Source organism: Castanea sativa, chromosome 11 (genome assembly GCF_040712315.1).
Source record: "Castanea sativa cultivar Marrone di Chiusa Pesio chromosome 11, ASM4071231v1".
NCBI classification, from domain to species: domain Eukaryota; kingdom Viridiplantae; phylum Streptophyta; class Magnoliopsida; order Fagales; family Fagaceae; genus Castanea; species Castanea sativa.
The window spans coordinates 13,613,444-13,685,532 of record NC_134023.1 but is presented as its reverse complement, the minus strand read 5'-3'; the positions used below and the strand labels follow the sequence as shown (position 1 = coordinate 13,685,532).

Here is a 72,089-nt window from a genome sequence, read left to right as displayed (position 1 = left end):
CTTACCATTTGAAGCAAGGACTATTCTTAATATCCCAATTAGCTATAATCTTCCAGAGGATAAGATTATTTGGGTTGGTAATAATAGGGGTGTTTTCTTTGTCAAGAGTGCATATTATGTTGCACTCAATTTAATGGAATCATCCGAGGAGGGAGAATGCTCTTATAATGACCCGAGGGAACTTTTGTGGAGGAAGTTATGGCACTTAAATATCCCATCAAAGATTAAAATATTTGCTTGGAGGGCATGTGTGGATGCCCTTCCAACAATGGTGAACTTGCAAAAAATAGGTATTGGGGTTAGTGATTTGTGTCCTTGTTGTGGTGTTGAGTCTGAGACTCTTTTTCACTCAATTATTAATTGTGAAGTGGCTAGAAGAGTTTGGGATAATAGGGAAGTAAGTAGTGTGGAAATCTAGCAAGGACTTGTGGACATCTCTAATGTAGCTTTGGATATTTTGAGGAATGGCACTAATCATGACTTGGAGGTGTTCTTTGGGGTTGCTTGGTCTGTTTGGTATAATAGGAATCAAGTTGCCTTTGAATCAAAGTGCCAAATGCCAGATCAGATTTGGAGGTTTACTAGGAGTTTTCTACAAGATTATAAAGGTGCTTTGGTGGCTTTGAACATGAATCCAGCAGAGAAGAATAATAGGTGGACTCCTTCGCCACCTGGGGTTGTCAAGATCAACGTTGATGGGGCGACATCTGAGGATGGGCGAAACTCTAGTGTTGGGACTGTTATTTGTGATTCTTGTGGTGCAGTAATTACGGCTTGTGGTAAATTCCTGCAAGGTCAGTTTTCAAATACAGAGGTGGAAGCTCTTGCCGTGGAATCAGGGATTCTACTTGCCCGAGATATGAATCTCACTCAGATTATTGTTGAATCTGATGCTATATCCATTGTTAATAATCTTAATGAAAATTTCATGGAGGGTAGTATTGGCCATTTGTTTCAAGGCATCCTTGCCTTGCTAAGCTCTTTTACTAGATGGAAGGTCAATCATGTGAAACGGGATTACAACAGAGCTGCTTATGAGGTAGCTTACCTGGCAAGACGAAGTGAAGACTCCCAAGTGTGGATAGGATTTCTTCCTATGGTAGTGCAGGAAATTTTTCAATCTGAGTGTATTAAATAGTGCCTACGTTCTTCTTCTCTGTGAGTTTTGTTGTACTTCCTTTTCTTGGCTTGTTTGTTTATATTGCAAGCTTTGCATCAACCAAAAAAAAAACTTGTAAAAGCCAACAATTGCAAATTTTTTTGCAATTCAGCTACTGTGTATTTCAAAATGTAGAATGCACTGTAGCAGAATTGTAAACCTAAATACTATTATTTAATTCTCTCTCTCTCCTTCTTTTTATTAATCAATTCCAATACTCTCTCTCTCTCTCTCTCCCGTTATTTCTCTACTCTCTTCCTTCTCTCTTCAGACCCAAAACCCATAGCCACTACACCACGGCGATCCACCACACCACGGCAGATTGGCCTGGCTGACGGCGGCGACATGGCTTGGTTTCTCTCTCTCTGGTTGACGGCGGCGACATGGATCGGTGTTGGTTTGTGTTGATTGTGTTGGATTTTTGGAATGGGTTTTGTTGGGGTTTGCTATGGGTGGGTTCCGATGGTTGGTTTGCCATGGGTTTGGGTCTGGGTCTGGGTTTGCCGCCGCGGGTTGTAAGGACCGTGGGTTGCTTTCTTTTGTGGTGTTAATGGTCGGAGAGGGTGGTGTTCTTCAGATTTTCAGTGGTGGTGGTGGTTGGTTAGTTCGATGGTATGGGTTTGTGGTGAGTGGTGGACAGGTGGGTTGTTTTGGCCGTAGGTTTGGTGGACAGGTTTGGGTTTGGCCGTGGGTTTAGGTTTGGGTTTTGGTTGTGGGTTTTTCAGACTTTTAGATTTTTTTTTTTTTTTTGGTGTTGATGGTAGATTATGGGTTGCTGGTGGTGGTGGTGTCAGGTATGTGTAGTGCAGCGATGGTGGGCTTGTGGTGATGGTGGTTGCAGTGGTGGTGGGTTTATGGTTGTTTTTGAACAGAAAGAATGAGAGAGAAAAGAATAAATAATGTGTTGTATTGTAAATGATGGTGATTTTGGGATATATTATTTTATTGTGTAGAAATGTTATTTTAGTGTGTTGTATTGTAAAATAAAAGTTGGGATGGTGGAGGATTGTAAAATGGTATTGTATAAATTGATAAAATAGCTTTTTGGAATGGTAAAGTAGAATAGGATGAGATTTTGGGCTGTGGATGCTCTAATGTAGGAGGATTGTAAAAAATTTAGCAAATACACATTCGGGTAATGCATGTGTTTGGTGGTTTGATGCTAAAAAAAATAGGATATCCAGAGTTTACAGGATATCCTCTTTGCCTCTCTCTCTCTCTCTCTCTCTCTCTTTGAAGATATGTGTTTCCAAGCAAGGTTAGGAATTTTGACCACTCCAAGAAGCTGGCTTTGATGCCATGTTCACCAAAGCCCCCAGTCATCACTGGCAAACGCAGATCTAAGGGAAAAAAAAAAGAAAAAAAGATCTTTGATGCAAAATTTTTAGTTTCAAATCTATTTCATCCATTTTGCAAAACCGTTGCAAAACTAGTTCAACCATACTGGTTCTCGGGTTTTTTGGTTGAACCTTTGGTTACTGGCTATTTTCGATATTTCTTTAATTATTGATTTTTATGAATGGCTAGACCGGATTGATATCTAATTCCCGGTTGAACCAGCCAATCTAGTCCGGTCCAGTTTTTAATGTCATGTGTAGAACAATTAAAAAAAAAATTCATCAAAAGAGAAACAATATTGAAGAAATAAAGAGAGTATTGTCCTTTTTCGTTGTGGATAGAATTGGAAAAAGTAGGTGAAAGAGGTAGAAAGGGAAGTTAAACAAATTTTAAATGAAAAATAAGATAGATAAATAGGATTGAAGAAGATGAAAGGTTGGAAAAAATAAAGAATTTAATTAAGAAGATATAAAGGAGAAAATTAAGAATGAAAAAAGGAATAAAATGGAAAATTTAAAGATGCATAAAGGAATTGAAATGGAAAATTTAAGAAGAAAGTGGTTGGAAAGAAATATTTTCATATTTATAGGTAAATACATGAAATAAATTGGTGAGTTAATCGAAATATATTTCTAGGTATATACGTGTATTCTCTAAACGTATCTCATGTTTTTCTCTATTTTGTAGTCTTGCATTTTATTTTATTTTTTTACTTAGTTTCAATAAATTCTGAGTTTAATTATTTAACTTTCCATTTTGATTTTCCATGAATTGGAGGAATTATACTACTCACTAGTGGCATGAAATGATTACTAGAGCAATTCTAGAGGTTCTGATTTTGTTGAAAAAGTATAATAACGAACAAAAGGCAGAGCTGAGCTCTCATATTAATAAGAAGTTGTGGGAGAAAAGTGAATGAGATGGAGCAGCAAATGGCTTGGGAAATCATTTTGCTAAAGAAGAGTTGGCAAAGGCACATATGAATCTATCAGAGTAGATGTTTCAAGAAATTAAATTGTTGAAATACAAGTTAACGAAGCTGAGGAGTTACGATAAGTTTAAGATGAAGTTGAAATTTCAGGGACGTCAGAGTTTTGCTGCCAAAGGCAGTATTGTTTGACCTAGCAGTGCTGATTGATGTATCATGATATTTTTTCAATAAGTTGGTTGAACATTTTGCTTTTTTTTTCCTATTTTTTTAAGTAAAAATTTATAAAATAAATCACTGGTAGAGCTAGTGCACAATTGTAAATTGTGGTATGGTGAAGGTAAATCTCTTTACTTGGAATTTTCTTCTTTTTGTATTTGAAATTGTGGCAACTAATTGAAGAATGAAATTAACTAATCGTAAATTCACTAATTGAAATTCTGGTTTGCAATGGTACAAATTTTGAATTATTGTGTCTCATATTATTCATAGAAAATTCTAGGCATTGGAGTAGAGAAACATTAATATGGCTTGGACCATCTGTTTATGTTTAAACATACACATAGCAATACATTACAAACATAACTATATTCCCAACAATACATGACCACAAGATGGCCAATAGGAAGGGATGACCTTCATTTAGTGCAACCATGATTCTTCTATAATGGTATTGTATGGGGAGAAAGTATCAGTTATTAAAATTGAAAATGACCAAATCATATATTAAAATGAAGTTTTAAATGAAATTGAGTAGGCCTTATTTTTCTAATAAATTTACTAAATTCTATAAATAAATAAATAAAAATTGTTGTATAAAGCACTAGTCGTAGGTATCTGTGTTCAAGTGATAAAATATATATTAGCATCTGATACTATTGTGAATTATAGGCCAATAACTATGGAATTGGGTGGATATGAAAAAAAAAAAAAGAAAAAAAATTGGACTCTACATAAGTTTGTTAAACATCTTTCGATCGCTTGCTACCTTACTTTTAGCATACTTATTTGGTTATAGGAAGATCCTCATTTGTTCGTTATGAATCAAGATTATTGCTTTGATTGCTATGTTTTTAGAGTTTTATTTGGCAGTTGTAAGCCTGATTTCTATCATTCTTTCCTTATTGATACATTATTTTATATGTATTACGATTTTTTATCATTCCCATCATCCTAAATTTTGAGGTTTCTTTTTCAGATTTAAAGCATAGTTGAAATTTCTAGCAGTTGTATTATTTTATCAAAGCTATACCCTTCAAAGTATAGAATGCTGAGAGTCGGAATAGCAACAATTGTTAACTCTCTCAATAGCATTTACTGTAACAGTTTGTATTATTATTATATTAAACTAATTATTCTCTTTTCTTTCATGCAATATGATTCAATTAATGCTTTTTGGAATGCATTGTTGTATAACTTATTTATATTTCTTACAATTAAATAATCTATTATTTTTGAAAAAAAAAATGAAATCAATTTGTTTAATGTATTTACCTATTAACCTTTATTTTTGCATATTATTGTTTATCTTTTATGTGTTGAATTGTTCTCCAAGCATTCACTTAGCATATTCACATAATGAAGGTGTTTTTCGTGTGGATGGAGGAAAAATATTATAACACTTAAGAGTGTCTCATCAAGTTCGGATTTTTGAACTTCATAATATTGCACATGTTAGTATATTCACCCATTCTAGAAACCCTTATAAGGATTTTTTAACTTCATAATTTTTTATTCATAAATTTCCTTCTTTAACATATGATAGATCAAACCTTATAAGGAGCAAAATTGAGGAAAATTGATTTAGAATTGTTTATATGTTTAAATATATGTTTAAATACATATATAACAATAAAATGACAAACATAATAATAAGCACTACAATGGAATGAATTAACATTTTAATTTAATTCTACTCTCATTATTTATTAAAAAATATATATTAACATTTAACAGGATTTTTTGTGTTTTGGGCAATTTTTACTAACAATTTCATTATGTGGCTTAAAGCAAACATATTAGTTAAGTAGCATCTCGAGTTTTAGAAACTCGAGTCTTAAGCTTCATTCCAGAGTTCATAAAGTAATAGAGAGAAATGATAGAATGTTCGTAAATGAAATGGTATGGAATGTATTTAAGTAAGGGATAGAAAATGGAAAAGAATGGAAAGGAATGGATTTAAGCAATCTTGTTTGGATGTTTTAAAATAAATGAATTTAGAGGCATAGAAGATAAATAACCTTATTTGGGTGTAACATGGAGGGAAATGAATGAATCATTTTAAAACAACATTATTATTTGACCCTTATTTTAAAATAAATAGCTGAATATATTGGGATATTTTGGGAGTTTTAGTAAATAATTCATTAAATCTAACTTCATTCCCTCCAATTCCTCCAAATTTGACAGAAATAAAAATTTGAGATTTTGAAATAATGGAGAAGAATGATTGCTCTCTCCTAATCATTACATTCCCCCCAACTTAAACTTCCAAACAAAGGACTAGACATTTCAATCAATCCATTAAAACATCCAACCAAGGAAATGGAATAAGAATGACACATATTCAAGAAAAAAAAAACAATGGTTAGTCAATTGAAAATAATTGGATAAGTGACATATTTTGGCTTTTGCAATTGGATTTCCGTCATTGTTAAATATAAATAAAATAAAAATTATTAAGAGTACATTCTCTACAAAAAGTTACAAATTTCTTCATCCAAAAGGATAAAATAAAACCTACAAAACCTCATAGTTCAACATCTAAATGGATTACTAAAAGAACTTAAATTTTCACCTTCAAAAAAACTAATTATTAACCCAAACTCAAATCAATTTGAAGTAATATAGGGGGAAAAAAAAAAAACAGCTAAAGGCATAAGTTGAAACACCTAAAAACAAATGTGATTAAAAAAAATTAAATCAACAATAGCAAAAAAAGAACCATCTGTAGGGGAAAAAAGTGGTGGAAACAATTTTAAAAAATCCATCAAGAGAGAAACAATACTAATGAAATAAAGGGGGTATTGTCCTTTTTTGTTGTGGATAAAAGTTGGAAAAAGTAGGTGAGAGAAGTGGGAAGGGAAGTTATACAAAATTTATATGAAAAATAAGATAAAAGAGAGAGGGTCGAAGGGGATGAAAGGTTGGACAAAGTAAAAAGATAGAATTTAATTAAGAAAATATAAAGAAGAAAAATTAAGAATGCATAAAGGGAATGAAATGTAAAATTTAAGGATGCATAAAGGAAATGAAATTGAAAATTTTAAGAAGATAACGGTTGGAGAAGATGAAAGGTTGAACTCAGAAGTCAACAAATGAAAGAGACAAAAGGTGCGATAATAAAGTGGGAAAAAAAAGTGGGGTAGATGCTGTTGACGTGGCACATCAGGTTTTTGCAAAATTTATTACAAGGTTTTCATTATTATTATATATAGTACAGATTAGAAGACGTGGTTTATGGGGCTGGCTTTTGATACAAATTAAGTTTGCTTTGAATCAACTTAGTTACTTTAGTGTTAGAATGATAATCTAGGCTTAATCTGCTTTAGTTTACTTCAAATTACCTTTCTTAGATTCAATTCAATTTGAATTAGTTCACTTTGAACCATTTTACTTCAAATCATTAACAATGAATATAACTTAGAATCAAAACTTCTTTTTTCTTTCATTTTTCATTGTTACTTGCATATTCAACAAAATTTCTTCTTCAAAAGAGGCATATTCAAACCCCTACCTTAATCCATGAAGTCAAATTTTATTTTGAACCATAATTTCATCTCAAATCATCACTTCAAATTACCTACATTCAACATTTAGAAGGCCAAACTTAATAGAAGCGATTTTTGCTCAAACATCTTGCTTTTCAATTTCTAGTGTTTTTGCAAGGAATATTTTATATTAATTAATAAACATTCAAATAGAGTTAAAATAATTATATGTTAGTAGGACACAACTACTTCAGAGACAAACAAATAAATTAACGCCCTCTAACGGTGTCGTTTAATCGAGCAAATGAGAAGGAAGAGTGGAAGACTTGTAATGCGTAAAGCAAAACATGCGAGAGACACATTTATTAATACAAAGCAGTTTTATTCAAAGATCAGGACTGACCGTTCCAGCAACCAACCAAGATGCAATATCATTAAAACACGTGTTAGGGTCCGGCATTCACGTCTACCGTTTCAGGCTTTTTTTTTTTTTTTTTTTTTAACAAACAGTGCAAATAGGCATGTGAACAGTAATTTTAAAAGTGAATAGTAACCAGAAAATAATTTTTTATTGTTTTTAGTTTTTAGCAAAATAAGTGGTATCCAAACGTACACATAGCGTTTTTTTTTTTTTAGAAGAAAGTTACTCCGTATAATATAATACTAGTCTCTGAGCATGCGCAGGCTTATAGGCTCTTCTAATTTTTGGGTAAATTTTAATAAATTACATCCATTATAATTTGGGATTACTATATTTTTGAATCACACAAAAAAAAAACCTAGGGTATGATGAAAATTTGATAAGTATTTTGTAGCACTTTATAAAAATCTATGGTACATAATAGAATATTATACGGATTTGCAACAATTTGAAAAAAGAAGTAATAGATGGACTTTAAATATTCTATGAATAAATAGCAAACACTAATTTTTTTGATAGATTAAGATAAATATGAAAGTTAGTTTGTTTTTTATTTTACGCATAGGAAAGACATCCATTAACTATTTAAAATTTAAAATACTCAACTTCTACTCCTTATCTTTTCTTTTATTTTTTTAATAAAATAAAACTTTTAAAATTGTTTAGAAATCTCTCTTACTCAGTTACTCCTTAACTAAATTTTAAAATTTTAGATAAGTAAAAACTTAAAAATTCCTTACACCTACACATTTAAGGCTTGATAAAAATTGGTTAGGATAATCAATTATCACTTTTCTTTACACGTTTCTTTTTTATGAGAATTTCTATTCAGAAAATGTGAGGAAGGTAAATATGTGGGGAGTATATGTGGAGAGTTTTTAAAGCTATTGAGTAAAAGTAGGATTGGGGAGTTTTTTTAGCCATTGAGCAGAAGTAGGAATTATATCAACATAGAAGTAAGAATTTATTAGAAGTAGGAAGGTATTTCAACGTAAAAGTAAGAATTTATTATTTTTGTCAATTTACTATTTTAACCTCATTTTTAAGTTTTAGGTAGGGGTATTTTTTACAGTAAAAAAAGCAATAACTAACTTTTTTTTACCAATTTACTATTTTAACCCCATTTTTAAGTTGTTGGTTAATTAATTTAGGGGGTATTTTTGACAAGAAAAAAGTAATAACTAACTTTCTGAATCCTTTTAATATATACAGATAAACTAACACTTTTCCTGTATGTTATTATCAATGAACTAGTTACGATTTTTCTTTTAAAAAAAAAATTGTTGCGATGTTTAAGAATATTTAATTATGTTCTAATGAAATATAATATATAATTTATTTATAAAGATATTTATCAAATCATATATGAGAATTAGTCATGAGTAACAAAGTATTTTAATTTTGTCATAAGAAATATTTTATTTTGGAAATATTAAACTATTAATTTAAAAATAAATAAAACTACTCCTTGTCATCCTCTCTACAAAACCAACTAATGGCAATGATCTTCTTTTTTTTTTTTAAACTAAAATAAATGATGTCATATTACTTTTTTTTTATCAACTAATGAAAATTTTGAGTTCTATATTAAATGAACTATATATATATATATTGTCATGGTCTGTTCCCAATAATCTTGAGTCGTTGGACCTAGACTCTCAATTTACTTTTACCCTGGATTGGTTTTATCCCATAATGGGAAGTCCAAAGAAGTGATTGGTGGCATCACTGATGGTGTTATGGTGATCCTTCAATGCTGAACTATCTTAATTTTAGCTTGGCCGTGAAAGCTACCAAGTAGTCAAGCCCCCTCTCTCAAGTCCGAACAAGACTACTTTCTCCCCAGAATGTATCTTTCTCACTTCTCTCATGTTTCTCTTCCAATTTTGTTCCAACCCCTTCTTTTTACCCCTGCCTTCTTATTTATACCCTTCTTTGAATGGGTTAGCCATGGAGGAATATTTGGCATGTCAATGGGTCCTCCATATCATATCACCTGTCAAAAGGGACCCACCTCTTGCTATTGACATGACTCCCTCGTAACTTGTGTCTGACGCCAAGTTTTGATGCCCGGCTAGCGAATTCTTCCAAGGCATTATCTTTTGTTCTCAGCATATCTCGGATACTTTCCTATTTACTCAGCTGACTCCCAACTACTTGACTATATGTGCCCGAATTGGGCCAAAGTTGTCCCAATGGACACAGTGCCTAACACGATTCAGGAGCTGCCTTCAAAAATAGCAGTTACAATGTATGCACACACACACACCAGCATACTTTTGTCAAAAAAATTATATACCTAGTCCTCAGAGTTTTAGACAAAAAAATTGCACCTTAATACGTTAGCAGCGCCCTGTTCTATTATGACAGGTACTTCCCAACAAATATACCTAGTCCAACAAGTCAATCTTATTGCTCTTCATCTAGAAGAAATAGTTAACCACATAATGCAATTGAGAGTACAGGTGCGCAAGGTTAAGGCAGATCTGCCCTTGTTAAATGGCATGTACGAGATAGTAGGAGAGAAAAACTCTATTTGGCATGGCATTATGAATAACCTGCATGTGTCTTTTTCTGTTTTTCCCTTCATTGCCAACCAATGTATTTAATGATTCATGAATCATTCTCCTTCATGAATGGTTAGAATTTAGCAATGGTTATGCATCACCAAAAAATTTTAACGAGAAAAAAGAAAAGAAAAAATAGTAAATCATCATTCATCAATAAAATTAAAGACTTGCCAGTGCTGTTCAAGTGAGGGTAATCAACATAGACGCCAAACAGGCAACCAGGAAAGTCAGCTACATATCATTTCTTATTCTCATCATGGTACACAAAAACCCCTAAACACAAAACAAAGTACCTAATGATAAAGACTTGATAAAGTCAATCAATTAGTCTGTAATGATAAATATTGCAATTGTTGGGGTCATATTTTTTATGTAATTGGCAAATCATTTGACAAAATGTATTTTACTTGTAATTGGGTAGATCTAAGTTGGATTTAATATATCAAGTAGTATGTTGTTCAAACATATCAAGTGATATCTTTAAAAACATGAAGGTTGATCCATGAAACAAGTGAGGAAAATATGTTTCATTAAATCTCAATACAAGCTCGACAGATGCTGCTATCGAAGATTAATGAAGAAGCTCAACACAAGCTCAACCTATCGAGATCTACGATTTTAGAAATCTCAAATCTGAAATTCGGCCTATGATGACTTCAATGATTAGGGTTTCTTTTCTTACAACCTTAGTCATATATAAGGCTTATTTTAAAAGTCATCATAACTTAAACAGGTACTTAGAATTCATACACTCTGTGAGAAGCTACTGCGTTTGTGAGCCTTAGAGTTTTGTAACCAAGTGATTCCTGATCTTCATCGTTTATGAAGTAAAGAACTTTGCAGCCAACAACAATCAATCAAGTTGCTGGAGTTAGTCAGGTAATGGGATCCGTATAAAGGAGTTAGTCACAGATTGGAGATTTGGGCAACAAAGAAAAGAAGTCTACTACAAGTAAGGGTGTGCAAAAGAACAGAGAAACTGAAAAAACAGACTGAAACCAACCGAACAGTGTCCAAAATTTTGGTCGGTTTCAATGCGGTTCGGTTTTGGTTTGCTGAAATGAAAACCAAAATTTTCGGTTTCGGGTTTAGAAAATAAAAGTCCGAACTGAACCAAAACCGACCGATATGTATTAAATATAACTATGTACAAAATATTTCAAGATACCATACCACTAGTTTAGTGGTAAGACACGCATGTGACTATACTTGGCCTAGGTTCGAACCTTGCTATAAACATTTCAATTTAGAGGTCAAAAATATACTTGACAACAACATGTTTATGGAAGGAAAACAAGAACATACTTGACAAGAACATGTTTATGAAAGGAAAACAAGAACAAGATAAAATTGTGAAAGAAACAAACAAAATAAGAAAATACCTGCATGAATTTATTCTACAAAAGGGGAGTATTTTAGAGGTCAAAGAAGATGAACCTCTTTGAGATCTAAAATACTATCACATATAGAAAAGAAATTCCTAAAGTAGAGCTTCTAGAATTTCTTTAACATAAGGGGAGAGAGGGGTACTGAATTTTCGATTTTCTATTCTATTTATAGAGGTGAGTCTACTTAAAAAAATAAGCTAAGATTGCTTAAAAAATCAACAGATACGAATTAGGTCAGGTTATATCCCTAAAAAAATGAATCTGATAAGTTTAAACTTGAACTAAAAGTTTCTAAACCGAGCTTAAAATTTGTGCTAATCGACACTGTGGAAGTGTTGATCGGCACTCTCCAAGTGCTAATTGGCACTCCTTAGTGCTCGGCCTAGTTTTCTTTCTAGTTTGTTTTGGACTCTTTTTTGGGCAATTTTTGGGCTGGGATTTGTACTTGGATGTTTTTCAAACTTGTATTCCAATTAAAATCCATTTTACTTTGATAATTAAGTCCTTAAAAGAATAATTAACTAAAAGATAATTATTTATAAAAGCCTAATTATCAAAATTTTCCATATTATTAGATTATCCCTTTTATTCCTATGCAACCAAACTCATTTTAATCAAATTCAACAACCAATCACATAAATTACTTAATTAATTTTAATTATTGACCAATCAAAATGAATTTCAATTAATCACCCGTGATCGATTTCATCCAAATGAAATGCATGCTGTAAGTGCACAATTTGTACCCGGACCCAAACGCGTGATGGGCTCAGGCCCAAAAAGCCTTATGCAATCAAATTTGTAGAGCGTGGGCTTAAAACCTAAGTTTTATGGATATTGGACAACAAATAGGCGGCTAGATTGCCACTATCTACACAATCAATGGATAAGAATAACAAAAATTCTCCTCGGATATAAGCCGAAGGTGGCTTGTATTGTCTTTCTTTCTTTTAACAGTAAATTACAATTGAAGAAGCTCCCCCCTTTTTTCCTTCTCTTTTTCCTTTTATATCACTCTCCCTCTTCTCTTCACCTTCCACGTGTAACACAAATCAATGATCCAGATCTTTTTCTTTCTCCACTACCCTCTGGAAGTCCTCAAATAATAGCTGTAAGGCTAATTGGTACTATTCAGATGTCATTTCCCCATTAATGCGGCTAGAGAGGTAGGTGTAGGGTCTTTAATGTAGTGGTAGCAGCTTTTTCCCTTGATATTTCTCATACGTTCTTCCTCTCTATAACAACATGAAACATATCTTTACTCACTAAACTTTCCAAAATTCTCTCTCCAAACATCATGACGTGTCATACAGTCTTTATTGGACTCAGCCAAGGAGATGCCTCTCCTCGGACTACATCATCAACCTTTCCAGCAAAAGCTGACTTGTGAGCCTCAAAGGCTCTGCTCAGACAGGCTTACACCACCAATATCAGGCCCAAGGCCCAAATACGTGTTTTGACCATTTTAACCCCACTCATGCAAACCATGAAAACTTGGTCTCGTGATATCATTCAATTCGACGATTCGATTTGATAACCGAACATACTACCGCAATCGTTAGAATCTCAAGATCATTTTTAGGATATATGATGAATGATTTAATACATGAAATGCAATTATGATTTTTGGGGTACTTAGAATGATCATTTCAACTATCTTCCAAAGTTAAATTATGAGTGCAAAATTGAGTGTTTACACCCCTAAAGCACACAGCAGTGGGGGAAAAGACCTCTATACATTAAAGGGAGGTCATTCCTTAAGCACATTCCCATGTACTTCTCTAGACGATATGGGATTCCATGGAATGCAAGACCTCCCCCCCCCCCCTTTTGGGTCACTACAAATTGCCGCATTCAATCAATAAAAACAAATATAGCAACAAAAGCAATGCACAATGTTCAATCAAAGATTAGAAAATGAAAATTTAGGGCATCGAAAGGTTCAAACCTTGATTGAGATTGGCAAAGATGCGCGCGGAAGCAAATCTTCATCAGTGCTGCTGACCTAGGTCGCTAGAATATTCCTTACTCCGATCACAAATTCCCACACACCAAAATTTTTTGTAGAGAAAATGAGACATATAGACAAAAAGACAAATAGACAGACAAATAGAAACACAGAGATAGAGAGACAAAGAGTGATTGCCATATGTGTGTGTGTGTATATATATATATGTAGAGAGAGAGAGAGAGAGAGAGAGAGAGAGAGAGAGCAATCGAATAAAAAAGAAATCAAAGAAAATAAGAGCCTAAATACTTTGAGATTGTAGAAATTTGAACAGAGAGGAAGAGTGTAAATTCTAGGTTCTTCAAATACAGAGAGGGCTTTTGTTTTCCACTAACCCAATGTTTGCTAGGCTCTTCAAATTAGTTTCAAGGAATGAATTTGAAAAACCTTGATAAATTTTAGAGCGTAAACTCGCGGGCCCTATTTCCAGCACTTATTTCAATGGTTGAGAATGTTATTTTAAGAGTTGTGTTAGCTTAAAGGTACTCAATAATGTAGAACAAAACATTGAACAAAGAGCTTTTATTTAAGACTAGGCTCTTTAAATTACAACACTTTACAAGCACCCACTATTATTACACCAGTGCACACACGACACTTTTACATTCACACACACTATTCTTAAATACACTTACTCAACAAATACACTTGCACCCACTTCTTTAGGAGGTGGTATTAGGTGTTTCGGATGCATGCATCCTCATGTGAGTTGGAGGATGTATGCATCCGAAACACCTTGTATTTTCTTCTTCTTTAGACACCTACTGACACTTCTGACTTTGCTTCACTTGGCTTATGACACACTTCACCTCACACCATTTTACTTCACCTCACACTTCACTTCAGTTCACATCATTCCACACGTGGCGTGGGAACCAAAGGTTCCAATTTATACAAGCTAGAACCGACATTGAAGCTTCTAGCTTCATCTTTTTAAATACTATCTTTCTCCAAGCTTCTAGACACTTTAAAGTTGTGAGTGTAGGGAAGCTTCTAGAGAAAATATGAGAAATATCTTGGAGAGAATTCCGGAAAGAAAGCAAGAGAGAAATGTCCAGAATTAGAGAGAAATTTCTAGCAAGATAGAGAGAGGCAGTGATTGATTTTTCACATAGTAATAGTGTCACATTAGTACTAGTTGGGACAAACTTTAGTGAACTTCTCAAAAAAAAAAAAAAAAAGAGGTTGAAAATGGTCAAATTTCTTGTAGTGAAATGATCTGGTAATTGGTAAAAGGGCCAATAATTTAGCACGTTGTTTTGTTCCTTCTTCAATTTTGTATCTATTTATTTTAGATTTTTTTTTTTTTGTGCAATGTACTTTTGATCATAGATTTTCCCCCAGTTTTAACGTTTACCATTTTTTCCTTTGAATAAGTTATCACAGTACTATTTCTCAATATATAAGAGAAGTGGTGTATCAGGTTCCTCAGGGTGCCAATAAGTGCTTTTGGCTGTAGTTTATTCAATTTTTTTTTTCTTTTATCATTTCTTCACTTGCAATTTTTGTTTTCCTAAATGATGGTTAAATTTTCATTTTACTATACCACAATTTACTACTTAATTATTATAATTTATTAATTTTGGTATTCTTATGTAAAATTCATTATTTTAGGTTTAAGTTATTTATTTCCCTTTTTTAGGTTCTTTTAATGCTCTTTAGGCCAAATTTGGTTCCTATTATGGTTAGGTACTAATTAGGAGTTACTTTAAAATATATTTTCTTGTCTATCAAGTTTTATGAAGCCCTTAAATAGGTCCCTAAGTTTGTAAACATTTTTCATAGATTATTATCAATAATATACAGATTTTTTATTGAATTCTTTTCCTAGTAGATTCTAGTTTTTCACCTTGTGAATTCAAGAAACCCCTCAAGGATTCGAGGTTCACTACCGAGAACTAACATTTTAGTTTCTGTCCATCAAGGAGAGCATTGTGTGTACTTTCTTCAGGCTTCCGCAACTTCAGTTGGTATCATAGCCTTGACTTACCCTAGTTTGATGGCTAACCAACGTGACAATAACCACCACAACTACAATAATGAAGTTGAAAACACATTTCACACTAGGGTTGAGTTCCACCAATTTCATGAAAAGACACAGCAAATTATAAGTGAAATTCAACAAAAGATTGCTATTCAGCAAATTATAAGTGAAATTCATCTTCCAAATTTTATTCTTTGATGGAGATATGTGTAAGTTGGATTTTCTCAATTGGCTTCTTGATTTGGAAGAATATTTTAATTTTTGGAAGATTTGTGATGAAGAAAAGTGTGGCTTGCATCTAATAAATTAGACAAAGAAAGAGAGGAATGGTGAGAAGACATTCAAATAGATAGAAAGCAGCGCGGTAAGCATCCAATCTACTCTTACTAAAGAATGAAAAAGGTATTAATTGATTTATGGTTTCCTAATGACTATTATAATAAACTAGGTTATACAAGTGTTGATTATAAATATGTATATTCATATGAAAGTAATATGTTCAAAACATGAAAATTCAACAACAAAACCAAAATTATCATAACCAAGTCCATGTGTCAAGAAAAGAACAGGGTTTGTGGGTTGACAAGAGACAGACTATTTCTATAAAAAAATTTGAAGTGGTTAAAAAAGATCAAGACTTGCAACAAGTTATTGAATTGAAAATGGAAGATACCACTTGTCAAAAATTTGATGAAGAGATCAAAGAAAAGAAGGTTGAGTTAATTGTGGATAATAACAAAAATCAAGAGATGGTAATTATTAAGAATATTATGGAAGATCCAATTGAGGTTAAATATGAGGATGAGTCCACAACTCACAATCCTTAGGTTTCGGTTGATTTGTTGAAGATGACTACACAATATGTTGATTTTCTTGGAATAGAAAATTTTAATTCTACTATCAAACCTTTGTTGATTGATGTTGCAAATAAATTGAAGGTAGATGAGAAGAAAATTCAACCTTACAACCCCAAACATAATTCTTAATCCCTTTTTTTTAAGCTTAAATAACAACAATAAATATTAGCCCAAATAACAACAAAAATACACCAAACAAAAACAATACAAGACCACACAACAACAAGTGAAAAAAAAAATCAACAAAAAAAAAATTATTATAAAACAAAAGGATAGAATTTGTAACTTGTTCAACCTATTCAATAAAAAATAATTTCTAATTTCATTTTTCCTTAAAAAATATTATCATAAAAAATATTGTGGTAATTTAAATTTCTTAGTGACCACCTAAAATAAAATTTCTAGAGCCACCATTGATTCAATAGAAAAAGAAAATTTATATAGATTTTATTGACAGTTGTGTTTACTACTAGTTTTTTTACTTATTTAGAAAAGGTTTACGACTAGTTAGGATAGAAGAAAAGATAATAATAATTTGAGCTAACTCAATTATCAAATTTATTTAAAAAGAAAATTAACAAACGAAAGAAATAGGGCTTTGTCAGATATTTGCAACAATATAATTATAAATACTAATAGTTTAGGATGACAATTATTCTACAACTTTTTTATCACAATTCTGATGTGACAAATTGTAAGTAATTAATTATCACTTACACATAAATCTACAATTTTTTTTCTTTACCAAACAAACTCTACAGTATCTCAAGTATAATAAAAATCATAAAAAATTATTTGGTTCACTTTTCAAAAAAAAATTAAAAATAAAGCACACTTATCAAAATAAAAAGAAGTAAAGCACTCATTAATTATACTTCGTCCTTTTTCTTGGCAACCTGCAAAGAAATATATATATATATATATATATATATATATTTATATATATGAATTTGTCAGCTTTTTATTTGTACCTGCTTCGAAGTATAAAAAGTAGGATTGGGATTCGGTGCAATTGCTAAGTGCAATTGCACCATGCAATTCACCTAATCCCTTCACAAATTTTTTTTACTTTTTTTACTTTCATTTATTTTTTTACATTAATGTTTCACACTCACATTCATCATTATTATCATATATACATATATATATATATATATATATATATATATATGTGTGTGTGTGGAGAGAGAGAGAGAGATGGTCGTGCGAACTGTGTTTGAGATACTTATGTTATTGGGATCAATTAATAAATACGGTGGTAAAAGGAGCAAGTATAGCGAAAAATCATGTCAAGCACAATGTGGGGACGCTGATATTCCATACCCTTTAATTTGGAATAGGAGCTAGTTGCTACATCAACGATTGGTTTGCGATAGATTGCAACAATCAAAGTGTTGTGGCCTCATCTCCCAAACCTTTCTTAAAGAGCTTCAAACTGGAGTTGCTAGGGCCCATTTGGTAGAGGAGTTTAAGTAATATTGTTTGTAGTTTTTTAAAATATGTGTGGGTGAAAAAGTGCGTGAAAATGTGTGTAATGTTGTTTAAAAATTGAAAATGAGTTGTTTAACAACTCTACCAAACGGGGCATAAATATTTCATTACAACATGGCACAGTTGGTATGAACTCTCCAATTTTTTGGATGTGGGCAAATGGTACTAAGACAACAGCAAGTGTGGATTTAGCACCAAGCCCTTTTGTGTTCTCACAATTCGAAAACAAATTCCTTGTTATGGGTTGCAACAATTTTGCGTCATTGACATCCCCAGATGGTACAACTGTTGGTGGGTGCATGTCTGTTTGTGAGAAGAGCACCACACTACCAACTATTGCCAAACCTCGATCCCTTCAAATCTCCACCTGTTTAACGCAACTATAGAGTCAATAAACAAAGGAATCTCCAAGTACCATAGATTGCAAGTATGCATTCTTAGCAGAACAAATGTGGTTCGAAACCAATTTAATAGACCCCTTTAAAATCCAAAATATGTCCCAAGTTCTTGATGTTTTGAAATTTTATTGACCATGTTAGTGCTTATGCCAGTGCTTAGTTAGAAAAAAAAATTAAATAAAAAACCATAACAGCCTTTATAAATATATTTCTTTTCTTTTCCAATTTTTTTCCTTTATTTTTTCTTTCAATTTTCCTACGATTTCTTTAAAAATTTATTTTATTCTCCCACATGATTCACTGTTCTTCTTCCCAAACCCAAAACATTCTTCATTGCTCTTTCCCCAAACCCAGGACAGCCGTCTGTCTCTCCCAATCTCCTCCTCCTCACTTAACCTCTAGTGCTTGTGCCACCTCTCTTCCACCAGAACCGCACTCACCGCCACGATTATCTCTCTAGATAGCACAATCAATTCCTTTATGGGCTCTCTCCCTCTCTCCAAACCACTCACTCAAACAAAATTAGAAAGAAAAATCTCACCCTCAACTACCACAACTATGCCAGATCAGGATCTCATGCCTTAGAAACTGACCTTCTTGGGATTTCTCCTCCTTATCCTCCTCTCCCATTCAGATCCAAATCCAGCCCCTTAGTGGACCTCCAATTCTAATTCAAAATGGTCTAGAACCATTGCTCTATTCAAGTTTCTGGATTTGACGCCCACTGGTTCAACTCCATTGCCACTGATTTCACAAACCTCATCTCTAACACCTTCATCATTTCGGACCAAAACCCAAACAACATGTACAAGAACTCCACCTTTGTTGTGCACTTGAAACCATCTCCTGAGATCAGGTCCATGGCCTTGGTTGCTATACATACACTTGGTATACAATACAACACAACACAAAAGCTCACAAATATTGAGAGAGAGTGGACTGTTTTCCAAATCATGGTTTCCACTGGGTGAAATGCTATGCAAGTTCAATTGTTATTTGCTGGAACAACGAAGAAAATTGTCAGAGAATTATGTGAAAATTATGTGTTGATTAAAGAAAATTAAAAGAAAAATAAAGAGAGTAAAAAAAAAGAAATATATTTGTAAAAGGTGATGTGGCCTTTTTTTTTTACCAACTGATTAATGATGTAGTGGATAAAATTTAGACATGTCATTATCTCATTTATTTTTTTTAATATTAGACATGTCAACAGTATAAATTGTTTGCTATGTAGGCATTTTTCATTAGTAAATTAACTGTAGAGAACAAATTGACTGCAAGTTGAAAATAAGAATGATTAAATTGACTGTTGTCAAAATGTAGGGACCAAATTGACTTTGACACCAAAATGTAGAAACCAAAATAGTGTTTTCGCCAAAAAAAAATTAACAAACTAAAGAAATAGGACTTTGTCAAATATTTAATTATGAGAATATATAATTATAACAAACAAGCAAGTTACAACCTTAACGGATGTGTTTGTTTGGAGGTGAAATAAAATAAATTGAAAATTTTAGAGAGAAAGTGGAAAGGAAAACTTTTTTAAAGTGTGTTTGGTTAGGTGAAGAGAAAAGAAAATAAATGATGGAATCCAAGAATTTTCTCCCCAAACCCACCAAAAAGTTTTCTCCCAAAATAAAGAGAAAACTAAGAAGGGGAAGCTCATGAGATGATTCCAAAAATAGCCCTCACATTGGACTTCACCTCTATCGTGTTGGCTTTTATTTTTTCTTTCTCTGCTATTTTTTCTATCGTATTAGCTTCTTTTTTCTTTTTTTCTTCCTTTGATTTTTTCTTTCTGTTGGTTTTTTTCTTCCTTCTTTCTTTGATTTTTTCTCTATATTAACGTGTTGGCTTTTTATTCTTTGATTTTGTCTAGACATGTTGGTTACTTTTTTTATTTTTTATTTTAGAAATAACTTTTGGGTTAATTTCATATGCTTTTTTTTTTAACTTTAATGAAGTATCCATTTATATACAATTTTGTTTAAGTATAATGTGTTACTTTTTATTTTATTTAATAGGGACATAATGGTAAATTTATACAAACTTTATTTTCAACTAAACAAAAAAGTTTATCATCCCTCCTTCCACCCTTCCCACTAAGGGTCCGTTTGGATAGAACTTATTGTTGAAAACTGAAAACTGAAAACACTATAGCAAAATAATTTTTAAATATGTGAATAGTGCTGTAGAACCCATTTTTAATAAAAAAAAATGCTGAAAAGTGAAGTTTCTGGATCCCGTAAACAGTGCACAGGACCCACTTATGCACTGAAAAGTGGCTGAAAAGTCCACTATTGCGGCTACTATTCATGAACAGTAGCCTTTGTCCCTTAAAAGCAGAAAAGCTGAGCCGAAGAAAAAAAAAAGGCTGAAACGTGAGCGTGCTAAACGTAAACGCAATAATTTGTATCCAAACGGATACTAAATATATATGAGAGAAACTAAAAACTTTTTTATCCTCCCACTTTTTCATCATCTTTTTATTTTCTATCCTCTTACTTTCTTATCCTCCCAACCCAATGGACTCTAAAATATTAGAAATAAAGCATGCTTTAAAAAATAAAATAAAATAAAATAAAATAAAAAAGCATGCGTTAATTTTCCATACCCTTTTGGAGTAGGAGCTGGTTGCTACATCGACGATTGGTTTGCCATAGATTGCAATAATCAAAGTGCTGTGGCCTCATCTCCCAAACCTTTCTTGAAGAGCTTCAAACTGGAGGTGCTAAATATTTCATTACAACATGGCACAGTTCGTGTCAACTATCCTATTTTTTCGACATGTGCAAATGGTACTAAGACAGAAGCAAGTTTGGATTTAGCATCAAGCCCTTTTGTGTTCTCGCAATTCGCAAACAAATTTCTTGCTGTGGGTTGTGACAATTTCGCGTCATTGACATCCCCAAATGGTACAACTGTTGGTGGCTGCAGGTCTGTTTGTGTGACAAACACCACGCTACTCAAAAATAATAATGGCACTAGTTGCAATGGCACCAACTGTTGCCAAACCTCGATCCCTTCAAATCTCCAACTGTTTAACGCAACTATAGAGTCAATAAACAACGAATCTCAAAGTACCATAGATTGCAAGTATGCATTCTTAGCAGAGCAAATGTGGTTCCAAGTCAATTTGATAAACCCCTTTGAAATCCAAAATATGTCCCAAGTTCCTGTGGCATTAGATTGGGGGTTAAATACAACATTGTTCCCACTTGTTACGGGAAATAACCAATCATCAAGTGATAACTCATCATCCTATACATGTTCAAATAAATCTTCAACCTTTACATGTTTATGCAAATCCGGCTTCGAAGGAAATCCATATCTTCCTCAAGGATGTACAGGTAAATTACTTCTCCGAGTCTATTAATTTTAAGTATCATCAAATCAATATAGGAATTTTTATAGGCGAAAATGCACTTTTCGTCCTTACATTTTGGGTCAATTCCCATTTTGGTCCCAAAATTGATTTCGTTACGAATTTCGTCCCTAAAAAAAGAAAATCATTTTTAAAATGGTCCCTGCCGTCAACCCATTGACGGAAACCTCCTACGTGGCAGACGGAAGGTCCTGCTTGCTGACGTGGCGATGACGTGGCCATTAAAATATTATTAAAAATAATTATTTGGAATTTTTAAATGCCACATCAGCATTTTAATTAATAAAAAATTTTAAAATTTTTTTTAATTCCTCAATTTTAATTTTAATTTAAAAAAAATAAAAAACAAACAAAAATTTTACTTTTTTAGTTTTAAACGATTTTTTTATTTATCTAATTAAATTAATTCAAAAATTCAAAAAGCTTGATGTTTCTCATTTCAGAGAACAACAAGCTTCAATTGTTTTTTTTATTACAAATCTAAACAATACCAAAAACGTCTTCCTCCTCCCTCTCTCTAATCAACAAGAACGAAGGCCAAAAATCAACTCAAACTTTCCTCCTCTCATCAAGAACACCTGAAGCCAAAAACCAAAAAAAGAAAAGAAAAGAGGAAGATATCGATCTGGGTTGAACAAGGCGGACTGGGTGGTGGAGGGAACGAGCCGAAGGAAGATCTGAACGATGGAGGTGACGAGCCTCGGTGGATCTGGGTTGATCTTCATTTTGATTTGGGTCTCCGATCTGGGCTGTCGGATTTTCTCTCCGATCTCTCTGGGTCGGGTCTTTTGGCTTTGCGTGGTGGGTCAGATCGACCTTTCTCTCCTCCGCCGACCCCAGCAAGTCCACCTCCACCACCGAAGCAGCGACGCTCTTCTTCAGGTCCACCGAGTCGAAGGAAGATCTGAACGGTGGAGGTGACGAGCCTCGGTGGATCTGGGTTGATCTTCATTTTGATCTGGGTCTCCGATCTCTTTTTTTCTTTTTTTTCTTTTTTTGTTTGTGTTGTTGTGATCTGGATTGGAGTTATTGGTTGTGGGTTTGTGTTCTTGTAATCTGGGTTTGATTGGGAAGAACATTGCTGGGTTTGATTGGGAAGGACATGAAGAACAAGTGTAATGATCTTGTGAAAATTAATAATGATAAGTAATTTTTTTTAAATTAAATTAGATTTAAGGTTTTTTTAAAATTTATTTTATTTTTTATATTAATTTTCTGACGTGATTCTGTTTAAAAAAAATTAAAATGTGACGTGGCATTTAAAATTTTCAAATAATTATTTTTAATAATATTTTAATGGCCACGTCATTGCTACGTCAGCAAGCAGGACCTTCCGTTTGCCACGTAGGAGGTTTCTGTCAATGGGTTGACGGCAGGGACCATTTTAAAAACGATTTTCTTTTTTTAGGGACGAAATTCGTAACGAAATCAATTTTGGGACCAAAATGGGAATTGACCCAAAATGTAAGGACGAAAAGTGCATTTTCGCCATTTTTATATTGATATTTCATAAGGTAGTAAACGTTGAAATTTTCAAATCACTCTAATTATCAAATTATTATAAAAAAAATAAAAAATAAAAAAAAGGAGTTGAAACTTTCAAAGGATTGGCTCGATCAGCCAAGGAATGTAAGTTCTAATAGTAATGAACTTCCAAATTTATCAACTTTTTTTTTTTTGGTAAATCAAACTTATCACTTAGATATTTAAAATGATTGTTTTTGGATGATTGTCAATGTGGCTTTCAGTTTTGTTGCTCAAATTGTTCTAAAGCTGTGTTTTTCATTATATGTCAGATATTAACGAATGCATAGGTTCCAATATGTGTTTGGGTGCCTGGAATAACTCTTCAAGTGGCTGGAATAACTCTTCGAGATCCCTCTGCTTAAACACTTATGGGTCATACTATTGTTTAGCAGTCATCGAGCCTCGTCCTCCTCCGACCAAAGCGATCACAATAGGTACATCTTTTTTGTTTAACAGATACTTTAATTTCTTCAGATTTGCTACCAAAGTTGTGGAACTTTTCCTGCTGTTTTTTATTTTTAAATTCGTTTAGCGATTTGAACTCATCTTTCTTGTCACTTACACAGTTTCTCGAAAAAAAAAACTACCTTATTGTTTGTGTAACATCAAGCCACATGTCCCATTCCTTTGCTAGTTTTTTAATTTTATTCAATAAAAGCTTGTATGCTTTGTACTAATTTAATTTTTAGGTAAACCGCTCGTATTATCAGTTATGAAAAACAAATTAAAAAACAAAAAAGTCGTAGAATCATTTAAACCATGTTTGGTAGATTATAAAAGAATCAAATGAAGAGTAATAGAGAGAACACAATGGAATGGAATATGATGTAATTTTTTATAGTATGCTTAGGAGTCTATAAATCAAATATCCAATTAATTTTATTAGAGCAGGAGTATTGGGGTGTAAAACCCCTCAGTTGCTACTTTAGCAACTAACAAGTCAAAACCCACCCACATCTAGGGTGGGTCTCTATTTATTTTTACCAATTGCGAATAGTTGGTTCTCATATATGAGAACCAACAATTCACAAGGATGTAAAAAAAAATCTATTTTTAATGAGAAAAAGAGAGACAAAAAGGTAGAGAGGTAAAAGAAATACAAGAGAAGAGAGAAAAACCAATTTTTTTATATTATTTATTGGTATAGTTTATATTATTTTAATGAGTTGTATGTAAAAAGAGAAACCAAGATGTTGGATGAATTGTGACATTGAATGGTAAAATAAATAAAGTACGTTTTGAGGATGTAAAATAGACATTTTTTTGCATCCCTGGATGCTACGTTCCATTTGATTTTTTATTTAAATAGGGATAAAATCAATATTTCATGCCAATTTTATTAAAATAAAGATTATTATTATTTTGAGAGGAATGGGATAGAATGATCAACCTCATAGTCATTTCAAATAAGGGAACAGATGCAATATTCTTGAAAGATCAATTCTATTAGATTGATTTCCATTCCTTTCTCTCATTCCAAAGGAAAAACATGTTTCTTATATATATATATATGTGTGTGTGTGTGTGTATGTATTTTCCCCATTAACAATTCTTAGTATTTCCTTCTCTTGTATAGTTTGCCAAGTTTTTTGAGCATTCAAAAAAGATGTGTCTCTATTTTACTTGAACATATTATAACCTTTACTACAAGGAGTAATCCTTTCCTATTTGATTGCGCTATGCAGGTATTAGCACAAGCCTTGGGTTACTATTTTTGCTAATTGGTGGATGGTGGTCCTACAAAGTGGTAAAGAAAAGGAACAAAATTAAACGCAAGGAGAAATTCTTCAAACGAAATTGTGGTTTATTGCTACAACAACAATTATCTTCAAGTGAAGTTAATGTTGAGAAAACCAAATTGTTTAATTCAAAGGAACTGGAAAAGGCCACTGACCATTTAAATGTGAATAGAATACTTGGCCAAGGAGGACAAGGCACCGTTTACAAAGGCATGTTGGTAGATGGGAGGATCGTTGCAGTGAAAAAATCCAAGGTAATTGATGAAGCAAAACTCGAAGAATTCATCAATGAAGTTGTCATTCTTTCACAAATTAACCGTAGGAATGTGGTTAAGCTACTTGGCTGTTGTCTAGAAACAGAAGTTCCTCTGCTAGTTTATGAATTCATTCCTAATGGAACTCTATCTCATTATCTCGATGGCCAAAATGAGGAGTTTCCACCAACATGAGATATGCGCTTACAAATTGCCAATGAAGCTGCAGAAGCTCTTTTCTACTTACACTCAGCAGCCTCCTCACCCATTGACCACCGAGACATTAAGACTACAAATATACTCCTAAATGATAAGTACAGAGCCAAAATAGCAGACTTCGGGACTTCAAGATCCATTACTGTTGATCAAACTCACCTAACCATAGTAGTACAGGGCACTTTTGGTTATTTGGACCCTGAATATTTCTAGTCAAGTCAATTTACTGAAAAGAGTGATGTTTATAGTTTTGGTGTTGTCCTTACTGAACTCTTAACAGGAGAAAAAGCAATCTCTTCTACAAGGACACAAGAAAACAAAAGTTTAGCCACATATTTCATTCATTCAATGGAGGAGAACAATTTGTTTAATATTATTGATGCTCGAGTTATGAAGGATGCTAAGAAAGATGAGATTATAGCTGTTGCAAATCTTGCGAAAATGTGCTTGAACTTGAGTGGAAAGAAACGACCAACAATGAAAGAAGTTGCAACAAAGTTGGAGGCAATTCAAACATTACGAAAAGCTCCTAATGTTCAACAAAACTGTGAAGAGGTTGAATATGTTACAGTTGAAATGTATGAGCAATGGGATGCTATTTCTACATCAACAATGTCAAGTGCGGACAGTGGTGTAGTATCATCTTCAGACTCCCGCCCACTGTTATCTTTTTAATTAGACCAAAGTAAAACCTTTTGTTGGCATGGATTTGGGTGGGTGTGTCATTGGAGAGAGACGAAGAGAGATGGAGAGATGGACTGTTAGTAGATTGGTTTTTTAGATTTGATATGACTTTTTTTAAAATGGCTTATGATGAAATTTTCATTTGAGTTCTTTTAATCCCTGATATGTATCTCAGTTATCTCAATAACTGATGTGTCATTATCCACATCAATAGTTTGTAGCTCTAGCACTATTATTTTTCAAATGCAAACCCTAACTATATATTTTATAGCCAAAGTACCCAAAATACTTCCGAAACTTCCAATATTACCAACATATCGCTAAAATCTCTAAAAGACCAATATTTAATTCTAGATTTGAGAATGCAAAAGAGGTTTCATTTATATCAAAGCAAAGCTACAATATTAGATTTTATCCATATAATAGAAAGACATGTTTAGTTAACACCAAGGACGGAACTACTCAAGGGCAAAGGGGGGCCATGCTCCCCCCCCCACCCCAACCTTTGAAAAAAAAATATACTAATATGTATATTAACAAAAAGAATTTTAATTCTAGCTCTTAAATTTATATACTTGGCCCCCCTTCCCTAAAAAATTTACAAACTAACCCAAGAAATCCAACAAATAGATAACAAGAAAAATCTTTAAAAAAAAATGCACATATCCAGATAATAAGAAAATCTTTGGACAAATCATAAATCTAGTCTATGCAAAAACAATAACAACAAATCAATTACAAATCTTAGAAAAAAAAAATCACAAAAATCCAATAACCTTTACCAAATTTCTCCCTCTCACTTGAGAGCTCTATGCCCTCTCACTTGAGAGCTCTATGCCCTCTCAAATTACTCCACCCTTATAGTTATAGAGACAACTCATATGCCTCATATTGATCGCTTCATCCATACATTAGTTAGACCCTAAAAATATTAAAATGTGCCAATTGACTTGCAAAATTATTGATTATAAAATCCTATTATTAAATTTTATTCAAAAGAAAAAAATACAATTAATAAATTAATGCTAATAATGCAACTTTGTCAACCTTTAGTATTGATATTTTAATTTTTTTTTAAACCTTTGAATAAAGAACTTCGGCCCCCCCTAAGTTTGAATCCTGGCTCCATCCCTAGTTACCACGTGGTGAAAATTTATTACCTTCAAGTCAACAATGAAACCTCATTCAATATATAACTTTTTAAATTTTCATGAAATAATTTCCAAGTAAATCTTAGCATTAACAATTAATATTACAATGGGTTCTAGCTAGCTCAACTGGTAAAGTCTCAGATGGTTGAATAAGAGATTTGAGGTTCAATCTCTGCCTACATTAAAAACTAATTGATATCTTGGTCTGATGATAAAGAGCTATCATTAGGAACGGCCGTTATAGATTGAAACTCTCTCTAAAAAAAAACAATTAATATTACATTTTCAAGTATTCTTTAATAGAAATGAATATAATTTTAAAGGTTTTTACACAAATTTGAATACTTTAATCATTTTACTTTGTGACTGGTTGGCAAAGCCATTGTCTTCCATTCTGCTTTTTTCTTTCATTGCGTACTTGTCTATCATCCTTAAATTAGACAAAGACAAAAGAAAGAAAGAAAGAAAAAGCAAATAAATAACAAAGAAATTTAAATAACCCAAGTGTAAACAATGAGATATACACAGTTTTCACATAAATGAATGTAAGGCCAAAGAATGAGGAACATGGTTGTCAAAATCGCGATCTGGATCGTAGGATCGCACTATTTTACAATCCCACCTCACCAAAACGTTTAGAATCATGCTAGGATCGTAAAAATAGTAAGATTGTATGTAGGATTGTATAGGATCACAGGATCGTATGGATCCTACCGATCTTACCAAAAACATAAATTTTTGTTTTTTTTTTATGGGATAAATTTTTGTTTTGATGAAGTTTTAAGGGTTTTCATTTTTTCATGTTGTGATGATATGACTTTTTATTTTTTATTTTATGAAATTATGTTAACCTAAACAATTTTTTTCTAGTTTCTAGTTCACTTGTAATCAAAATGAAGGAATGCTTCATCATTTCTAAATGAAGAATTTGGTGTTGGCTTTGGTGCCTTTTAAGCAATAATGTTGTTAAATTTGTTTGATCAATATACTAATTTGTGTTCAAATATTACTAAAATATTTTTTATATATAATTTTATCAATTATGCTTGTATTTGTATATTGATTGATTGATTTTTTTGAGCATGCTCTTTAATTATTACTGAGTGGTATAGCTTGAATAGTTGAGTGTGAAATTGTATATTAATGTCTTTTGCAGCTCTAGTATACAAATATATACTATCTACACAGATGATGAAATGGATGATGATGATTAGGAATTTAGGACGGTGGTTATAAGAACCTTAGAATGAGAATAATTAAATTTTCAATTTACCTTAATATTCTTCTTGCTTTTGGATTTCGTATTGTAGTTAGCTAGTTTTCATTTGCTAACTTATTTTGGATTTCAAACTTGGAACTTAGAACTTGGAAAATATTTTCCATATGTTTTGATAAATATTTTGGTATTGGTTGCTAATTAAACATTTATTGAACTTTTGGGATACACTGGGTCAAAACTTAAATATATTTGTTTCGTTAGTATAGATGTAGTGATGTATGATATGCAAATTACATCATATAATGCAAATGTAAGTTTTTTTATGGATGAATTTATAATTTATGTGATTACTCAACATACAAAGCCATTATCAATGTGTTTTTTGCTTTAAATCTAAAAATATGCAGAATCTTACGATTTACAATCCAATCTTACGGTATACGATCCCACCTACCTTCAACGATCCTACGTAGGATCCCGATTTTGACAACCTTGATGAGGAATGAACATTCTGATCTCAATTTATCAAATGACTTCAATCTCTAAAGCATAAATTTTGTCGATGAATATCTTATTAGAATTAGTTTGTGATGATGTTGAACTGATTGAAAAGAATGTTAATATATTACATAATCTTAAAAAACCTTATCTAGCTATAACTCAAAGACTTTTTTCTTATATACAATGTAATAATGGCAAAATCCCTTGCCTTGAACCCGATATAACCATAGCATACACCCCTTAATTTGAACCCAACCCATAAATATATATATATATATACCTTTGTGTCAAAAAAGAAACATCAAAAATGCCAAACGTTAGAAGAATGTTGTATACATTTTATTGCTATATGTATACAATTTTAATTTCATGTATTGAAAAAGTGGAAAAAAATAAATAAAATTACTTCTAGGCTTCTTTTCTAATCATGATGTATTTGATTATTGTTCCAAAATAACTTTTTTTTTTTTATAATATCAATAGATAATAGATAATTAGATTACACATATATTACTCAATTAAAATATTTTTCAACAACTTACTTTTTTTTAAGATCAAAATACTTAATTAGCCTTTGGAAGGTGAATGGTTAGGAAAATAAATAGACAAATGACAAAAAAAATTAAGAACTAGTGGTCATAAATAATAATAAAAATGTGAACTTAAACACCATACTAAAGCTTTCTCAAAAACAAAATACTAAAGAAATGCCATATCATCCGTTCAATTAAATCTTAGGGCAAATTACAATTTATTCACATATGATTTGGCCAAAATTTAAGTTCTTACATGTAGTTTAAAATTTGACACTTTACCCACCTGAAGTTAGCTTAGTTAGAGTTCTATAATTCACTTATGTCAAAAACATGTTTAAATATGTATTTACTCCACTTTTATGTCTCTCTTTTCCAAAAACACAAAAAATATAAAAATACAAGCTCAAATAAGATTTAAAACAATACAGCGGAACACTTGCATTATGGGATTTCAAACAACAAGTAGGCAGCTTAAATTTTGGTCAAATCTCGGGTGGGTAAAGTGTCAAATTTCAAATCATAGATAAGCAACTTAAATTTTGGTCAAACCATAGATAGGTAAATTATAATAATCTTAAAAGAATAATCATCACTCTTCCTCAATTTTCTTCTCTTTCTAATACAAACTTTAAATCCAAAAAATTATGGTTAATTTCTCCGTGGGGAATTTTGAAGAACAAGATCTATAAATCATCTATTTTCTTATTTTTATTTGCTTTGTATTTAGTGGGAAAACTCTAAATTTTAGTTTTTTTTTTTTTTTTTGCAATAAGGATTGTTTTAAATTTCTTTGAAACTATGTATTTATTTTGGCGTAATTAAGATGCACTTTTGTATATTAATTGTTAATTTTTCACATGTATTTGATTTTATTTTTGATATTTTTTCCTTTGGGTTATCAAGTTTTTCTTCTTGGAAAAAAAATAAAATAATAAATTCAGCACAAGCCTTCTCTCTTCTAATTTTTTTTTTTTTTTTTACATTTTATTTTCCCTTAATGAAAGTAATCTTTCCAGTGGTATTATTATCAATGACTCTCCTAAAAAAATAAAAGGGCCTCTAAGCACACACTCTTAGAGGCTAGTCATACTTATGCGACTCTTAATGGAAGAGGGTTGAAACACTTGTCAAGGATATTGAAAGCTCAATGAGTGTGAAAATACTAAAACTTGTTTAGACTCCTAATTTTAAATTATGGCTAAATTGCTTTTACTCTAACTTATCTAAGTGGGGAACAAGAGTAAATGAAGCGCAATAAACCAGTAACACTACTCTAAGCCATAAGCAAACCACAATGAGCAATAAACGTAAAGCTTAAAGAGTAGGGAAGAGAGATGCAAACACAAGATAACACCAAGACGTGTTATCAAAGAAGAAACTGAAAAACTCGGCAAAAAACCTCTCCGCGACCCTGTAAGTCGAAATCGATCCACTGGTGAATAAGTTGGAGTACACGAATATATATAAAAAAAAATAAAAAAAAAAACCTTCCAAACCTAATCTACCCAATGTACTTGATCCCTCTAAGCTCTTGCTACCAACGGACTTCTCAGAATCTTGTCTTCACAAACTTTCCGGATCCCGCAGTTCCGCCCGATTGCATCCGCCACTCAATGGCTTCTTCCAATGCTTCCCAAAGGCACCAAAACTTCTTTCAACACTAAGAATGAGTGAGGTAAGTGTTTAGGCTAAGAACCTCTCAAGGATGTGTAAATGGAGAGGTAAGAGTAAATGAAAACTTTAGAGAAAGGATGTAGAGAATTGTGGGTAAAATAACCTCTAACTCTCAAGTGTTTGGCTAGGGTTTCTCTCTCAAAAGTTTCTTCAAAAAATACTCCTTCAGAAAATACACCTTCTTCTTCTTACATTTCATGGGTAATGAGGGTTTATATAGTGATGGTAAAAAATGGGAAAAGTCACGCTCCAAAAACCAATAGGCAATGGGTTTCGCGGGTCACTTGTGACTTGGCCTGAGCACGAATCACTTACGAAATCCAGCCTGTCAAAGACTCTTCAAATTCCAGCATGTGCTTCTCACTTGGCTTGTTTTGCGGGTCATCAGTCGCGAGTCCAGTTGCAAAAACCACTTATTCACAAATTCTTTACCAAACTCTCACACACAGCCGTTCATAAAACTAGTAAGTTACTCGTGCAATGCACGGATAATGTTGCAATGTTTTATATAAGATAGTTTTGGAGAATGTTTAAATTTATTATAGCATAATTGTTATAAAACTTTGTTAGTTAATAAGTTCATCATAAGAAACAACAATTATAAATTGCACATAGATAACCATTATAATTATTCAGTTCAAGGAATGAGTAAAAAAAAAAAAACTTCAGAGGAATATTATAGAATAAAAGTTGTTACAAAATCTCTCTCTCTCTCTCTCTCTCTCTCTCTCTCTCTCTCTCTCCTTAATTCTAAAACAAAATACACATCTCAAATACTCACAATCAATCTCAGCCTCTACAAAAACCATATGTCCAAAGGAAACAAATAATATTCATTTTTTAATTTTAAAAATCTTGAAACATTGAACCAAATGAAATAAAAAGTCAATATTTAGTTTGTTCTTATTCTTGATGTGGCACTTGAGAATATTTCAATTCTTTTTGCAAAAAAATGCCAATTCTATTATTGTTAGTTACAATTAAGCAAAAAATCTTGCTAGTAAAACTAAATTCATAGTAAACCCTAGTCCTTAGACATATTTTAAATTCCAAAACTGGGTATCCTTTGTCTATGTAGTGCTTCATCATGAGTTGTAGAAGGGTAATAGACAAAGATATTTACAATGTTTAAGAAATTATAGACATCAACCTAAAAGGAAAAAAGTACCAGTATCCTCCAAACGTCAATGTTTAATCAAATCTTGTTAAAGCTCAATATTAAGAAAAATTTCTAGTGAGCATAGTTAGTGCAAAATTCAAATTTAGCAACACTTTTGTTATTTTCTGTATGTATCCACACTAATATGAAAATAACCTTTTGCAATATGCAGTCACCTATCAACCAAAAACCACAATGGTTGAAAGTGATTCTTAGAACATATATATGGATGCCCTCACAAAGCTTTCAAATCTTCATCATACAAAGAAAATTTTGTAAATTTACATAATAAATTACCTAACATAAGTATGTATATGGATACTCATACTCATAAGCCATATTCTGGATTGCCCTCACAGCAATAATTGTAGCAGATATTGCTGCCACGGGTGTCACCACATGTGCCAAAACTGGCACCATTGTCATTGCTGCCGGTACAATTGTGGCAACTGTAGGTGCAACCTCAACAAAATGAAAAATTGGGCACCAAAAAACATTTTTTTTGACAATTTGCTTTGTTTGTCAAGATGTCATAACTTGTCAGCCTAGCTCTCTTGGACCAATGCACCTCCAATCGATTCTTCTACTTCTCATAAATTCAAATATAGGAACTTTAAAAGATTAACAATTTTATGATAATTCTTTCAATTTACCAAGAATTTTGTAACTACCATTTCTGCTATTTATTACTATTCAGTATAAGATCATGTATACAATCAATGTATCAACACAGAATATTAGCCTCAAGCCCAATGGTCGACTGTCAAGGTAAAATAAAAAAAAATAAAAAAAAACCTTTACTTTTAGAAAATTAGACCAAAGGTTAGGGATAGTCATTAATAATTAACACCCCTCTATCTTATTCATTACTTGAAGTTTAATTAGTAAATTACTTATGTTGTATCTAAAAAGAGTATTAAATTAATGATGATGCATTCACCCAAAAAAAGTAATTAAGGACAATTTAGATGAATGTGGTGAGAGTTTAATTCTCCTTTCAAGGAGTGTACCACTTGGCAGAACCTCATACTCTTCTGCATGAGGTCTCTGCTTTTATATATATATATATATATATATATATATATATATATATATATATTGATTCCATAAAACTACATGGAAATGATTAGACAAAATTACAATCAAATTTGATACAGAATTAAAGTCAACATAAACATAGTTATAAATCACAACTTTACAAATATAGCAACCAAAGGACATGTGTCAGCACAAGGAAAATTCGGTAGTTATTTGTTGCAAATAACCACCCCTCACTTGCATAGTGACTAGTGAGGTGGTTTTGGGTCGGAAAAATCACCACGTTTGCCTATATATGGAGGCCTAATTCTATAAGAAAAACCAGAGAAATTATTCAGAACACAAATAGAACACTTTCAGAGACCGTTAGATTAGATTCTTAGGAAGTAGTTTGTCACCTGCGATCAATTAGTTCTTTAGGCCGGTAAAAAATTCTTCTTTGTCTTATGCTTGTAAATTTATGTCTCGTTGTGTATGTACTTGTGATTTCAATCAAGTATTTAAGTTCTTTAAAATCTGCTATTGTTAATTTCAGTTTGATCTGATTTACTATTCGATTAGAAGTAATTTAGTTTTAGTTCAATCCAGAAGGCTCAAATCAGCTAACTTTGTTGACAGAAAAGTTCTGTTCAGGTTGCTTTTGCCACCGATAATTTGCTGCCAGTATCCACCGTGGAAGGACCAAAAACTTGTTGTGTTTCACTGCCCATTGAGCCTTCTTTGTTCCAACATCTGTTGAGACCACATGTGTTACGGATGAATCAAGCTTTGTCACACAAGTAGCTCCCAGCTGTTCTGCCATCTTCCACAGATGTTGATTTTCAGCCCGGTCTATGGTTGGAAACGCTCGGCTGAAGACAATTTTGCACCCCTTCAGAACTTCTTTCTGAACTGTTTTCAGCATCTGCAGAAAATAACATAAATATTAAATATCTTTATTAACACAAATCTTCATAAAGAAAAATCAACTTGTCCATAATTCTCCTTTTCAAAGTTTTTAGGAAAACAGGCAACAAATTATCGCATGGGATGAGGGAATCAACAGACAAATATTAATAAAGTCAACACCAAACATTTTATAAACTGATTTCTGATCACAAAGTAGAACACATGGTGTCCATTCAATATATTTATAACAATCATCAGCCTGCCTTAAGTAATGTTTTACTGAGAATGCATCTTCACTACTAATCTGAAAAAAAAAAAAAAAAAAAAAGAAGAAGAAGAAGAAAGAGAGAGACCAGGATATGCATGATTTAGACCAAGTTTCATTCAATAGGCCAGAACACATGCCAGGTTAAGTGGAACCAAGGCAAAATAGGGGGGAGAGAGAGATGGTAGCGGTAATTAAGGATTTGACAAACATAAAAAACACTACATGAGCCAGATTTAATACCTCAACACAAAAGTCATTAATTGTTCAGATTTTCTAGTCTCATTGGGACAAAATTAAAACCGTCCTTATGACAGGAATGTTAAATATACACACATGTAGAGGTGCTTGCCACTGGGGGCCAGGACCGGACAACAAAAGATCAGACAAGTGAAAGCAACTTAGAACAACAAATTCATGTTTCAGTTGTCAAGAAAAAATTTACCTGCCTCACATCTCTGTCAACAAGATTGTCCTTAAGTTCCTGCAATAAGGTTTCCGTACATAAGAATTTATCACTCAAGAAATTTAACATCTAATATCAACAAGTGAAACAAAGAGGGACATACATCAAAGAACATATAATGGATTTTCTTAAGAACTTTAAGCACAGTTGCAAGTGCTCCATCAGTCTCACTTTCATCTCTCTTCAACTCAGCAAGAGATTTACAATTGAAGCGAAATCGGCAACAACTTGAAGCAAAGAAAAAGTATCTTTCCATTACTATTAGATTCTCCTTATTTGTTTGCCATACCTACAACAATGCAAAACATTTACATCAAGCTTATGGTAACAGGATGATTGCAGCCACAAAAACCTATAAGATAAATTGCAAGTTCAAAGGCCATGAAAATGAATCTAAACAAATAACAGGTATCACTTCCCTATGCACCTATATCCTAATAACTGAATAAGTACACATATATATTCCCAAAAAATAAAATTAAACATATAAAAGAACAACCACATGCAAGCTGGTACTAGGAAATACTTTCAAATTTCCCTTCAACAGCTTCAAACAGATTTTCAAATAACCTTTTATTATTATGATTTCTAATTGGATTTGAATTTTAACTGTTATTGAATAAAATAAAATTTTGGCTTTTTAAAGAAGTAGCAAATCATGAGTTCCTAAGGCAGGAATTAACAAATACAAAATATAGAACTTTGTGTAATTTTTCAATCAATGCCAGACAGCTTGATGATTCAATGATGTTTATAAAACCTGTATATAAGCTTCAGTCTCATGCACAGGATATATTAGATCCAAAAAATATTTCACTTGACAGGATTTTCACAACTTTTGGGAAGTTTTTGATTCCAAATTCAACATGTTTCTTCTGAATACAAACCTGCAACATCAACATACCTTCTGTACTAATTTGAATTATCTTAAAGACATGAGCATCAGTCACTTCAGCAAAGTACAACACCAAATTCCTGAACTCTGCCGTTTTATGGAAGACAACATGAACAAACAAAGATGCAAACTACAATGGCGCCTTCGCTCTTTCATATTCACACTTGAGTTCTAGCTCATTCTATTTGAACTTCATTGTCTATATGTTTGAAATTACAACTTCAAACATGTTTCCAGAGACACCAAAAGTAAATGATAAAATGATAGGCAAACCATGACTGGTAGAACCAGTAATGTTCTTTTCTCGACCTGAGTAAGTGCTACATATTTAAAATAATGATGAAATTTCCCTTCAATAATCTGAATCTTCCCTACAAATAAGACTTGTAGTGTTGAAAGAAGTTCTTTTAGTGGGTAAAACAGAAAGATTAAATGTATTATCATGTGTAACGAACACTATCGGATTAAACAGAAAAAAAAAAAAAAATTGATTAAGCAGAGATATTCAGCTGATCACAGATGTACCTACCTCTTCTGTATCATCAAGAATCAGAACAGCACTTTCATGCCCAAGAAAGATATCAAGATCCTTTTTATTTATCTGGGTACGATCATCACGTGAAATCACTCTACCACTGAAGTACTCTCTCTGAGGATCAAGCAGCTCAACCATTTCCAAAGCATAGGCCCGATCACCCATTGTGTCAATGTACAACTCAAACATTTCACTAGCTTCTTTTAGAAATGTGCGAACAAAGGGCCTTAGCTTCGTCATCATATGCACAGAGTTCACCATGAAGAGGCTGCCTTTTGAGACATCTGTCCATTTCATAATTTTTGAATACCATAAGGCCACAAGCACATCAAGTCACTCAAATGCCCAGAATGTCAAAGAAAAGACAGTGCAACCAAAACCAAAAAAATTAGACAATATATATTTTTCAAAAAGAATAAATACACATCTTCTGCAGCAGAGCAGATATAGTGACAAGCAAAGCCAACTTGATAATCAATCGAATTAATAAGAGAGCCTCTATTTAGTTTCCATGGCCTATAGGGGACAAGGACGCAAACAATGAGGAAGGAATTATTCTTAAATAAATTTGCTTTTGAATGTTCTATGTTTTTACCACATATCCATGCAAAATGAATACCATGATAGCACTTTTTCTCTATAACTACCAAAACTTTCCTATTTGCAGTTTGCCTCATGCCTTAAGGAACAAAAAAAAACTCACAGTGATATTACAAATGAAGACAGTATTTAAGCTTGTCTTAAGTATAACAAATAAATTCTGCCAATCTTTCTTTAAAAAAGGGGAGGGAGGAGAGCAAAAAAGGTGCAGGCAAGTGAAAACGAAAAGGCAGTGCGCAACAACATTCTGTGGGAAATCAAAATATTCCACCAGAAATTCCTCAAAACTTCCGGTGACTCATGGTTATGGTGATTTTACAACATAAGACTGCATAAGAAATAGAGTAAACTATATCCTTTTCGTTTCTTTGGAAGTTTTACCTACCTTTGGTTAGAAATCTGAACATTCCATTAAGAAAGCACTCAAATAAAAACTTTCATCAACAGATTCAGAACCAAACAATAATCATTCATGATGACTTTTAGAAGTTGTACAGCATGATGATGTTACAAATTGTAACTTATAATAGTATCTAGCCAAGCTATTAGAGTCGATAATACAAACAAAGAAGCAATGTCACTGCAATACCTGAAAACAATTATATACTAAATGCAAAGTACTATAACATACTATAATCAAACATAAAGGTAACAGAAATACCTTGCAAAGAATCTGTTTGGCTCTTCAAATGTTCTTCTTGGGAAGTCATAGCTCTAAGGCCAGTAGAATTTAGCAGTGTATGATCTAAATCAAGAACCAAGTAAAGCTTTTTGTGGCGTAATGGATTCTCTGTGTCTGCGTTTCTATGTCTGACAATTTCATGATTCTGAAGCCTTATTCCCTGCAAATAATGTTCAAAGTTGGTTTACATCTCTCAAGTTGTAATTCTAATATTATTTCATATTAGGGGATCTTTAGATTCATTACTTTGTAAATGTACCTCAAGATATTGAAAATTTTACAAGTATGATAGATATTTTCATCCTTTATGTAGCAAAGACAACCAAAATTCATAGCTCCACAAAATAGTTGGTCATCTCAAAGAAGGGAAGGTTACCTTGTGAATGTAACTAATTGCCACACCAGATTCCGCCTGCAAGATTTTCCCACAATGATTACACATTTGTTTAATGGTACCAGGATGTGTACAGTCATCCTTCATTAACGGTTGAAGTTCCTCTTTGTTTTCAAACTCCTTCTCCTCCACTTTGCGCCTTTTTAACCTGCAGGTTAATAATGCATAGCATAAGCATAGGTTGGAGTTCAAATTATATATAGTTGAACAATGAGATGAGACACAGAAGAACAGGAAGTCAGAGAACACAACAGCATGAATACTATTCGAGTTATTCTAGGACTGCAACAAATTTCACACAACTCTCCTATGTGGAAAACTGTTGTCTATCGACTAATGACCCATGGAATTGGTTGTAATCCTAGAATTTTTCATACTATATACTCAGTTAAATATTGTGGAATCAAATTCAAGTACCCTTTTGGTAAAATTCAATTGCGGAATTGAATTCAAGTACCCTTTTGGTAAAAATCAATTGCGGAATCAAATTTCAAGTGTACCCTTTTGGTGAAATTCAATTGTGGAACCAAATTCAAGTGTAACCTTTTGGTAAAATTGATCCGTGTGTTTGCATTGGGCAATATATAAATAAGCAAACACACACTATGGTTAGTTTTGATTTGATTTGATTATTAGGGGTATAGTTTAGTTCAGTCCAATTTAGTATCAGTTAATTAACATGAGTCCCAGCCCTCAATTACTCAAATAACTTTTAAGCACATGATCAAATGGTTGGTTGTATTGGCCAAAAAAAAAACACACACATCACATGATTTTTGTCGGAATCGAGTTCTCCATCGAGAAACGCAGCAAAGTGTTCAGTGCTTGACTTGACCAGTGAATGTGAATCGATCATCTCCACTAATTCACTTCAGACCGAATTACGAATGGACCAAACACAGGCGTCTGATGTGAGTGTGGAACGGGGCTAGGGTTTGGTTTGGTTTGGTTTCAGTTCGGGGCTTTGTGTGCGCTTTTGTGACCTTGTGTTCAAAATTTGGACAGAAGTCTTGTACTTATACCCATTACATCACGGAAACGGGATAATCATTACATAATTATTAATATTATTAAATACAAATCATCAATATTATTAATTAATTAATTTGATAAATAAACATACAAATATGAAAATTAAAAATTAAAAATTAAACAACGTTTTTTGTCTCTATCTTATACATTATATTTCAATTTAATCACTAACTTTTCAATTATATCAATTTGGTATCTAACATTTTAGTACCGTGTCAATTTAGTCTCTATCATTATCTTTTGGATAAAAATTGATGACATGTCTAATGGGCAAAATAAAAAATTAACTTCCGTTGATATGAGAATAAACTAAAATTTTATTTTGGCCAATTTGCCATATAAATGTAAACGACTCACAATTTCATATAGTTTTTTTTTTTCCTTAGTAATTTCACAGAGATTAAATAAAAGTTTTCTACAAATCTATGGTGTAAAAGATATAGTGTATTTTTTTTTCCTTAGTAATGTATTTTTAACCATGAGTTTTCTTATTCAATATCTATATGGCCTAAAAAGATGTATAACTTTTGGAGTTTCACATACATATACACTTAGATTAGGTTAAAGTAGAATTTCTATCCTATATGTGTATGTGTGTGTGTCTGGCAAGTAATAAATGTTTCAATGATGACATATTTTTTTTTATATAGTTTCAATTTATGACGTTGTTGAGGTTCAAAATGTTACAAGTAATAAGATCCAAAGCAAATGGGCTCTCAAAACCAAGAAAGACTCAATCTATAAGCTAAGGTTTGGCCCATTAAGAATGGGCAAGAGGAAGCCCACGCCCATGATAGGGTAAGCCCTAGGCCTTAGAGAAGAAAGAGGAAAGCAAAGGAAGTTTAGCTTAGCCCTATGTAAAAGGGGGTTCCTAAGGGAGCCTAGGGAGAAAAAATGGACTGGACCAAGATACCTTGAAACTACCAGAGCCAAAGGAGATTCTCCAGAAGTGCAGGGAAAAGCCAACTGGGATTTGGATGACTCAGGGAGGTATGCCCATGGGCACAAGAAACGAAGGAGGTCATGTCCCGTCAGCCGCCCACAACTCAAAAGAAAAGTTTTGAGAACAGATGGTGGCTTAGGAATCAGCATCAAATGAAAGGAGCCTAGTACCTCTGAAAAAGCAAGAAGGGGAACCAAGAAGGAAGGTGGTTGGGAGCCTTTCAATTTGTTAAGAATGAATCCACCTATTTGAAGGAAAGGAACAAAGGGTGAGATAGCCAAAAAAGCTCTGAAAAGTATTTTTTGAAGCTTTGGGAGAAGGAGTGGAAGCCTTGACTTAGGAAAAGCATTTGAACTTGTCTAATCAGGATCTCCCAAAAGAGGAAAATTAGCTAGGAATTTTTAGAAGACAAATCTCAAAAGAAGAATACAGTGAAGAAATAAAGAAAGGGCCAGCCACCAATGTTACTGACACAACATTGGTTCTAGTACTCAGGGTAGCAAAAAAAGAGAATCAATGGCATGCCAAAAACCCTAGAATGGTACTATAAAAGGAGGATCAAAGCATCAACAAAGGGCATTTAGCAACTATTAATTAGAGCATAAAGAGCATTAGAGAGACTCGTTAGGCTTCTGAAAAATAGAGAAAAAAGAAAGGCATTGTGAAGGATCCTATAATAAGTGCTTGAGGATACACTTAGATTCAATGGGATTCAAACCTCACAAGTCTTGGAAGCCTAAAAAGAGTTATCCAAGTTTGTGACTTTTGAACTTATTTGAACCTCGTGGCATATCCCAGTGAGAAATAGGGTCTAATGTACTTAAAACTTAATATAATGACCTATCGCTCTATTTTCTAAGGATCCCTAACGATTCTTACTTGCATTTTCTTAATAATTCTTTCACTATTTCTCAGCCACTTATTTTACAATATGTGTGTGTGTGTGTGTGTGTGTGTGTGTGTGTGTGTGTGTGTGTGTGTGTGTGTGTGTGTGTGTGTGTTGTAGGGCCCATGTTTTGTGCACAAATTGGTTCGTAATTAGCCTAATACAGCTACGGTGAACAAAGCCCAGTCCACCAACCAACAAACATTGTTATCTTAGGAGACCCAAGATCCTTATCATCATTTAGGCTTGGGTACTGTCCCAAACGAGAACCCACAGGCGTTTACTTCTGATGATTATGCTATTTATTATCAAACCAAGATACCAGTCGATTTTTAATGTAGGTAGTGATTGAACCCTAAGTCTCTTATTTAACCATCAAAAACTTTGCTAGTTGAACTAACTGAAACCCACCAATGATGACATATTAGTAATGTATTTTTAACAATTAGTTTTCTTATTCAAAATCTGTGGTCTAAAAAATCAATAACTTTTGTAAAGTTACACTCATGTAATTTGCAAGAATGAATACATACATACATACATACATACATACATATATTTATATATATATATATATATATATATATATATATATATATAAATTTTTTAGTTTTGGCATCGGATAGGTCATGAACCCATGATCATACCCTGTTACCATTCCCATTTGTGATTTGTCTTATAAGTTAAGAGTCAGTCTCGCTAAAAAATGGTTAAGCTGCATGAAGTGATCATATTCCATGATAAAACCCGTAATTTACCATATGAAGTCTTTGATAGGATGCAGCTTGTGAAAACAGTGACAGCATGCTTAAGCATCCAACAAAACACTTACATTTCCTAGATAGTTCAATGATTTTGTTGTTATCCTCATCTTTTCTTTTCTTTTTCTTTTTTCTTCTTGCTGATAGCCCGTTTTCCAAAAAAGAGGAGCAATCTAACACCATTCCCTGATGCATATACACTTGTTTCCTGCTGGAAACAGATACTGATGAGAAATCTAATTATATGTAGACCAACTCAGCTGATACAGGTCCATCTATGGTACACACAAACACATCTTATGGATGAGTAGATAACTAATTTTAAATATAAACACCTAAAATATGTTGAGGAATGAAATTCATTATCAAGATTAGGTTGAACTCATTCCTTCATTATGATTGAAAATGCATTGAAGTAATGAGAATTATTATTAAGTCATTTAACAAATCAATGCTTACAGATGACTTGGAGATCTGTCAGGGTCTTCAAGGCCCCATATAGTAGAGACTAGAGAGAAAGGAACATGCCAGCAACTTGAGCTTTTAATCCCCATAAGAATGGAGATGATTGGTAGGAGAGAAAGTCCAAGCTTCATTTCATAACAAAAGAGTTAATCCCTTCTTTGGTTCATAAAACTAGGCTCCTGGACCTTAAAGAAACTGATGGACACCACACCCACAAATCAGAGAAAAAAGGCCACAATATATTCTTTATTTTGGAACATGTTTTTATATATAAACAAGAGTGCACACAACTGTATAGGTTGGTTGGTAGCGGTGTGGGTGTGGGTATGGGTATGGGTATGGGATTATGAAATAAGGGAAAAAAGAATGGCAAGATGACCTAAATGGCTAAATCATGCCTCTGACCTTTGACTTTATCCAGGGCAGGATTCAGATCACATCCCCACATCAAATAAGCAGCCCACCAGCCCCATAGCAGGGAGGGTGTGGGGTTATGGGTATCTAATTCACCCATTAAAAGGTTATTCCAAACTACAAGAAGCAATAAGTCAGTAACTAATTAGTTAAAACTAAATATTATATACTAGGGGTGTGCATAAAACCGAGAAACCGAAAAAACCGGCCAAACTGTTGCCAAACTTTCAATTTGGTTTCAGTTTTCATTTCATAAAAACCGAAAATTTCAGTTTCAATTTTGGTGGTAGGTTTGTATGCACCAAACCGGCCAAAATTGAATCAAATTATATTATAATATATTTTATTTTACTTATATAATATGAAACATGGCTTGAGCTTGCAAACATTGGGCCTCCAACTTTTTATTTGATTTTATAAACTTTGGGCCTCTGGCCTTTTTTGTTTTTTTTAAAACCCACATGTTTGAGCCTCCGGCCTTTTTATTTATAATAAAAACATTGGGCCTCTTGCTATTTAAAACTCATAACCCATTAGATTAACTAATTAAACAAAAAACAAAAGACATATTTTAGAAACCCTACCCAACATACCCCATAGCTCACACTTTTCAGTTTTCATTCTCACTCTCAGATAGCCTCCACACTCCACTCCAGTCCGATTCTACCGCTGCCATTGGCCTCCCCTTTTCTTTTACTCTCAATCTCTTTTGATCATTGGCGGTTTGGTTTCATTCTTTACTTCTTTTGATTATCGGTATGATTCTTCTCTCCCTCTTCCCTTTTCTTTCTTGATTTTCTTTGTTCTTCAACAGCTCTGCCTCTCTATTGCTTTGTGTTTTATATGTAATTAAAGTTGGCCAAACACTAAGAAAACCGACCGAACCGAATCAGTTACACCCCTATCATATACCATATGCACTAGATTGATAGGTTATATCTTTACTTTGACACTTTTTGATAAGTAATAAAAGTTATATTAAAGAAAGAGAGGTGCTACGTCCACAACATTTTTACAACATTTTTACAACAAATCATAGGTGGTTAGTTGTTATTGGTTCAAATTTGAACCTAACACTAAGATTACTTTTTTGCCCCAACAATAACAACCAGTAACATCCTGCCACTTAGGATTTGTTGTAAAAATATTGTGGACATATCATTTCTCTTAAAGAAAAGCACAGACCTCCCAATTTACAAGAGGTATACTAAGAAGGCCATATCTTTACTAGATTCTAGATCCTTCTAGGTAATATCATCTTAATTGCTTCCTGCTTTACCCCAAGGCTTAGCACACTCGATCTTTCCTTCAGCTTCCACTTCTATGTAAAGCATCATAACTACAATCTCTTAACTTTGTAAATTTTTCTTTTAACAAAGGTGCAATTCTTCAATAGCAAGCAATAATAAGTATTATATCATTGTGGTTTGTAAACTAAATATATGTCAAATGGAGAAAAAAGTTACTTTTTTGGCAGCAGATTTACAAGGACAGTCTTTATAATTTTTTGCGCTATATCAGAGTATACATATTTCTAAATCATATTGAAAAAAATAAAAATTTAAGTACCTGCCTAAGGTACATAGAAGCATATATACAGTGTTGTTATACTTCCCCATTTTAAGGCTTTGGTTCAGATAAACTTGGATGTTCTATGTATAACTGTACACAGAGAGGTTCGCTACTCATTGACTTAATAGGGGTCAGGAGGGGAGGTTGCTCCCACTGTCTTGTGTCCGTTGGGATCCATTGCTCCACATCCTTGTTTGCACTAGCTTCTGGAAGGGATCGAAAGTAAGCAGTTATCTCCCACCTGTAGTCTGTCAAAAGAGAAGTGTGTGGGTGCAGGTGGGGGGTAGATTAGAGACCTACCCTTAATTCTAAACATAAAAGGAAAAAAAAAATCCAGGATATAGATCATGAATGCAGCAAACACTTGAGAATTCCTTCAAGCATAGGAACCAACAACGAGGCATTTGATAAATAATGGAAAGCCATAACAAAATAATATAAAATAAATAAATAAATAAGGCATATTTTGTAACACATGTATACAGACTGAAGTATTAAACTGAGAATCAACATACTGAACTGCTATATTCAGCACTTACCGCGGGGAAGAACCTTTGTAAGAGATTCTGAGACCGAAAGCTTGATTAAGAATGATCTAAGAGAGAACTCCAGGTCAGCATGTTCAACCTTTGAGCCATATGACTGATTCACTGCAAGCTTGAAAACAAAACGCTCCACTGGGATGCCGTCAGTGTTGAAAAAAATAACGGCTGCTCTCTCCACCATTCCCTATTTGTGAAGGACAAGGCTGTTTCAGTTGATAATCATAATATGAAACCAAAATCTTAATATTCTTTGTTAAAATTTATGTTTAGGCAACTCAATTCAAATAACTAATTGCAACACAAGTTTTATACATCCCTATACAATGATTGGAAACATTCAAATACAAAAGGAAGGAGCCTCTCTGTTACAGTTACTTGAATTTTTAATTCAAGTAAAAATTATAGGAGATTATGATGCCAGAAGCTGGTTGAAGAAATTATGAGAGAAGCAAATCTTATCTTTAACTAACAGATATAATTAGACAATACCAGAGACTCTATACAAGAAGAAGGATGACTCCAACAGTGGACATTACCCCATTTCCCATTCAAATTTTCTTTTCTTTTTTTGATCCCCCTCACTAATTATTTCCATTCAAACTTTCAACATTTGGGTCTATGTTTTGTAACACTTTAATGGTTAATAATCACCCAAATGGCAATAGAGAAGCATTCTGAAATTAAAACATAATATATGATCAATCTTTCAAAGTTAACTAAAACCAATATGGTCAGCTAGACGTAACCTATTGTTTTCTCCTTACTGAAATATAACATGTGAATTCTTTCAATACAAGCCAAGCAGTGAAATTCTCCAATATGTAAGCCCACTTTAAACCCTGAATATGGCCTCTACTGATGTAGTACATATATTTTATTTAACTTTCAACAAATTGAGAAGGAAACTAACAAATTTACCATGCCAACCACTCAAACCTTTCAGAAGTTATTAATTACAAACTTATCAAAGCATCATGAATTTGAGGATGACTATCCAATCAAAAAGAATAAGTATTTGCAAGTTGTTTTCCATAGCATTTGTAATACTATTTTTACATTACAAAACTAAAAACATCACCATGACTAATAGCATACACTAAACAGACCCTTTATCTACATAGAACATTAGAAATAGCATTGACCGAAAAAGTAGGGGGGAGGGGGAACTCATTGTATAGATTTAGCATCATCAATTTAAATATTATTTATAACTAAATCCAAAACCAACCTTTTGGATAAAAGGAAGAAGACCAAAGACAGCAGAATGTATATAATCTCTGAGCTGAGGGTGGCGAGCCCTCTGAACCACCAAATTCATATACCTCCTCCTCTCAAATGCACCTTTCACCCACAAATTCACCATCACCCAATTCATCAAATAGGTATATATAGATAACACAAAATCAGAAATGCACTTCTTCTTTTCTTTCTTTTCCTCCTGTTTTGACACATATAAATTTTATAGGCAACCAAACACACACAGAGAGAGAGAGAGAGAGAGACACAGAGAAGGGTTTAAGAGAAACTAACCAGAAGGGTATACCCCTTTGAGGAAAACAATAGAAGTGATCGCCACTTCCAAGAATTCAACCAAAATCCGTGCTGTTTCACCTGCCATTAGTTTTCACTCACGCTCAGTTTTTTTTTTTCTGTTTTCTTTTTTCTTTTTTTCAATTTAAAGGGGAAAAAAGGTATAAGAGAAAAGGAAGTAATAAAATTAAAACCTTGAGGAGATTGGTTATCTTTGCGGTCCATAACACTAATAAATACTATTATGTATGTGTCTCTGTAAGCTGCAATTTCTGTGCCACTCCAATTTGGTTATCTGACTCTCTACTTTTGGGTTTGGAAATGCTTGCCAGTTGCAGCCCTTTTGATGATTGTCTTGTGCTTATGTTTCAAGTTTTCCAACTCTCAATTTGAGAACCATACATCATAGTTGTGCTTATTATTCTAGGTAAAATAAATAAAGATACGAAGATGACCTACAAAGTATTACAAAATTAGGGATACAAATATATTCTTGTAGCCCTGTAATGACTGAGCCACATCAATCTAGAGAGACCTATACGTGCATGCATACATTCAATAAGCTCTTACCTCCAAAAAGAAAAATCTACCTATATGCAGTTGCCCATTGTTAAACATAGTTTGCGGCTCAAAATTATTGGAACCATAACACTATACCTACCAAATTATATAGCCAAGAAAAAAGAGCTAACGCACGTCTAAGATCTAACCTGACCTTAACGGGTTTGTATTATGGGCAGAGGTGAAGCTGCATTGGTGAATTTTAAGTATGTTGATAAAAGTATATACTATAATGTATAATCAAAATGACAGAACTTAGATACGGTTACTTAAGTTCCCCAATTGAAATAAACCACATAACTGTATTGACCAATGTAACAATACAACCATAAGGTACAACAACACCGCTTTTTTTGCCCATTAGGCTAATTTCTCACATAATAAAAATGTTTCAAAATCGGCCACATTACTAATATGATTGGGAAATTAGCCTAACATGCAAAAAAAACTCCAACAACACTTAAGAAACTATACCTAAGTTTTACCCAAATCGAGAATCTCACGTTAAAGACCCAAAAAAAAAAAAAATTGTTGAATAGCAAAAATGAGTCTCAAATCAATGGCAGATTCAATCCTTTTTGGCAGATTTTGTCTGGATTCAACTGAAAACTAAAAACCCATATGCCAAAACAACATTTTGATAATTTTTCTTTTTCATCTTTGATTATACGAGAAACTTTGAAGAGTCAGTGACTTGGGTTCAATCTAATTCTAACATATCTAAAATACAACATAATAAGTTTATCATTGTATGAAAATATGCGAGTTGTGGCCAAAAATGAATAACATAAAAGGTAGTATGTAGATGGGTTACCTGAGATTTTGGCAGTGGCACGATAGAGGAGAATGAACAGAAGAGATAACTGTGAGGGGTTTTGGCGTTTTTAGAAACGTATTTCCAAAGAAAAACGCGATGCCAAGAGTTCATTTTTTTTTCGCGTTTACCCGTAAAAGAGTTCAATTTTTTTTTTTTTTTGAGGTTTTTTTTTTTTTCAATTTTAAGATTATAATTAATATCCGGATTTTTTTTCTAAAAAAAAAAAATCAAGAACTAAAGATAGTAATGGGACGGGACAGCATATTAATCATACCGCTCTCTGAGTAATTATTGTGTAGTTCAAGATCGTCGTTCCCTCGGATCCCTCCTCTCATATGAGGAGTAGGCATACATTTTTCTGTTTTATTCCTTATTTGAGATTAAAAAAACGCACGGAGAGTGAGAGTGGGAGAGGTTAAGGTCAAAACGAGTTGGTGGCATGTTATCATTTCAAATGAAGTGAGTTGACATTAATGAGGTAAAGACAATTGTGAAAGTGGTAAAAGATTTAAAAAGAAAATAAAGAAATGTTATAGCAACAACATTTTTACAATACTTTCACAATAAATTTTAAGTAATAGATGGTTACGAATTATTATTGGTGAACGAAAAAGTAACTTTAGTGGTTTAAATTAGAACCAATAACAATTACTACCTATGATTTGTTGTGAAAATACTATGAATATAATAATCCTGGAAAAAGTTTAAAAAATGAGGAGATATGTATAGAATATACTAAATGGATTTGTCCTCTTACTTAGATATCAAGAGTCAAGATACCCACCATTGATATGTATAGAAAATACTAAATTGTTAAATGTCCCATGCCACATTTCGTGAACAGTTATACCCAAAAATGAAAGAATTGTGGTATAGCATTCAATAAGCCACTTTGTGCGCGCGCACACACACACATATATATGTGTGTGTATATATATATATATATATTGTCAAATTTGGAGATGTAATCAGAATGCACTAAATTTTAGAATATTTCAATAATCTTTCTATGTAATCCCCCTTCTTCTCCTCTCATTTCCCTATGTTATACCTCATTATAATAAATAAACAATAAATTTGAAGCATTTTGCTTGTGCATTCCATTTAGAACATTCGCATTGGGCCTACGAAATGGCAAATGTAAGGAAAATTTGGCATTCAGGCCCAAAGGAGCTCATCATCTGGAAGTGAGAACTTGTAAAAATCCAAATTTTTTTGCCATACTACTATAGTAACATTGTAAATGTATGATGGTACTGTAGTTGAATGGTAAACTTAAATATTATTATTTAATTCTCTTTCTCTCTCTCTCTCTCTCTCTCTCTCTCTCTCTCTCTCTCTCTCTCTCTCTCTCTCGTGATTTCTTTGATCTCTTCCTTCTCTCTTTAGAACCAAAACTCATAGTCACCACACCACGGCAAGCCACCACTCCCATTATTTATCCTCTTTCTCGTTGCAGATTGGCTTGGCTGACGGCGACGACTTGGCTTGCTTTCTCTCTCTCTCTCTGGTAGACAACGGCGACATGGATCGGTGCAGTTGTGGGTTTGGGTTTTAGGCTAGTGGGTGGTGGCGGTGTGGTGTCTTTCATGTGTGTTTGTTCAGTGGGATTGTGTTTATTGTGTTGGATTTTTGGAATGGGTTTTGATGGGGTTTGCTATGGATGGGTTTTGATGGGGTTTGCTATGGATGGGTTTTGATGGTTTGGGTTTGCCATGGGTCTGGGTTTGCCGCCGCGGGTTGTGGGGACCATGGGTTGCTATTTTTTTTGTGGTGTTGATGGTCGGAGAGGGTGTTGTTCTTTAGATTTTCAGTGGTGGTGGCTAGTTGGTTGGTTTGGTGGTATGGGTTTATGGTGAGTGGTGGAGTGGTGGTCAGGTTTGTTGTTTTAGGTTTGTGGTTGGTAGCAAGGGATTCAATCTCGTACTGGAGGGTTTTGATGGGGTTTTGCTATGGATGGGTTTTGATGGGATTTGCTATAAGTGGGTTCCAATGGTTTGGGTTTGCCGTGGGTCTGGGTCTGGGTCTGGGTCTGAGTTTGCCTTTGCCACTGTGGGTTGTGGGGACCAAGGGTTGCTATTTTTTTTTTTTGTGGTGTTGATGGTCGGAGAGGGTGGTGTTCTTTAGATTTTCAATGGTGGTGGCTGGTTGGTTGGTTTGGTGGTATGGGTTTATGGTGAGTGGCGAAGTGGTAGTCAGGTTTGTTATTTTGGTTTTGTGGCTGGTGGCAAGGGAGTCAATCAAGTACCGGAGGCTGTACCGATTTGACCAGTAAAACGATATATTTCGATACTGATCAATACCGGTGTACCGTTTCGAGTTTACTGTTTATTTTTTATATTTATATATATGTTTGTGTGTGTGTATTATAATAAATATAAAAGTTTACCATAAAATATTACTTCAATTCAAAACAAGTTATTCAAGGTTTTAGACTTTAGCATCAATTAAAAGAAGAAAAAAAACACAATATAAAAAATAGAAAACTTAATTGTTCATTGCATACTAAGAAAATAAATAATATTAATAAGTTAATACAAGTAAGTTACCATTCTGCCCTTACAAAAATTCAAAATTTTCAAAACTAAAAAAAAATTGTACCGGCTGGTATTGCCCGAAATTAGCCAGTTAGCCGGTACATGGCCGGTATTTAAACTAATACGAAACGTTAACATTTCGATACCGGTATACGTACCGGTTCGGTACATACCGGCTAGTATGGTATCGACTACCTTGGTTGGTGGTGTTTATTGATTGTGGTCGTGGGTTTGCCACAACGGGTTTGAGTTTTGCTTGCTATGGGTTTCGGTTTTGCTCACAGTGATGAGGACCGTGGGTTGATGCACTTGGTGTTGATTGTGTTGATGGTGGATTGGTGCTATAGTCTCTCCACTTTTTTTTTTTTTTTTTTTGTGTTGATGGTAGATTATGAGTTTCTAGTGGTGGTGGTGTCAAGTGTGTGATGGTGGTTTCAGTAAATTTGTGGTTGTTCTTAAACAGAAAGAATGAGAGAGAAAGAATAAATAATGTATTGTATTGTAAATGATGGTAATTTTAGGATATATTATTTTATTGTGTAGAAATATTATTTTAATGTATTGTATTATCAAATAAAAGTTGAGATGTTGAAAATATTGTAAAATGATATGATATAATTGATAAAATAATTTTTTGAGATGGTAAAATAAAATATGATACAATTTCCGAATAAGAATGGTCTTAGTTGTTACATTTTGTTTGAAAATTAACTGGGAGTATACTTAATTACATTCCATGACATGCAATAGTACGGACCCAGAGGGGCCCAAAGGGGCCCGCCCCCCAGGCCTTATGAAAAAAGTGACAATAAGTATATTTTATATATAATAGGTGTAAGCCCAAAAATATGAATATTTAGGCACCTCTTTCGTGTAGCGTGGCCTTCTTCCCTCCAAAATCATCAGCCCAACTTAACCCAGTCCAGCCTAAATTCATGTAAATTTTCAACTCAAAACATAACAAATTTTATTAAAAAACAAAACAAAAATAAATTAACAAAATAAAAACCAATAGTATTTTGTGTCTTTTATTTTTTTTGATAGATAAATGCATCTTAATGTATTAAGTTTAAGAAACAATAATTTTATTATTAAAAACACACGTGAAGAGTGGAGAAGGTCTTAAAAAACTAAAAGTGGTGTATATCCAAAATGACTTAACTTTTGAATACACCGTACAGACTTTAAACTTCTTTAACTCACACTTATTTTCTAATGTGAGATTAACCCAAATTTTTTTTTTTGAGATGAAGTTATCAAAATAAAACCAAATTTAAGAAATAAACAAGCAAAACATGGGCCAGAACGTACAAGGGGAATCAGAGTAACATACATTATGAAACGCATAAGCTGAAAGATTAAGTCACAAACAATCTCATATATAACTAATTAACTACCCAGAACCCAGTATATAAGTTAGAATTTATCCACACACCAAAAAATACATGGTAGCTTTAGGAGGTGAATAAATGATTTTGTTTTTTTTGCAGTTGAAAGCATGAAAACTCATTGCAATGTAACAAAATAATTTAAATAAAGAGTGAGGGAAAGATTGTAAAACCCACCTATACAATTTTTTTTGTAAATTATCCCCAATTTGGAGAGAGAGAGAGTTAAAATTTAATACCAAAATCAATATTCTTGTTTTTTTTAGGGGTGTTTGTAATATTCATGGCAATGCAATATTACAGCCTTTATACAAGCGTTATATAGAAGCATTTTATGAGGCACTTTGTGTGTGTCACAAATCCAATTGAGCCATTGAAAACATGGTAGCAAAGGAGTTGAATCTTGTTGAGGGTGAGAGAGAAGGTAAGGTAAAACTGAAGAGGGATGGAGAGAGGTTATAGGAGGGTCGGCCTGCCCTACAATAGGCATGAGTACAATAAACACCATTTTTATTAACACAAGTCTCTTAACAATAATTTAACTCTCTTGAAATATTTAAAGGCTGTGTGAGAGTTTGAATGCTAACAAAGGCACAATTTATATAGTCTAATTCCTTCATGAAGCATAGAATGTCAAAGAACTTGATCAAAATAAAGGAAATTGTTAAAAATTCTACAAATTTACTATATAAAACTTACAAACTGACATAATAGTGAATGTAAATACATTCAATGAAATAAGAAATCAATGTCTGAACTTTTTTTTTTATTCCTATAAACTTTATTTTCACCAGTCAATATATAATTTTCATTAGACAAAGAGATACTCTTTCAATAATGACTTTTGGTATAAATAAATAATGACTTTTGGAAAAATTTTATAGCTTTTAAATAACGTAATCAATAAAGAATAAAGATTATTCTCAAAAAAATAAAAATAAAGAATAAAGATTCGTCTATTCACTTATGCACAAAATTACTATGCCTTAGAAAAGAATCATCATAATTTCTGATTGTAGAAGTACTGGGTGTGATATTGCTGGAAGGCTATAGGTAAATTATATTGATGGAAAAGCAAATAAAGTAGCTGACTTCATTGCTTTCATTGGGCATGACCTTCAAATGAACGTATGTTAAGTTGGAATTTCAATCCTCTTTACTTTTTAGTGATAATTGTTGTAAACCCTATAAGAGGAATTGTTCTAGTAAATTTTCCCACACACTTAAAAAAAAAAAAAACTATATCTCTTCATTTGTACCTTTAGTTTTTCAAGAGTTATCATGTAATAATTTTCCCACACACCTGAAAAAGGTATTGGCATGGGCACGACCTTCATTTTTTTTTTTTTATAATCTATTTATTATAACAAGTGTTGAAGGTTTGAACTTTAGTTCTCTTTATAAATGAGACCAAACAATGCTAATAAGTTAGCATGGTGATTAAGGTTGAGAGATATTATTCTCATGAAATATATATTGTAGGGGACTTGGGCCCAAGTTATCGATACCAGTCCTCCAAACTTAAGCCCAAATACTCAAGTTGAAACTAGCCCGAGGGATCAGAGCTGGCCCAAACCCTATAGGGATGGGCCAGGCCCAACAATAAATGTATTAGGATTTGGGGAGCAATGTTCGGTGAACTTGTTAAGTGTTCAGTCACATCTCGACCCCCTACTGACCGATAAGACAGTACGAAATCAACAAGTAGAGAAGTTTAGATCGGTCTCGAGTATTAGCAGTGCTCTTAGGAAGTCATTGTCGAATGCTATTTGGTGTCTGGAATAAGTTTCAAGAGAGTCCTCAGAAGACATGATGGTTTCTTGGGATTCTGGGTGAAAGTGAGATTACATAAAAATTGGTGAAACGGTAATGATTTGAACCCCACTAAGAAAAGTCTATATAAGGGGAGTGAGGTGGAGATTGGTTGGTGAATTGTTAAAAAAATGGAAGAAAAAGGATAAGAAACAAGAGAGAAGGAGGGAGTAAACACAGAGAGGGAGGACAAAAGAACTGAGGGAGATATACAAGAGATAGTAAGGGTATATTTGGTTGGGGTGAAAACAGAAATGATGGAAAATAGGGTGGAAAATGACATTTTCTACTGTTTGGTTAAGAGGGGGAGGGGGAGACAAAAGTGGTGGAGCCCTCAAGTTTTCTCTTCTCCCCCTTCAAAATACAATCTCTCTAACTTAGAGAGAAAATTGGAGTGAAAAGTAGGAAAAATATTTGGACAAAACTGCCCCCACCTTTTTTAACGTTCTGGCTTTTTTTTTTTTTCTTTGGTTTTGTCAGGTGGTGGGTTCTTTTTTTTTTAATTTTTAATTTTATTATTTGAAAAAAAACACTTTTGGATGATTTCTTATGCCATTTTTTGAAATGTCCATTTTCATCTATACACAATTTTAAAAAATATATATAATGTATTACTTTTTGTTTTATTTAAGAGGGACATAATGGTAAATTTATACAAACTTTATTTTCAACCAAACCAAAAATTTTCATTCATCCACTTTTTCACCCTCTCAACCAAAAACAAATGAGAAAAACTAAAAACTTTTCTATCCTCCCACTTTTCCATTCTCCCTCTATCTTCTATTCTCAATTTTCCATCTTTTCAACCAAATGGACCCTAAAGGACTAAGTCTAGGGAGAAGAAGGTTTTTGGGTTGGAGATCATAGGGGTACTTATGGTTGGGCTAACTAGGTTATGTTTGAAGGTAAATCCGTAGGACTATAAGGAAACCCACTTACAAATAAATTGGGAACCCAAGTCCACTTCCCTAATCATTTACGTTAGTAGGTTTGGGGCACCATATATAAATATATATATATATATATATATATATATATATATATATATATATATATATATATATATGTTGCTGAATTATTCTCAAAAAATTAATATTTTCTTTTTAATAGTAATCTCATGCAAAGAAGGATATGAAATATTAAGCTCATTTGGCTTATGTAAATCTTTTTAAAACTTTATTTATTTTTTAGATACAATTATAACTTTTTACATTGTTTTGGTTTTTTTTTTTAGGGATAAAATGCAAAATCACTCACTATTCCTAATTTTTAGGTCAAAATTAAACGGATCCTTGATGTTCTAATTTGAATTTAAAAGCCAATTTAACCTTATTCCTTTTGATAATTAGGGAGATAGGGAATTTCAATTCCTAAAATCTCCATTAAAAACATCCATAAGTGACTTCCTCATTTGAGAAGAAGCATTAAAAAAAGATCTTTAATCAAATTTTAATTTAAATAGTTTCTTTTATTACAATTTATTCTAAAAATAAATATTTTTTTAATATAAAAATGAAATGTAAGAAGACGAAAATTAGATGGAAGAATCAATTAGACTAATTTTCAAAATTCATGGATTTTTAGTTTTTAATTAAAAAATAGCAGAAAATCAGTTTGTTTTTACCCTAAAAAAATCAATTAAAAAAAAGTCCAAAATATATTACTGAAAAAAAAAATGACACGGCTTATAAATTCCCAAACTAAAGTGCTGAGGTTCGATGAGGTCTGAGAGAGTCGTGATTTCGAAGAAACTTTTCAGATGTCAGCTAAACTCTTCTATTTCTATGTCAATTTCAACCTCCAAAGAAAGAAGTTCTCTACATGTGACCCTTAAAAGACCCTGCACTCCAACTGTTCGACGATTGGTCCCAGAGACAACTCTCTGTTCTTATTCGTAAATGCAGGGGACATTCATGTTCTTGAGCTTAAACAAGCTTCTCAAATGTTCAAAAACTGGTTCTATGACATGGGTTCCAGTGAGGCACAAATCAAGTGGAGGAAGAAGACCCAAGAAGAAAATCTACCACAGGGTCCATGAACTTGACAGAGTCATGGACTTGCAAAAGAAACCATCTTTGATCCTTCAGCTCAAGTCCATCATCCAATCCCAGAGACAGCAGTCTCTCTTTCTCAGGGACCTTGAAAAAGAAGTTGGGTTTGTTCAGAAATGGAATTTCATGGCTGTCATTGAGAAGTACCCTGCTATATTTTGTGTTGAAGGGGGTGGCAGTACTAACAGAACACCCCCTTCTGTTAGGCTCACTGATAAGGCCCAAAAGATTGCCAGTGACGAAGGTGAAGCTAGGAACTTGATGGAACCAATTCTGGTTAACAATTTGAGGAAGTTGTTAATGTTATCAGTTGATTGTAGAGTACCACTTGAAAAGATAGAATTTATTGAATCTGAATTGGGTTTGCCAAATGACTTTAAGGAGTCATTGATTCCAAAGTACCCGGATTACTTTTCTGTGAAGGATGTCAATGGGAAGCCTTATCTTAATTTGGAAAATTGGGACTCTTCATTGACAGTCACTGCCCGTGAGGAAAGAGCAGCACAGGATGGGATTCCGGGCTTCAATGGGAGTCGAAAGCAGGTTAGAATCTCGAAAGATGGTAACTATCGAGGTCCGAATGCATTTAGATTGAGTTTTCCTGTAGGCTTTAGGCCTAACAAGAGTTATCTTGAGGAAATTGAGAGGTGGCAGAAAATGGATTTCCCTTCTCCATACTTAAATGCAAGGAGATTTGACGCTAAAGATCCAAAAGCCCGAAAACGGGTGGTGGCAGTCCTCCATGAGCTTCTCAGTTTGACTATGGAGAAAAGAATGACATCTGCACAATTGGATGCATTTCATTCTGAGTATCTGTTACCATCTCGATTATTGCTTTGCTTGATAAGGCATCATGGTATGTTTTACATCACTAATAAAGGTGCAAAAAGCACTGTTTTTCTCAAAGAAGCTTACGATGGTTCAAATTTGATAGATAAATGTCCTTTGTTGTTATTTTATGACAAATTCATATCACGTAGTGGTAGAAGAGAGATCAATTTGAACGGCGAGATGCCTTCTTCACAAGTTGTTACCTGAGAATTTGCTTAGCTGAGAGAGATTCTGTGTAATGCTGGTAGATATGGACTATGCTTGTGAGACTTGCTTTGATGCCGTAATTAAGTCAGTCATTTTGTAGTTCATGATTTTGGTCTAGCTAACTGGTTTTGATCTACCCCAACAATCAAACTTATTTGCGTTGATTCATTTTATTGCCAGGGCTTGATATTTGTGTGTATAAGTATGCAGTTTCCATATATATATATATAAGCATATTTTTATATCATTTTGCTTTTGATATCCACCATTGTGTCTGAGCATTGGGTGATTACTGGAAGTTCTGTTTAAAATTCATACTCACAATAGATCATCTTTAGTCAAGGTTATCTATGCAAGTATTTTGATCAACATGAGTTTCAGTATTATGGTGACTGCCTGACTGGGATCTATAGAATCTCTATGTTTAGGCTGTTGTACCTTCATTTCTATGCTTCTCGAGGCTTATAACTTCTTCCAATTATTTGCCCCCCTCTTTTTTGTATTATTTTTAATTAAAATGCATCTTCTGGTTGTTTACCTCATGTTGAATTTGGTTGGGAATCCATGGTTACACACTAGTGCAGTTATATGTAGTGCATGAGTAAATTTTGAGAGCAATATCTGTTGAGTATGTAGTGGCCATTGCTACTCTCTGCTTCTTCCTCTTATCCACTATCTCTTAAATGTCCAAAATTTGAATTTATTTCTTTAAGTTAGTTATCGATTTCGGAGAACTATCCAATATGTTCTGGAAAATTTAATAAAATTGCAATTTAATAATATAAAAAAATTTGATCATATACATATTGATGTATCCCTTTAAAATTCATATCTTATTTACATTATCAACATATTTGTGTGAAATCCAGCTCCCATATCTATAAGTGCTTCAAAGGCAGTGACTTTGGTCTATTAAATGGCTTCCCCCCCCCCCCCCTCCCCAAAAAAAATTGTTACTTGATGTAAAAGAATTTATACCTTTTTCTTTTTTGTGTACAAATAAGAAAAGATTTTCTTATCAAAAAATATAAAAGCTTTGATGTATATAATCTGTCCCATTTCTTTAAGAGATGTAAAGTGCTAGAAGGATGCTGTGAGGATATGACTGAAATTCATGAAACAGTCCAATCATCTGTCTTAGATTAGCTTAGAGAGCCAGAGACAACCAAATGAAATGGATGGTTTCCCCAGATGGTTCTATGTCTGTGCCATCTGTTTTTGCAGAAGATGTTGTGGAGTGGTATGTTTTCTTTCTTGTTCGTGTTTGTGGCACAAATATATCCAACAAAACCCAAGTCAAATCAATAGATTATGGTGTTTGGTGGACAATGGCTGCTCTTTATGTGGTATGGAATGTGACTTTGGTAGAGTAGCGTGGTTTGGATTAGGTTGGTGCCTTTTGTACTGATGCAATTAATGTGAATTTAAGTATTTATCTGATAATGTTGGTAGTTGCTCCCCCAGCTCAAGTCCTGGATGGCTGAGTAACAAACCATTTGCCATTATTTGCTGCTGTGGTTATAGAGTAATTATTGAAGCTAAGGAACTTAACTTGATCTAATTCCGCTGAAGTTTAACTATGAAGCTACCTGCCAGAGTAATGCAGAATTTTGAAGGCTTTGCTAAACTCAGACAAGATCTCTACTCAGGCAACTATGGAGCAGACAGAAACCTCCTGCATTAAGTTCAAGATGAACTATGATGTCGCTCTTGATTCAAAGCAGGCATGTATAGCCACTGTTTTGCGAGACTGGGAAGGCCGTGTTCTGAAAGGGTGGGCAATGAGGATTCCAAGTTTCCAAAGAAATGGGTGCAAGGGAGCTGACAATGGAAGGGGGATCCAAGATGTGCATGGATGTTTTAAGAAAGGAGGCAAAGTCCAAGCTGGGAAATGTCTTCCATCCTCGAGGCTATTATGTGGCTCCAGCCTCCAGCATGTATGTTTGATTGGGTTAGTAGGAATGCTAATGGTGTGGCTCACTCCTTTAGCATGTATGTTCTTATTTTTATACGCGCCACCAATGCCAAGGATGAATGTACTCTAGTTGTTGATATTTCACTGGCAGTGAAAAGTATAAAGACTAGGACTCACCAGAGTTTCCAGTGATAAATATCTCTGGTAGCTCCTCCTCTATTCCATCAGTCATTTTTGTAATTCTTGTGTGCAATAAGTAGTCTATTACCATAATAAAAACACCATTCTTATAAAATAAAATTAAAAACTGGATAATTGAATTGCATGCACATACACTAAAGAAGTTATTTTGTCAGTTCACTGGCAGTGAAAAGTATAAAGACTAGGACTCACCAGAGTTTCCAGTGATAAATATCTTTCCTTTGGGCCATCAAACTGAGAAAAAACATTGGTGGCGCGTATGAGTGAAACAAAAAGCTAGAATTTTGAAAGCCTCCAAGCAATTAAATATCTGCAGCAGCAACATGCTTATGACTGAAACTAGTTGATTTTTTGTAGTTGACTGCTGATATGAAAATTACCTGTGAAACTAAATGCAATATTTTAGCTTATAGGTTGAACACTGTCAGTGTATTACAGGATTTAAATCAGTTGGACACAAGTGATGTGGATGTGTATATAAGTGCAGAAAAAATTTAGAACTTGATTGTACCATATCTAAACCCTAACTAGCTGATTTAGTTCAAAGAATTGACAGCACAAAAGATGTGAAGAAGAATAACGAATTTCCTGAATGGCTTCTAGTTGGTGATTGGAAAAAAAAATCATAGAGAAAGATTTCTTTTTCTGTATTTTGGTGAATGCAATATGCAATCTTAAAAGAGAACCAACTAGTTGATTACTTGACTGTGCTCAACTTAGAGGAAGCTTTTCTCTTAAAATGGGTAATTAGAGATCTTAGGTTCAAGGTTTTAGTTGAATACGCGTTGCACGTGGTAATATTTTTAGGATGATTTTATTAAATTTATATTATGTAATTTAGACTAATTTTTTAAATAGTAATGTATTTCATAATCATATTTTCATTTATTATAGAAACAATCACAAATGTAATATATATATAATTTATGTCGTACCAAAATATAAATAATAAAATTTTCATTAGGAATTTAGAAGGAAAGTTAGCGAAAATATTAATTTTTTGATAAACGTTATTTATAACATTTTGTGTATCATTAAAAAATATATAAAATTTGAAATTTATTCTTTTAATTTTAAGAAAACTTCTCAAACCTAATTTTTTCTATCGGGCAATCAATAAGACCAAGAAATGTATCTAAAAATAATAATAAAACTCAATAAAATTTCAATTCAAAAAAAAAAAAAAGACGAAAAAATAAAACTCACACCAAAGTCAAACTCCTACTAAATATGTAAAACATGCCAAATGTGATGTAATCAAGATAAATATCAAATGCATAAACAAATTCAAAGTTTGTAATATGACTTTGAAGAAACGCAATAGAAATATGTCTTTGTTGCCAAGCAAAAGTGCTAATTATAGCTTTATACAAAATGATAATAACTCTATTTCCTTAATAAAATTAATAATAAAAAAAATAGAAACCAAGAGTACAATTCTAGAGGGGAAAAATGTAGAGAGAAATTTTTGGAAAAAAAGAAGAAGAAGTATTCTGTTAATACTGTTATAATTTAATTTAACATCTAATTTAACATGTGAAAAATGAATCGATAAATAATTAGTTTTTTTTTTTTTAAATGAATCTTTTTTCTTTAAAATCTCAAAGAATACACTAAGCTTAAAACAATTATCCAAGCATCTACGAAGTAACGACAACAATAACAATGGCATAACAATTTGCTACAAATTTGTTAAACAAAATATTTACAAACAGTTAAAGGTAACTACACAAAAACCACCATCTTCTTCAACCACACTAACATTTCTTCATCATATTATCCAGACAATCCCGATGTGTTCCAAATGAAATTACAACACAAAATATGACATATTATAATATAATTTTTTCCTAAATCAAGTCAACATCAAACACCATTCATTAAAAGTATTTAGTGTTGCAAATAAAATGATTTAAAAAAAAATACTTACATCAAAGAATACATATGAATAATATAAAAATTAACACATTGTGGGGTGTAGAAAGATCCCCGTCCAAATTAAAGCCCAACAATGAAATGGGCCACGGGAACGAGATTGGGCTAGGCCTAGCTGCATGAGGCAAGTCCAAGAAGGGGATAGGGTGTAAGCAAAAGGAAGTGTAACTAAACTTCTCGCCTAAGAAGGGAAAGGCCACAGTAAAGTTATTCCCATGAAGAGGATGGAGAGTTAATTATGTTCCTGGTCAGGTGCACGAATGATCCACACGTGGCAACCGGGTGGCACTAAGAACCATGGGAAACTTCCATAACACGCAAGAGGAGTGAGGATTTTTATCTCTACCTCAATTTGGGAGCCCTCACCTAACCTCTGCCGCATTAAATGCGTATGAGACAGCCTGAACAAAAAAAACATCTCACAGAAGGCATAATTCAAGGATAACAAAGGGGAGGAAACCAATAAAGTAGGAAAAATATCTTTGAAAATTAGGCCGGCAAAGTAACAGCTGTAAAAGTAGGAATAGTGGGGAGGCTTATAAATAAGAGGAAAGTCAAGTTGAGAAGGGGGGGGGGGATTCATTTTTTGGAACAGAACAAAGGGGAATTGTATGAAAAGTTAGGGAAATATTTTTGTAAGACTAATGATGAAAAAAATCAACTGCTTGAGCCTCCCATCATGAAGTTTTTATTTCCATTTATTTCTTTGTAATAAGCTTTGTGGGCTTGTCATTGGTAATCCGCGAAGGACCTCGGGGAAGGGGGGCTAGTTTTTTCCCACCCACACACATCATACATATAAATTTATATTATTTTTCTTTATTATTATAATAAAAAAAATTAACACATTATACATATAAATTTTTATAATTTTTATTTATTATTATATATAATATAAATTTGCTAGGCAAAAAACATTGTATGATGTGTTAACTTTGCTAGTCAGAAAAACATGGGCAACAAAAACAATAATAAGTTCAACAAATTATATATACTGGCATCTAGTTAAAATGGTGGGCAACATCATCAAAAACATGGGCAAAATTAATACTGCTAAGCAAAAGATTTTAACTGGACAAAATCACATATAAGTTCAGCAAAAGATTTTAATTGGTTAGTTTTTCTTCCCTATTAGGCAACAAAAACATGGGCAACAAATTTACACAATTCAACTAGATTTTAATACATTGTTCTCCAAGGCACCAAAACTATTCAACAAATATTTAGAATACATTATCTTCTATTGTCTTAAACAAAATACAAAGTCATCAAATATTGTTATTTATGTAATATACTTCATTCAGCTCATAAAAAGTTAGCAAATCAAAAGTCAACAAAATGTTAAGTTGCATTTTAGTATTATGCAACTTAGCTACTATCAGACATCACTTTACACACCACTTCATCTAGCCTTGTACCCAAAGTCAGTTGACAATTATCCATCCTCTAAGGTTCCTTAGCATACATCATCTTCAATAATATTTGTCAACGTAACTCACTAGTTGGAGCACTAAAAAAATACTCTCATTTTGGATAGATCCTTCATTAGGAATAGCATAGCATCAAGTTGCATGTCCGATAGTATTCCTATATTCATCAATTCAAAAAATACTTCCTCCTCAGAGTAACAATGTGGAGTCCTTTCTCCTTGATAGCAAGTCGCAAGTCCCACCTTAGCAATCTCATGTCCTTGCATCATAATAGTAAGTCCTCCTTAGCAATCTAATTTCCTTGCCTTATACTTGTTGCCACATTATCAAATCCGGATTGAAAATTTTCCATTTGCTTTTCAAGCATTTCAACCATTTAAGCTGGTTTCTTCGCCTTCTTGGATGATGTGTCACATGAATAGGAAGGAGAGACCATTGGAGAATATAATTCTACATTTGGCATGATGAACTCACCAAAGCCATCAACATTTTCTTCCAAATTTATGCTATTCTCTCTTTCTTTTTCCCATTGACGGAATTTCTCTTTTACACTTATACAACCTTCACCATTTACCCTATCCTTGGAAAACATATCAAACAACTTCTCATAATATTGAATTTGAGTTTTCTTTTCTTTCCATTTTTTAGTATTTGGGTTTTTCTATGAGAATTCAATACACACTTATTAGTATTATTATTATTACAATAAAGTGACAACAAAATGTACCAACTTGATCTAAAAATCATTTCAGGATATCAAAATAAATATAACTAACCTCTATTAAAGGTTCCCACACTTCAGCTTCAGCCTCAAAAAGTCTAGTAATTAGATTCCATGCAAATCCACTCAAGTTCTTGAATAGGTCATGACATTAATGGAAAGTACCTTTCAAAGTTTTGATTCGATTCTTGATGTTACTTTTCTCAATTGCAAAACCGAATGATGTAAAATACTTTTTACACATATTTGAGTAAGCATGAGAACTCCATGTTTGATTGGGCATATTCCATCTTTTTGTTCCTTCAACATGACATTAAGTAAAAAGTCATCCACATCATCAGTCCATCTCATGTTATTCGCTTTAGGGACACTATCAGTTGTCTTCTTCAATGTCTTAGACATCTTTAAAGACTACATATTAAACATATTATCCTTTACAATATTATTACAAAGATTACATACAAATACCACAAACAAACCAACAAAACAAAATAAGACATAGCATGATGTTATTACAAATAAACTAGTAATTGAATATTCTTCTAAAAAAGTCTAATTTTTGAACAAAACATTAATAATGTTAAAATAATAGTTGTACAGAAGCAACTACTATTAAATGTTCCACAACAGTGCATACAAAACAACTATTACATAGAGAAAGATACACATAAGCAAGTAAAAAGCAAAAACAAAGAAGTTGAGATTATTATCGTTGCTGTGAAGAGGCTTGTGAAAGGCTGAAGTTTGAAAAGATTGATGATGAGAGCTGTGAAAGTGAGAATTAGGTGGGGTAGGGGAGGGAAAAAAAAAGCAGAGATGCTTTTGTCTTTTTGCCTCAGCATGCGTTTTCATGCCTCTTTTCTCTCCATTTCAGAGGAAAAAGTTTTGTGTGGACCTAGGTGGAAAATGCTGAGGCCCCACTTAAAAGTTTTCTTAGCTCTCCTCCCAACCAAACAATACATAAACTCATTTTCTCTCCATTATTTTCTATCCACCTTATTTCACCTCCAACCAAACATACCCTTAGTAATATCAAAGGCACTATTCTAGTAAATTTTTCCACACACGAGAGAGAGAAATTATTTCTCTTGACTCTCTTCACTTGTACCTTTGATTTTTCAACAGTTATCATGTATAATAATTTGTTGATTAATCATAAATTTTTGCAACAATTTTCATAATAATTTGTTAAGTATAATTCCATCAGTGTGTTACTTCTATATTCGTAGTAATGATAACAACTTGATTCTATTCACTAAAGTGAAAAGGTTAGAAACCAAGAGGATAAGTTTCTCCCATTTTCCAACAGCCTAGTACCTCATGATGTTTCCAACTAGAGACAAAGTTAGGACTTGGAGTTAATGGGGTGGAAGTATAAACAAAGACAAATCATGGGTAAATTGCAAAGTACAAAAATAAATACATTATCTTTTTTTTCTTTTTCCTTTTCAATACTCATTTTCAGTATTATGTCTTTTATACTGGCCTTAAATACTACATCAATACGTGTGTGTATGTGCATGCATACATGTGTATATATATACATGTTGCTCCCTAGTCAAATCATGGCTCCTCCACTGCCTATTGACTCTCTAATTAGTTGATGACAAGGCTCTTTCTTCTCTTCTTAAACTTAAACTGCTACAGGTTTGCATCGATTTTGCTTCCTCATTATGCAATTTCACTTCCACTATCTCTTGCTTCCCATATAATGGATTGATAAATCCTCTTGAACATGATGTGGTCTCGAATTAACTACTCCAGTAGTCTGTTTCACAGATCACATCATCACTTGAACTTGTTAGGAACATATTTTATGTAATTAGCTAATCCTTTGGCAAAATGTACTTTACTTGTAATTGGAAAGATCTAGGATGAGTTTAGTACTTCAAAAAACATGTTGTTCAAGCCAAGTATTAAAGCCATGAAGATTGGACCAAAAAACAAGTGAAGAAAAACTGTTCATTAAAGCTCGACAAATATCTCGACAGAAACAATATCTATCGAGACTTGGGAATGAAGCTCGATAGAAGCTGAATCTGTCGAGATCTACAAAATCAGAATTTCCAGATTTGATTTTCGGCTCATGCTGACATATATGTGTAGGGTTTCTTTTCTCACAACCCTAGAGATATATAAGGTTTATTTTAAAGGTCGTTATACATAGAGAACACATGCAAATAGTGACCTAGTGCCCTATTCTCTCTAAAAAGAAGTTATTATGTCTTTACGCCTTAGGGTTTTGTAACTAAGTGCTTCTTGATCTTCATCGTTGATGAAGTGAAGAACTTTGCAACCAACAACATCTTCTTCAAGTTGCTGGGAGTTAGTCACATACTAGGATCTGTGCATCATTGGTGGCGTTCATATACTAGAGAGTTCAAAGGTTCTGAAGCAGTAGAAGGTTTCTACTGTAAGTTCATCTACTAGGTTTGTAGAGTCCAGGAACAAAGGTTTTGTACTAGATCTGAAACTTCTCTTTACTATAGTGAATTTCTTTTCGAGAAGGTTTTCCCCTAGGTTTTTTATTGTGAAACTAGTTTGTTTCATTATTTTTCTAGGGTCATCATATTTTGTCTTATTTACTTTTCCGATGTGCATGATATTGACATGATATTGATGTTTGTTTGTTTTAACAAAATTTATTCATAATAAATTGAATTAACAACTTCGGTTTAAAACTTATTAATTCTATCAACTGGGGTCTAAATTTCCCAACAGAATTCTCAGCTTCAATGGATGCCTTTGCCTTTGCCTTTGCCTTTGCTTTTGCCTTGGTTGCTAATGTTACAAACCTATGGAGGAAAAACACAATTCCCTCACCAGAATCTTGAGGACAACTTTTGCTTTCAAGGGGAAGGGAATGCTATGGTTCAGATGACACCAAAATGAGATTGCGTTGCATGTGGATAACAATATAAGAAGATAAAGATGCTAGTTTTCAAGTTGAATTCAAATAAATCTCTTGAATTTTAAATAAGCTTCTGTAGTAGATGAGCTGTAAATTAGGATGAGAATTTCTGCAATACATTAGGATTAGGATTAGTATTTGTATTTCAATTCAAATAGGAGTTGAAATACTTTCAATCTCCATAATCATCCTGCCAAATACTTTATTTTTAAGCTGGAGATAATGCTGAAGGGCCAAAAAGAAAATAAACATTGTAATATTATTAAAGGTAGCATGGATTTCTATGCTAGATTTTTCTTAAAATAAAGAAATTGATTTACCTGAAACCATGAGAACTGTGCTTCACTTTTTCTACTGTAAAGAGAGCAATGTGTTGTATATATAGGTATATACAAGGATAGGTTGTAATAATAACGTTTGAGTTTGGAGAATATGGTTTCATAAAATGAAAATTTAAATTCTGAAATTTTTTGCAAAATGTTCTGGTGACTATTCAAAAAGGTTGAAGAGGTTTCAATCTTTGTTAACTGTTTTATGAAAAAATAACTAACTCTCCATACATGTCTTTTCATGAAACATAACCCTATGGACATAAATAGAGGCTTATATTCACTTTTGAGAGAAACACAAGAAATCTTGTGGTCATTCTCCAGAATTATTATCTGTAGAACCCAACATCTTGGTTGTATCCTGGAGACAAATTTGCGATAACCCTTTAGCAACAAAAGTGTGGAGGGAAAATATTGTTTAAGGAAAATGATATAATTCCTCCAAGTTATCTATTTTCTGTTTGTCTTTTATGTTAATCTTATTCTTCCATTGTTACTTTGTGTAACATCTCCAACACAATGTGTCTCCCTCTAGTGTTTATTGTCCATCTTCCTTATCCCATTATCTATTGTTATTTTCAGCAAAAGTATTAGGATTCAAGCTTACTCGCTTTTCTTGGAAACTTCTGAGGTTTTAGCCTTGAAGCTTCTTTTTCCTCCAAAAGATACCACAAAATTGTACATGTCCAGCTAGTATGACCGACACTGCAATTTCAAATAGCAGGAACAACAATATTGCCCTTTCATTACCTGAAAGAAAAAAAGAGTATTAATTATTGGCAATTCATAAGACTCTGTTGTTCTTTAACATATCTAGCAGGTTGCAAATTACCTTGTGCAGATACTGAGATACTTGGGGCTTGCTTGGGAGCAGCTGAGCTGGATGCACGCTTCTGACCTAGTAATGAATACAAATTAGATACAATGCACAGTATAAATTGAAGGACAAGGTTAGTAGACCAAAGATTATGTACTTTGGTAAGACATTGCAGTGGGTTGCCAGTCTCTACATCAATTACAATAATCAGGACGTGAGTAAGACCATAAAAAAACTCAAAAACAAAGCTCAAATGAAAATGTGACTTCAGTTTCTTAAAAGGAGTGAAAGATATATACATTGCTTGGTATGTGTATATAATGGTATTAACAGATAATGATGATGAGATGTTTCTTAGCCAACCATTCTATGATTTTCTTTGAAACGTTATATTCTTGTCACAAGTGACATATGCAAATGTTTCAAAATGACCTATCCTTCAATATAATAAACATAAATTCTACTCTACTCAATGAAAAAGTTGTATTATGAGACGGTCTCATAACCCTCTCTCTTATAACATGTGTTTGGTCCCGCATAAAATACTCTCTCCTATTGTACTAAGCCTTAACCAGGGTATCCTTAATCCTTTTTGAACTTACATAATGTGTGTTTCACTGTATACTGTAATTAGCAAACATGCTTTACTAAGAGAATCTCACTTGAAAGCAGCAAAAAAAGTAAGAAGGATCATGGATCCCCTCAACCAGTACAAATTGGTGCAGATCACTCTCGGACAAGAAGGATGAGAATTGATCTGATGCAATCCACTGAACCATTATGAACATATATTGTACTTAGCAGGAGATAGTTTCAAACAATGAAAGATTACTAAAAACTGATTAGTAGGAAAGCTTTCAAACCAATAGATGGAACCAACAAAGTGAAGATTATAGTTTTCGGTCTCATTGTTGAGGCACAAGTATATTCATAAATTGTTCAGATAATCTTTTCCTGCATCTCTATTTGAGAAAAATAAATTGTAAAGCCAAAGCAATCAAGCAGTGGATTAACTTGAATCACGAATTCAGTATGTGTGCCTTTGAAAATTTCTCAAGCATCCCAATTGGTAAAAATGAGTATAGGAACCCATCCAATGAACCAAAAGATATCCAACCTAGTAAATTAATTAAGCAACAAGATTATAGAAGAGAGTGTAAAATTGAAAATGCTGATTTGGAAGAATAACAATACAAGAAAAGATATTATCAAAACTATGAGCAACTAAGACCAATGCAAATGCAGACTAGGAACCATTTTGATTTATGCCAAAGAGAAAATGATATATTGACGCTTTATTAAGTTAAATTAAGCACATTTATCCCAAATTAAAGTGAATTCAACATCAGTCCATATATAACTATCAAAAATACTGAATGCATAGTGTTGTATTTCACAGAGAATAAAATATACATGATTGCCTTTATATAGAAGGCAGAGTGTGTAGTACAAGTATGTGTGTTATACAAGCAAACAAGGTGGGCTAAAGCCCGCAACCCTATTACACATTAACAGCCCCCCTCAAACTCAAGGTGGGTGTAAGACTAACTTGAGGTTGTCAACCAAAGCACGAAGGCGTCCCTTAGGATGTAACTTAGTGAAGATATTTGCAAGTTGATCTTTAGAGAAGATTAAGAACAACTTAAGAGCACCATGGACAAGATGATAACAGATAAAATGACAATCAATCTCGATGTGTTTAGCCCGTTCATGGAAGATATCATTGTGAGCAATATGAATGGCACTCTAGTTGTTGTAATAAAGAAGAGTAGCAAAGGATATGGACACACTACATCCTTAAGAAGCCATCGTAGCCAAAGGAGCTCAGATGTGGTATCAGCAATGGCACAATATTCTACTTCGATACTAGAGTGGGCCACAAGGGTTTGTTTCTTACTTCACCAAGAAATCAAAGAAGAATCAAGAAGAAAGCAATAACTAGTGGTGGACCTACAATCAATGGGATCTCCTGCCTAATCAGCATCAAAGAATGCACAGAGAACAAGAGGAGACTGAGCAGAGTAGAAAAGGTCATGGAAGAGAGTGTCCTTCAAGTATCGAAGAATGCACAAAACGGTAATGTAGTGAGTCAATCATGGAGTAGACAGATACTGGCTCACTTGGTAAACATCATAGGAAATGTTTAGACGAGTGACAGTGAAATAAACTAAGCTGCCAACCAATCATCTGTAAAGAAAGGGATTAGACAATGGTTTCCCCCCCAAGGGAGTTAGATTGACATTAAGCTCAACTAGAATATCAACAGTTTTGCTATCAATGAGTCCAACTTAAGACAAAAGTTCAGAAGTATACTTGGCTTGAGTAATATAAAGATCATCTGTGGAATGAGTGATTTCAAGACCCGAGAGGTAGCTGAGATGTCCAAGATCTTTCATCTCAAACTACTGACTAAGAAAATCCTTGAAGCGTTTCTTATCTTGAGCACTCCAATGAGATGGTGCTTGGCCTATGACAAGAAAATTGACAATATCAACATACAAAGGCAAAGTAGAGATGGAAAACAATTGTTCATTAGGGAATGAATCCCTAATGGGCAATGCATCCATGGATTCATTAAAAGTGAAGCGCGACAGATGGTTTGCCACCACATTTTCTACTCCCTTTTTATCTTTGATGGTGATATTAAATTCTTGTAGTAGAAGAGTCCATCTAATCAACCTTGGCTTTGCATCCTTCTCTGAAAGAAGATATTTTAAAGCTACATGGTCAATGAAAACAACAACAAGAGAACCAAGAATATATGAACGGAATTTATCTAAGGCAAATACCACAGCAAGTAACTTTTTTTCAGTTGTAATTCATTGGAGCATCATTCAAAGTCTTACTTGCATAATAAATTACATGAGATTTTTTATCCTTTCTTTGCCCTAAAACAGCTCCAATCGCATAATCACTTGCATCACACATAATTTCAAAAGGTAAAGTCCAATTTGGTGGTTGCATGATAGGTGCAGTGGTAAACATGCCTTTTGGCTTATCAAAAACTTCTTGGCAAGCTTGGGTCCATTCAAAGGGAGTGTCATTTGTTAGGAGGTTACACATAGGTCTAGATATGAAACTAAAGTCTTTTATGAACCTCCTATAAAATCCAGCATGTCCTAGGAATGATCTCACATCTTTAACAGTCTTAGCTGTAGGCAAATTAGTAATCAACTCAATTTTTTGCTTTATCCACCTCTATCCCTTTTGATGAAACAATGTGGCCTAATACAATCCCTTTTGTGACCATAAAATGACACTTTTCCCATTTTAATAGTAAACTATTTTCTTCACACCTAGTTAAGACTTTTTGCAAATTAGAAAGGCATTCATCAAAAGAGTCACCAAAAATAGAAAAATCATCCATGAAAACCTCTAATGCTCTACCTTGTCACTAAAAATACTTAGCATGCATCTTTGAAAAGTGGCAGGTGCATTACATAAACCAAATGACATCCTCCTAAATGCAAAAGCACCAAAAGGACAAGTAAATGTGGTTTTCTCTTGATCTTTAAGTGCAATTTCAATTTGATAGTACCCAGAATACCCATCTAAAAAGCAATAGTACTCATAACTCGCTACTCTCTCTAAAAGTTGATCCAAGAAAGTAAAGGGAAGTGATCTTTCCTAGTGATTGCATTCAATTTTCTATAATCAATATACATGCGCCAACTTGTGGTGACACGAGTTGGAATTAACTCATTATTCTCATTTTTTACCACAGTTATTCCAGACTTCTTAGGCACCACTTGAGTAGGACTTACCCATTTACTATTTGTAATGGGGTATATGATACCCACATCTAACAATTTGAGCTCTTCAATCCTAACTACCTCTTTCATTGTAGGGTTCAACCTACGTTGCATATCCTTAGATGGTTTAACATTGTCCTCTAAATAAATCCTATGAATACATACCAATGGACTAAGTCCTTTTATGTTAGCCATGTTCCTTCCTTTAACACCCTTAGGTTTACTCAAAAAATTTAATAACTTACATTCTTGCTATGAGTCAAGTTCAGAAGATATTACCATAGGAAAAGTCTCATCAGTTCCTAGAAAAGTATACGTGAGATCATTTGGCCAGGGCTTCAACTCCCATTTAGGTACTTGCTCACTAGATGGCAACAACTTTATTTCACAAGGTGGCAACTCCTCATATTTCAATTTTCAATTGCTCGCTTCCAATTCTTGTGCAAATTCCAAGAGACAATGAATGTATGAAATTTTGGAATCCTCATCAAAGTCCAAATCACATGAATTGACTTAAAAAGTTTCTAATGTTTGATCTTGAACAATTGTTTCAATCAAGTTAACTTCATGCACATCCTCTTCATCCCTAGTTTGCTTACAAGTATTAAAAATATTAAGCTCAAGGGCCATATTGCCAAAAGATAATTTTAAGACCCCACTTCTACAATTTATCAATGCATTAGAAGTTGCAAGAAATAGGCCTCCTAAAATCATAGGTATTTGAGAATTAGCATTATAAATAGGATGCATGTCCAAATAATAAAGTCAACAGGAAAATCAAACTTGTCCACTTGAACCAAAACATCCTCAACAATACCCTTAGGAGCAATTACAGATCGATCGGCAAGTTGTAAAATTATGGAAGTGGGTTTTAACTTGCCCAAACCTAATTGCTCATACACTGGATACGACAAAAGATTCACACTTGCCCCAAGATCAAGCAAAGCTTTCTCTATTTTTGAATTACCAATCACACATGAAATAATGGGACAACCTAGATCTTTGAACTTAGGAGGTCTATTGTTTTGAATGATTGCACTAACTTGTTCAGTCAAAAATGTCTTCTTATGTACATTAAGCTTACACTGAACAGTACACAAATCTTTCAAAAATTTAGCATATGATGGAATTTTCTTTATAGCACCCAAAAGAGGAATGTTCACTTTAACTTGCTTAAGCACTTCAAGGATTTTAAAATTTTGATTTGCCTTTTGAGGTGGAATCAACCTTTGGGGAAAGGGAGCAGGGATGTGACACCTTTCAATTTCATTAGATTTAGGCTCAAGGATTTCATCACTACTCTTTATTTTGGAAGAGTAATCATGTGTATTGCTTTTAGGAATATCTTTTTCAATGATTTTTCCACTAAGAAGAGTAGTTACAGATTTAGCTTGACTCACTTTATTTTCAGAGGAACTACAATCATCAACACAAAATTGACATTGGGGGTTTGGTTGTGGTTGAGATGGAAACTTACCCTTTTATATTGTGCCCATGGATGCGTTCAATTTAGTGAGAGTGCTCCTTATGTCATTTATGGCTTGTGAGTTCTGACGATTAATGGTGGATTGAGTTTGCATGAATTGTTGCAAAGTGTCCTCAAGACTCTTCTTTGGAGGGGAATTATTGGGAAAAAAATTTGAAGAACCATGTATAGGAGGTGCAA

The 72,089-nt window shown here is 33.2% G+C and overlaps 3 protein-coding genes and 1 pseudogene across 6 annotated transcripts; 2 read left to right on the top strand and 2 right to left on the bottom strand.

Annotated features, from left to right (window-relative positions):
- The first annotated feature begins 17,560 nt into the window (after positions 1–17,560).
- Positions 17,561–26,048, top strand: LOC142616100 (wall-associated receptor kinase-like 10; annotated as a pseudogene).
- Positions 26,049–33,739: 7,691 nt separating this feature from the next.
- Positions 33,740–38,951, bottom strand: LOC142614537 (RNA polymerase II C-terminal domain phosphatase-like 4). The gene is made up of 7 exons (XM_075787072.1): positions 38,825–38,951; positions 38,043–38,208; positions 37,646–37,826; positions 36,379–36,668; positions 35,058–35,243; positions 34,934–34,972; positions 33,740–34,239 (listed from the first exon to the last, which is right to left on the bottom strand). The coding sequence occupies exons 1-7, from the start codon at positions 38,914–38,916 to the stop codon at positions 33,934–33,936; spliced, it is 1,260 nt and encodes a 419-aa protein (XP_075643187.1). The 5' UTR covers positions 38,917–38,951; the 3' UTR covers positions 33,740–33,933.
- Positions 38,952–44,002: 5,051 nt separating this feature from the next.
- On the bottom strand, positions 44,003–47,897 carry LOC142614942 (DNA polymerase zeta processivity subunit). Of its 4 annotated transcripts, none has more exons than XM_075787588.1 (6): positions 47,584–47,897; positions 46,403–46,663; positions 46,209–46,289; positions 45,907–46,019; positions 44,673–44,862; positions 44,003–44,381 (listed from the first exon to the last, which is right to left on the bottom strand). In XM_075787588.1, exons 2-6 carry the CDS (start codon positions 46,431–46,433, stop codon positions 44,182–44,184), a joined length of 615 nt encoding a protein of 204 aa, XP_075643703.1. In that variant the 5' UTR covers positions 46,434–46,663; positions 47,584–47,897; the 3' UTR covers positions 44,003–44,181. The 4 variants fall into 4 exon arrangements, with proteins under 4 accessions (XP_075643703.1, XP_075643705.1, XP_075643707.1 ...); XM_075787590.1 differs by having other exon boundaries at positions 46,403–46,631; positions 47,584–47,771; XM_075787592.1 differs by having other exon boundaries at positions 46,403–46,568; positions 47,584–47,771.
- A 7,118-nt stretch (positions 47,898–55,015) lies between these two features.
- On the top strand, positions 55,016–57,337 carry LOC142615571 (protein WHAT'S THIS FACTOR 1 homolog, chloroplastic-like). The gene has a single exon (XM_075788309.1). It carries the CDS (start codon positions 55,222–55,224, stop codon positions 56,410–56,412), a length of 1,191 nt encoding a protein of 396 aa, XP_075644424.1. The 5' UTR covers positions 55,016–55,221; the 3' UTR covers positions 56,413–57,337.
- The last annotated feature ends 14,752 nt before the right edge of the window (positions 57,338–72,089 follow it).

Excerpts from the sequence above, each read along its gene's own strand:
- LOC142614537 (XM_075787072.1), bottom strand. The coding sequence starts at position 38,916 with ATGATCGATTCACATTCACTGGTCAAGTCAAGCACTGAACACTTTGCT. Across the intron at positions 37,827-38,042 it reads CAATTAGTTACATTCACAAG|GGAATAAGGCTTCAGAATCA; the intron begins GTAACCTTCCCT and ends CATTATTTGCAG. Across the intron at positions 36,669-37,645 it reads CCAAACAGATTCTTTGCAAG|ATGTCTCAAAAGGCAGCCTC; the intron begins GTATTTCTGTTA and ends TGAAATGGACAG.
- LOC142614942 (XM_075787588.1), bottom strand. The coding sequence starts at position 46,433 with ATGGACCGCAAAGATAACCAATCTCCTCAAG. Across the intron at positions 46,290-46,402 it reads AGATAACCAATCTCCTCAAG|GTGAAACAGCACGGATTTTG; the intron begins GTTTTAATTTTA and ends AACTAATGGCAG. Across the intron at positions 44,863-45,906 it reads TTCTTCCTTTTATCCAAAAG|GGAATGGTGGAGAGAGCAGC; the intron begins GTTGGTTTTGGA and ends CTTCACAAATAG.
- LOC142615571 (XM_075788309.1), top strand. The coding sequence starts at position 55,222 with ATGCAGGGGACATTCATGTTCTTGAGCTTAAACAAGCTTCTCAAATGT.